The 70357-nt window shown below is 40.6% G+C and overlaps 8 protein-coding genes across 13 annotated transcripts; all 8 read right to left on the bottom strand.

Moving 5' to 3' along the window:
• Positions 1–153: 153 nt before the first annotated feature.
• Positions 154–2979, bottom strand: LOC113013764 (uncharacterized). The gene is made up of 2 exons (XM_026154909.2): positions 2573–2979; positions 154–1314 (listed from the first exon to the last, which is right to left on the bottom strand). Exons 1-2 carry the CDS (start codon positions 2907–2909, stop codon positions 791–793), a joined length of 861 nt encoding a protein of 286 aa, XP_026010694.1. The 5' UTR covers positions 2910–2979; the 3' UTR covers positions 154–790.
• An 8045-nt stretch (positions 2980–11024) lies between these two features.
• On the bottom strand, positions 11025–54137 carry hoxc4a (homeobox C4a). 5 transcript variants are annotated; one of them, XM_080295522.1, is made up of 5 exons: positions 53709–54137; positions 33829–34115; positions 18567–18608; positions 13223–15499; positions 11025–12715 (listed from the first exon to the last, which is right to left on the bottom strand). In XM_080295522.1, exons 4-5 carry the CDS (start codon positions 13656–13658, stop codon positions 12354–12356), a joined length of 798 nt encoding a protein of 265 aa, XP_080151648.1. In that variant the 5' UTR covers positions 13659–15499; positions 18567–18608; positions 33829–34115; positions 53709–54137; the 3' UTR covers positions 11025–12353. The 5 variants fall into 5 exon arrangements, with proteins under 5 accessions (XP_080151648.1, XP_080151649.1, XP_080151652.1 ...); XM_080295523.1 differs by lacking the exon at positions 53709–54137 and adding an exon at positions 35285–35415; XM_080295526.1 differs by lacking the exons at positions 33829–34115; positions 53709–54137 and adding an exon at positions 21671–21798 and having other exon boundaries at positions 13223–14369; positions 15432–15499.
• hoxc5a (homeobox C5a) lies at positions 22694–25654 on the bottom strand. The gene is made up of 2 exons (XM_026154919.2): positions 24904–25654; positions 22694–23659 (listed from the first exon to the last, which is right to left on the bottom strand). The coding sequence occupies exons 1-2, from the start codon at positions 25376–25378 to the stop codon at positions 23451–23453; spliced, it is 684 nt and encodes a 227-aa protein (XP_026010704.1). The 5' UTR covers positions 25379–25654; the 3' UTR covers positions 22694–23450.
• Positions 26352–33785, bottom strand: hoxc6a (homeobox C6a). Of its 2 annotated transcripts, none has more exons than XM_026154917.2 (2): positions 28007–33785; positions 26352–27536 (listed from the first exon to the last, which is right to left on the bottom strand). In XM_026154917.2, exons 1-2 carry the CDS (start codon positions 28401–28403, stop codon positions 27226–27228), a joined length of 708 nt encoding a protein of 235 aa, XP_026010702.1. In that variant the 5' UTR covers positions 28404–33785; the 3' UTR covers positions 26352–27225. The 2 variants fall into 2 exon arrangements, with proteins under 2 accessions (XP_026010702.1, XP_026010703.1); XM_026154918.2 differs by having other exon boundaries at positions 26352–27533; positions 28007–31364.
• Positions 37481–41227, bottom strand: hoxc8a (homeobox C8a). Its single transcript, XM_026154915.2, has 2 exons — positions 40404–41227; positions 37481–39059 (listed from the first exon to the last, which is right to left on the bottom strand). The coding sequence occupies exons 1-2, from the start codon at positions 40837–40839 to the stop codon at positions 38743–38745; spliced, it is 753 nt and encodes a 250-aa protein (XP_026010700.1). The 5' UTR covers positions 40840–41227; the 3' UTR covers positions 37481–38742.
• Positions 44556–48015, bottom strand: hoxc9a (homeobox C9a). Its single transcript, XM_026154914.2, has 2 exons — positions 46436–48015; positions 44556–45400 (listed from the first exon to the last, which is right to left on the bottom strand). Exons 1-2 carry the CDS (start codon positions 46977–46979, stop codon positions 45156–45158), a joined length of 789 nt encoding a protein of 262 aa, XP_026010699.1. The 5' UTR covers positions 46980–48015; the 3' UTR covers positions 44556–45155.
• Positions 54138–54216: 79 nt separating the features above from the next.
• hoxc10a (homeobox C10a) lies at positions 54217–57739 on the bottom strand. Its single transcript, XM_026154907.2, has 2 exons — positions 56899–57739; positions 54217–55082 (listed from the first exon to the last, which is right to left on the bottom strand). The coding sequence occupies exons 1-2, from the start codon at positions 57611–57613 to the stop codon at positions 54805–54807; spliced, it is 993 nt and encodes a 330-aa protein (XP_026010692.2). The 5' UTR covers positions 57614–57739; the 3' UTR covers positions 54217–54804.
• A 6269-nt stretch (positions 57740–64008) lies between these two features.
• Positions 64009–68876, bottom strand: hoxc11a (homeobox C11a). Its single transcript, XM_026154908.2, has 2 exons — positions 66485–68876; positions 64009–65028 (listed from the first exon to the last, which is right to left on the bottom strand). The coding sequence occupies exons 1-2, from the start codon at positions 67347–67349 to the stop codon at positions 64796–64798; spliced, it is 1098 nt and encodes a 365-aa protein (XP_026010693.1). The 5' UTR covers positions 67350–68876; the 3' UTR covers positions 64009–64795.
• Positions 68877–70357: the final 1481 nt, after the last annotated feature.

Here is a 70357-nt window from a genome sequence, read left to right as displayed (position 1 = left end):
ACAATACTACGGAGTTTTCAGTGAATCTAAAGCACGCCTTAATTTGATTACATTTGGGATCTAATCCAGGAATCTTTAATCATAAAAATACTGCTGGAGAAAAAAAAATGTAAGTCTAATCAGCGATGAATAGGGTAAACATTGCACAAGAGCTACAGTTTTCCCACATTCATTTATTAAGCCTGTACAGTAGGTGACATCTCAATTAATCAATAGAAGTATCAAAGACTTGCCGTATCATTTAATAGTTTTAACAAAAATATAACATCATTCAAAACGAACATTAATTTGCCCATTTAACACTTACTAATATTTCACACAACCTGCTATTTAGATGAAAACAAAAATCCTAATGTAACACTTAGAAAATGACAACCACTTAGCAATTGTCTGACAACAGGAAGGCAATGGAAAACTCACTCAAAAGTCTACATCATGCATGCATTAACCATGCGCAATACACGCGTAAGATTACAGAACAAAAACATGTAATTATTACTTCATGTCTTGTGCATGCTGTGTGTATGTACAAAAAGCACAGCAAGTTTGAGGCCCTGCAGTCTTCAGTCACTGTGTTTGAGAAACACAAAAGATATCGCTGTAGGTTTCCTTTAATTAAGATGTGTTCATATGGTTTAATTAAAATGTTCCATGAATGCTGAAAGGGTGTGTTGAGGGAACTTCAACCCTGCTGATCAGACTCATCCTCCAGTCTTTCATAAGTAAGTGAAAGTAGATGTATCATATTGAGATTTTGATGAGCACAGGAGGAGTTGGCCATTATGGGGCCCTAGGGCCACTTTGAAATGCCAGCATGGTGATGACTATCTATGCCCGTAAAGGAGGCCGATGGACCATTTGCAACAGATGGAAGTATGCAGTTCAAATGGGCCAGGTCTGATGGCTGAATATACTGACCGCTATTGCTGTTGCTGAAAGAGCCAAATAGAGAGGCGTGCAAGTCTGAGGAGGAGGAAGTTCTAACAATGTTTGCATCTGGAAAATTCAGGTGGTCTGCAAAGGAGGTTGAGCTGGGGGACAGGTTGCAGGTGGCCAACTGAGATAAACTTGTCATCTTTCCATACTTCTGCTCCTTCTTGTACCTCATCCTGCGGTTTTGAAACCAGATCTTAACCTGACGATCAGTGAGCTGGAGCCCAGCAGCCATCTCCAGCCTCCTAGGACGACACAGGTAAGGGCTGAAGTGGAACTCCTTCTCCAGCTCCAGCAGCTGGTTGTTGGTAAAGGCTGTCCTCTCCCTCTTCACACTTTGCCTTCCTCTACCTGATAGACCAGCTGCCATGCCACTGCTGACTGATGATGGAGGAAGCACATAAAGAAGAGAGGGTGTTAAAAGGAAAACATCTAACAGTTCTATCCTGAAATGTATAACCTGCACATGGAAGACTTCAAGTGCCAGGGAGGCCTGTGTTAATCCTCAGACAATCAACCTGTGACCAAGTAAGAGCCCTCAGCTCTTCCTGCACATTCAGTCACGGTTGAGACGCTATACAAGACTGGCTGTCTACTGTGTCATGTGTTCAGGGAAAGTTACCTCCCGAAGAAGCAGTCTGGGGGAAACATCTGACGCCACTACGGCTGCCTGACAGAACACATTAATCAGAGCTACACACGGAAGCAGACCTGTCAAATCCTCATCTCAGTCACTTAAAAGGTACCTTGGGACCACCACTGAAAATAACCACCATTAGGGATTCAATTTGACATGTATATGAGCAGCACCAGGCTCTGTTGATAATAATGTAACAAAGCCAGGGTTAATGGATACTTAATAAGACCTATAGTGAAAACTATATAACAATAATCTGCCGCACTGGAGGACTGCTTCCTTGTTATATGTCAGCATGTCGACACAGCAAAGTTTAACTATTTCAAAGATTTAAAAAGAAAGAAAAAAACCCAGCATGATTACAACATTAAATTAAAAAAAATCAAAAAGTTTTTCTCTCTCTCTTTTTTTTTTTAAATATATGGAGATTTTGCTCTCAAAATAAACACACTCGCCTCTATAGTCGTGATGTGATAGAATTAATGAACTGATACAATCCATTTTGAGACCGTGTCAAGAGATGACAGATCGCAGAGTGCTGATTTTTTCTTTTTTTTTTTTTGTGGATTAAAAGAAGTGTTTGTGCAGCATTTGTGCTGCAGCTTGTCTGTTTGGAACATCACTTTGCCTGCAGGACTGGAAAAACAGCCCCGTATGCTGTGAGCATGACAGTGGCATTTGGTTAACTGTTCAGTAACACCAGCACTCATTCATTGACAAAGCAGAAAGAGCGCTCACATTAGAACAAAGTTCTCTTAAGTGTGATCAAGCAGATGACTTTGACCACTCTTGAAAAGTTACTTTGCTGTAGCTGTTCTGCTTCCAAAGAAAGGTAACAAAGACAGTGAGTGTTTGAGTTACATATCAGTCGAAAAAAAGAAACATTTAAAAAGAGGGAAAAACGTGTTTGTAAAGAGCCTAATGAAGCTTCTTGTGTCACAAATATTTTGAACACTCAGTGTCAGCTTTAAAAAGGCACAGATAATGAACAAAACCAGTTACCAGACTGTTCAGAGCCAGTGGTCCGTGGATTCATCCAGGGAAAAATTACTTCTGAGCGGCAGATGGTGAGTAGACTGCAGCTCCTGCTCTTGATGTCCAGCTTGCCCTTGCCATGGCAGTGAACCACGGGCTCCAGTGGGCACTCAGATTGTTCATCTGGGTTCAACCTGGAACTGACACGAGAAGAGGAGGTCATGTTTTGCTGATTAAGTTCTGCTTCTTGGCCTCCTCCTCCTCCTTCATTGTATCCCGCGCTTAATTTTGGCACCTGTCCAGAGCTCATAGCAAAACTGTTGCCATGCAGCTGCAGTGGGAGGGCAAACTGTTGGGGGTCCATGGACCCAGCTCATCAAACTGTTTCAAATAAAACCAGGAGTCCCTCAACAGCAGTAAAAGGCGAGGACGTGTGTCTATCTAATATTCGATCACAATTAACCTGAATGTAAAAAGGCACGCGGGAAAGTGCACTTTGAGTAACCATTTGGAACAATTGAATAATATTTACCAGAAGGGCGCCGTGGTCACGTGTGGCAGTCCTCCAATGACGGAGCTTTGGAGTTGGAAAGTAATCCGCCGGCAACTTGGAACCCAGAGGAAGCTTCTGCCATATTTCTTCAGACATTTCTATGAGCAGCCTGCATTTCTTTACCTAGGATATTAAAAATATATATAATGGAATATGAAAAGACGCCAAACGACTGTGTAATCAGTGTAAGAGAAAGAGGGAGATGTGTTTAAACGGAGAAACAAACATTAGGAGAAAGGGGGGGAGACAGACAAAGCTTACACGCGCGGTGAGGAGCATTTCATTAGAAACTGGGCGCAGATTTCTTGTAATATTGTTACTCTTTTGACAGGACTCATTTTCTCGTTTTATTTTTGAAGGAACCGCCGCTCGCAGCCACACATCCTGAACTTTTTGGTGGTAGGTTTGAACAAATACGATGCGAGGATTTTTTTCCTCTGCGCTACAATACGCGTCTGTGAGGTGGAATAAGAGATGGTTAATAACTGGTTATAGATCACAGCTCATTATTCTGCTGAAGCTTTTCTAGGTGTAAAATTATTAAAAAAGAAATTGCGCTCCTTGTTTGCTTGTTTGTTTGTTTGTTTTTTCCCCAGTCAAACGCTATTATAAATAATGGTGCTTATTCGCGTATTTTCATTCTACTAGGGGCACTAACTGGAGTAAATCTGTTTCAAGTCTGTAAAACGAAATCATTACGCTTATTTTGGATAACTTAGTCTGAAACGCATTTAAATACCTATTATAAATCGGCGGGTTTTATAAACACACAGAGCGTGTGTTTATAACAGTGTAGCTTTGGCTTAATGGGATTCACTGGGAGTGGTCAAACAAAGACATGACAGTCATTGCCACACAAAGACAAAGGAGGCAATCGTCAAAGATGTTTTTTTTTCCTACAGGACAATTCAACGCATTTGCATTAATCAGGCATCACTGTACAGCACCGAGTCCACTGACGGTGGCTCCAGGAGGCAACACTCAAACACTATGGACATCTTTTGGAGGAATTAAATTCCTCCTTCTGCACGAAGGCGTGAACCCAAACATGAGATGCTCAGTTAAAGGCTCTTGCGCGCCTATTTGCAGCCACAGTGTCAAACATCCAAGACAACTGGGACTTAGCTATGAAGGCGTAAAACACCTAAATAAAATATGAATTTTTCAACTTCATTTTAAAACCCATAATAAATATTTTTTTCTAGGAGAAGTTATTTGGTATAAAAGCTACATCAATTGTGGCCTAACTGAGTTATACTGTAGGGAAAAAGAACTCATAAAACGTGTTTGTTTAATTCCAGCAATGCGCAATTTTATGCAAAACGGCCACATAACGAGAATAATGAATCTATCACAAAATTATAAATAGTGCTCCCTAAAACATGTTCTAAATGAGAAGGTTTGGGAGACTATACTGAATATTCCAAGCCAGTATTAATCTTAGCTGAACCATGTTTTGGATGTAAGCTCCTTCTGGTGTTTCAGTACAAAGCTGCAAAGCTGTCGAGAAAACCCTCTTTAGATGTCTCAGAGGTGATGGATTATGCACTCAGGGTTTGCGTGGAAAGAGAGGAGCCTTCCTCCTTCTCCGTTTCACCCCTGCTGCCACTATCACCGATGTTTTACCTGAACCTTTAGAGTGGTGTCACATCCTGAGATTTTTTATTTTTATTTTATTTTATTAGTTGAATTTATTTTTACGTAATGAAATATTTTATATGAAATCAAGGACACGAAACAACTGCTGCCATAGCACAATGCTTACAACATTAATATAATTTCAATTTGACTGCTGAGGCATTAAAAATGTTTGTTGACACTAAAAACTACAGTGTTGATATTTCTTTTCCGCCCTTTTGAATTGTAGCCAGTTAAATAAAGTCTGTGGAAAGGTTTAGTACTTAAATTTAAATTGGCTAAAGGTTAAATTTGTCATTTCCACTGTGAGGTAAATGTGGGCCAGCAAAACTAAATAAACTGATAAAACCCTGACATATGTTTGTGTTTTCGTCTCACGCATAAATAAATCTATTATTAGTAGTAAAAGCAGCATTAGTGTTATTATCAGCTGAATAAGGCAGTGTACATCAGGACTGACTGAAAGTGGGGAAAGTAATTAAATTCGTTTTGTTTTCCTTACCTCACACCCTTGAACATACTCTCTGAATTGGAGATAGAATCTATGATATACTAGCTCAGCAAGACCATAATTTAGCTCCTCCGCGCCTCCACCACAATTCTCCGTGAACTCTGTTTGAACCGCCTCAGTGGCAATAAATCATTTTTCTCTCTCACACAAAAGCGCGCCGGTCGCTCTGGGTGTCAACCCTTTTACAATTCCTCCTTACCTTCTCCGCTCTCTCGCCTGCTGACACAAACAACCAAGGAAATTGTCTATAAACTTTTATTTTTCACAACAATAACGCAGACAGAAAATGGTACTGCAGAATATCCGCAGCTGCGCACAAACGGTGAAATCCGGCAGATGCAACACAATTACGTTTTTCTTTTCTGTCTTTCCCCATATATATGGGCACGCGGGAAAGTGCACACACACACACACACACACACACACACACACACACACACACACACACACACACACACACACACACACACACACACACACACACACACATATATATATATCTTCCATATAAGAAAAAAAATCTATAAATAGCTCACAAAGCACAAAGGAAGCACGGATCAGTTAATGTATTTCCAGGGGACAGAGCTCCGCAGATAAAGGGAGACTGAGAGAGAGCTGGGGAGAAGACGTTAATGGGCAGAGGATGCTGTCGGTTAAAACGGTGCATACAAATGGCGCTGTCTTGGCAGAGCAAGGAGAAGATTTATGGGCCCGGTGCCCTATATTGCTGTAAACAATGCAGAGTGAAATGAAAAGACTAGAGTTTGCAGACTGCACTTCATAAGTGAGTAAAAGACAGACAATGACAATTTCCCAAACTAGTCCCGACTTTCCTATAAGCATGTGCATTAACATGAAGTATTAATTTGGGCCTAACTCTGATGTAAATCGTGGCCAGTCTGGAGAATAGAGACAAACCTCAGTACCGTACTGAAAAGGTGCAATTTAAAAGTGCAATAATTAAAATAACACTCAAAATATTTTTGCTTGTTTTTGAGTGTTTAGGCCTATCATCTATCTATCTATCTATCTATCTATCTATCTATCTATCTATCTATCTATCTATCTATCTATCTATCTATCTATCTATCTATCTATCTATCTATCTATCTATCTATCTATCTATCTATCTATCTATCTATCTATCTATCTATCTATCTATCTATCTATCTAAACCTATATACAGAACAACCTAAAGGGAAAACCTGAACGTTAACCCCTCCAGTAAGAAGATCAGGTGGCTTCAAGCTGTGGGGTAAATTTTACTGACATTGTTTGGATCCAGTTGTTAGCTTAGAAGGAAGTGTGCAAAAGTTGTCCTAAGTAATCATCTTTATCCTTTGATTAACAATTTCTACCCAAATGGGGTCTCTTCCAACAAGATCACTCACCCATCCACTGGGCACAAGGTCACTGAATGGTTTAGTGGGTATGAGAATGGTCTGACTCAAACTTTATCATATCAGAGCTCAAATCATCTGAAGACCTATGGGAGATTTTAGTGACCTCCACCGCACCATCATCCTCAAATCAAAAACTGGGCTTATCTTTCCAGCAGAGTTCAGGAGAATTGAAGGATCGATGCCAAGTTGCATAGAATCTGTTCCGGCGACTAGTACCTCACTAAGACATTTTATGTTGTTTTTTCCTTTAATTGATAAATATACATGCTTTACGCGGTATTTATTTGTTTACTTATTGTATAGTTTATTTTAAAGTCCTGCATCTTAGATAACAGAGGTCATTTGACCCTTCGCGTTAACATCCAATCAAATACAGTACACACAAAGTTAAACTGCAGCAGCAGCAGCAGCTGTCAAAGTGCTCAAAGTTCTGCATGATATGCAACTGGTGGTCACGCAAATACACCGGATAATCGTTTTCAGAGAACAAATCAAATAAAAACCGCATTTCGCTAAACTTCTGCATAATCATGGATCTATAGTCTCAGGATCGCATATTCAGAACACTTTTGCTAATGAAAAGCGAATAACATAATCATAACTCAATCTAGTGACTGTCTGGGCCCCTTGTGACACCTCTAACGGAAGAAAATGACTGTAATTTCGAAGGTCCTCAACGATGCAGCAAATGGGCTAATTAAATATTTCTCAGCGAGGCGTTATGATGACAGAAAGTATACTCGTAAGTTTATCCAGGCCATCATTTCCTGTGCGATGTCAACTCTACAGTGGGACACCAGTCCAAGCTGCTTCGTCGTCTCCTGCTTGAAATGTTTTCCAGCGCCGACACTAAATCATTTTTAACATTTCTGATGGCTTTTTAAAATCTAGTTTTATGTAAATTAATCAAACTCTACCTCCACCACGCATGCGCGCACACACCAGGCCGACGCATTTGCTCCCTTGAGTGAACGGATAGGAGAGAGATTTACGGATTTATGACACACCCACTGCTGGTCAATGTGAGACAGCCGCTCTATCCCTGGAAAATAGCAGCATGACCCCTGTTTCAACTCTCAGCCTTTATGCAGCTGCCATGGCTGCCGTTTAAACACACTACAGGATAACAATGCACCGGCCCGGACCTTTTATGACAAACCAAAGTGACTGAAGAAGACACTCACCTGGGACGAGTTTGAAACAGTTTGCACTTAACCCGGCGCAGACAACAAAAGCAGGCAATCAAGCGCGCAAGCGTCACAACACAGGCGCTTCCGTGTTTCATATTTGGGTTTGTTCAAACATTTCGATTGGTGTTTGTGTGCAAAGTTCTTCTTTTTTCATACATATATCTTCACAGAGAAAGTCCTCGCCTGAGGTGCTCGTAAAGCACATGCAGCCTGCAGCAGTGCAATGTGAGCTGAAATTCATGTGTGATTCAACAGTCTCAAGTCAGAGACGAAACCAGTTAGCTGAGTAGAGACTGAGGAATTTATACACTCAACTTCAAACACACAAAATGCACCAGATCCCTGAAAGGCGGTGAGTTTAACAATAACTCATATCAAATGAATTCTTCAGATTCAGCCCGGGGGGCGGGGGCAAAATAATAAAGGCAAAAAAGACCATGACCTAAAAAGCTGAATGGAGTGAAACCAAAAATACTTCATTCTAAACTTAAAGAATTAAACTGCTATCCATTCGTGTAGATCTTGTCACAGGTAAGGCCGTATTACTTTGAAGTTTACGCTCTTTCTTGGATCACGTGAGAAGAGAAAACGAAAATATTTGTGTACGCGATGATTCATTTTCTATCGTTAAATTTAATGCAGTTAAACATTTGTGTTGCTATGAGGAAAAGTTTCCATTGTGTATAAGAACAAAGTTAAAAAAACAAAAAACAAAAAGCAGCAGAGTGACACTGATTTATGACTGACTGGCCTTTTGTTTGAATAGCAATAATATTAAACCGCACGTTTTGTTTATTCCCATAATAAATCAGACAACGCCTAATACAGGTGTATTAGTTAAATCCCTGGCAACGCTAAGTCAAATTGTGCCTCATACACTCTCATTCCATTTAACGCAAATCTTCAGTTACAAGAGCTCAAACAAAGAGGGACATGTCGTCATTGTTCGAAGTGTAATTCGAGCTGCACCTGTACAGACACGATGAGGAGGATGAATTATCACATAAACAACTGACAGACGGTGAGATTAGTTTGGCTTTCAGTGTCAACTGTTTATCCTGGAAGACGGGCTGTTGAATATTTTTCCATCAACGTTGAATATTTGGTTCACACCAGAAAGATCAAAGCGCTCTAACACGCTGAAATCTGCCTGCAAAACCGGATAAGAGTTTTCGAATATCATTTTTAAAAAAGCGGGTAGTGATTTGCCCCATCAATAATATCTCAAGCGTTGACATCATCGCTTATATTTTCGAGCATCTTCTACTTCTAACAAAACTTAATTAGTAATCTGTTCTGAAGTTCGCTCTCCTCTGTGTCAGGGAAAAAAATGCATGTGGCTAAAAATACAAGTTTGGGGAAGTGCCGAGCCTCCATGGGAAGTTTGAAGGTTTTTGAAGGTCTTTGTCCATAAACTAATCAAAATGACCAACTGTCCCAGTACTGTCAGAAACATCTATAATTGGCAGCTCACGTCTGAATGTAAGCGCTGACCGGAGACCAGCTATTCTCTTAAGCCACACAGGAGTCATGTGACTGCATCAAGAGACACTCTTTTTAAATGCTCCTGTTTGGGTATGGGGTCTTCAGGGAACTAAAAGGGTAGTTTTGTTTACATCTTATTTATAATTTCAATTTAAAAAATAACTTTTTAAATACGTATACAAAACAATATTTCTTCCTTTCCTTCTTTTCTCAGACAGACTTAAAAAAATATTTATATATGTATGTTGCCACTCCATTAACTGCAGTAAAGGTTACCACAAAACTTTGCCACTTTGATTTGGAAACGACTTCACGGGAGATCGAAAGATTGTTAAATTAAAGAAGAAGGTGTCTGTGTGGAAATCCTGCAATTCTGCTGGATGCAAGGAAGAGAACCGTCCGAGAGTTCAGCCCTGTCCAGTGTCGTCGCCCCCACCCCGCCAAATTAACAAAAGAAGAAACACATTGAGTGATCCCCCGCAGCAGGCCTCTCTATCGGCACAACGCAGAAAAGAAAGCCGAGGCCGAAGGGGACCAGCGAGGGCGCACACAGAAGGTACACGTATAGAGAGTGAGTTGGGTCACAGGGTTGGAGAGGTCGGCCATCCAGACTGAAATGAGCCTAATGGGACAGAAAATGTGTCCCCGAGGTGAACTCGGCCTTCTACCATTTCGCCCCCAAACTTCAATAAAGTACCTTTTCAGCTTCGCGACATGGAGGCGACAGGGCCTAGAAAGAGGCTGGAGGGATGCTGGGACTGTGGCGAGCACATTAATTTCTCTAATCTGTCCAGCAACATAAAGGCTTCTGGATTCATTTTTCAGCGCCGTCTCACCACTATTCTACTGCCTATCCAAAGCCCTGTCCAAAAAGTAGGTTTGAACCTCTTTGGTCCAGCTTAAAGTCCAACTTAACTTTCACATTTGTGGGAAAAGCAGTCAAATAAAAAGAAAAGTGGCATAGGATGCGACCCCGTCTACATAATATTTGATAAGATCAAAACTGGTTGTTGTCAGAGCTGTTTTCCAGAACAGAGCACAAAGCTCTATGGGGAAAGATTGATGATGGAAAATACCTCATCCTTTTGTGCTCTTTTGCCTCCCACTACGCGAGGCATTTTATAAGGCCTATTCATGTCACAATTTCAATAATCTATCAAATTCTTGCGCGTCTTTGGACTCAAGCCATTTTAAAACCGAAATCCTTCTTCCCAAAAAAAAAAAAAAAAAAGAAAAAGAAAAAGGGGGGGAAATGGGAGACAAAATGAAAGCACTTCAGGCACTTCAGTTGATGATTCAGTTAAAAAGACTTTCTTCAAATTATTGCATCAGTCCAGCAGGTTTTCAGCAGCAAAGAGTCCTGCAGTGAGTTGGTCCCCCTGCCAGATGAAAGTCGCACGATGACGTTGCACAGAGACGCCTTAGCGCCGTTTTTGAAGTTTCTACAGTCTCGCGAGCTGCAGCATACTACGGAGGCAAACTGCCCACTGGGGAGTCAGCAGACAAATGAGCCAAAGTGTTTATACAAGCAAGAGTCAAAGAGTGAGCAGACAAGAAAACAACAGCATTCCTTTTTGTGGAGAGGGCACTGCTTTAGATCAATTTAAAAAAAATGTTTAAAAAACAAAACCAAAGGTAAACTAGTGTACTTCATCAGCATCTTCACTCAGATATTTAACGAAGACCACACGACGCATTATACTGAATCTATCGGCAGATCACGACTTTATTTTTTTTATTCATTTCACATTTGAAAACCCAGTCGCATGGCGCAGAGGACTATAGAAAAGCAGGGCAACCACTATTGTTACAAAATGAATAATTTCACAACAATCTAAAATCTCTAACACATTGCAAATGTACTCTAAATTAAACGCATGCATCTTTGTGTTCAAGTCAGGACGAAGGAAGCGAGTAGCTTCTTTTGTAGCACTGGCAGAGGCAGTGCAGTGTGGACTGGAGGGCCTCAGTGGCTTGTCTAATTGAATGCCCTTCAGACTGATGAGGTTGCACGTATACTGCACAGCGCAAACTATTTCATTTTCATATTTCAGAAATAACTTCAATCCATTATGAGTGAAGCTTTAACACGCACACACACACTCACACACACACACACACACACACACACACACACACACACACACACACACACACACACACACACACACACACACACACACACACACACACAGTGTCTGTACACATTGCAAATATAAACACGCAAAAAAGGGAGCTGCAGGATTGACAAACACAGTTTAAAAACACAGTGATTTTTGTTTCCCTCGTGAAATGTCCAGTATTCACACATCTGTACACTTTTAAGGATCTCCTCCAATTTGCAACAGTAGACCTCACCTTACCTAAAATGAACTTGGAACAAACGTATTTAAAACTAGTAGACACTCACTGTTTTATTGACCAATATGATTAGCACAAGTACACTAAACTCCGTTTATTGCATTTCACAATAATCTGCTTTGAACGGTCTAAAACACAACATCAACACTACAAAACTAAATTGCAAAAAATTGAAAAAGAAAAAGAAAAATCCTGTTTCTGAAATACACGAGGTAATTCACACATTGTTATTCTCCTAAACATACAAGTTCAAGATCAATGGTGTGTTCCAGCTTTCTTTTTTATATACCAAAAATAACTATTATTATAGTGATTTCCTTCCAGTGTTGTTTGAAATAAATAGATTGTGCATTTCACCTTGGGCAGCAGGGCAAAAGAATGGCCCACAATAACATTTTGATAAAATGTATATTTTTTTCTACTTTTTCATCCTTCATTCAAAACATTTTTTAATAAAAAACATCATTTTAATTGAACTTCAAATAAATTAAACCCTGTGTCACGTAAAAATAATTCATCGGTATTCGCAGTAATCCATGCTATATAACATGCATTTTATATAACTTTGGACTTAAAGGAAACCGCACAAGATAGCTACGAAAACAAAATATATAAGTGTTCTATAAATAACCAGTTCTTATTCTACCCCCAGTAATGGTTCGTGGTTTTATAACCTGGTAATATCCTCGCCATGCTGAGCTCCGGTAAGTTCGTCGGGGGCCCCGGTGTTAGTGGCCGAGGCAGCGGCAACAGCGCCGGCTGCTGAGCTTGTGTTGGACCCGGAGGAAGAGGAGGAGGATCTCACTTTGGTGTTCGGGAGCCTGTGATCCTTTTTCCATTTCATCCTGCGGTTTTGAAACCAGATTTTAATCTGCCGCTCGGAGAGAACCAGGGTGTGTGCGATCTCGATGCGCCTCCGCCGAGTTAAATATCGGTTATAGTGGAATTCCTTCTCCAATTCTAAGACTTGCTGCCGGGTGTATGCTGTCCTAGACCGCTTGGGCTCCGTCCCATTGTAACCAGAGTTCACTGGAAGAAGGAGAAGAGGAGAGAAAGGGAGACAGAGAACGGAGGAAAGGAGGGGTAAACAAGAATGGCCTCAACTGAGATATGGCTGGAAAGATTTATTGGTTATGAATGTTTAGCTGTTTGAGAAATTTAAATGGGAAGTTAAGAACTTCTCAGCGTAATGAGAGGACACTCACATCCAACTATGAGCTAAATTATTAATGCAAGATTACAAAGCTCAGATTTTTTTCTTATTCATTTCTCCCCCTCTCTCCATCGCGCAATACATAACAGCAGAAGCCACATGGTGATACGGCTGCCCTGAGTATACCTCGGCTATAAAATTTATGGTGGGTGTAATTACCAATGCCGAGTCGTAAATCCGCCTCAATTGTGCCATTTCAAAGGCTTCCCTGCTATCGGAGCAGGGGCTGGCAACGAGATGGGAGTCAGAGGGACTGATAAAGGGAGGGAAGGGGAGAGAGGAGCATGAGGAGTGCAGGGAACATAAACACACAAGTTGCCTACCAGTGCTGACGTGAATTTTCTTCATCCATGGGTACACCACAGGCTGTTTGGAGGAGGCTGTGCTGTTTGGATGCTCCGGGGTAGCTTGGTTGCAGGCGGAGGTTGCGGCCGGTGGGGTGGCGGGGGACATGGACAACTGTGGGGTTTCACATGAAGCAGGTTGCCCTTTCCCTGTCAGTAGATGCGCAGAATGGGGTATTCCATGTCCCCTTGGCGTGTCAGGTTCAGGGATGCTTGCACAGTTAAACTGGCGCTCTTGGTAGCTCGCCCGCGGAGGATATAACTCCTGATGGTGATGCTGGTAGCCAGTGTCCCTTGCGCGGCTGTAATATTCTGGACTATGCTCGGGGATGTAGTTATTTTGCGAATATTCCTCGCATGGAGGAAATTTCGGATCAATGTAGTTAGACTCCATCAAATACGAGCTCATGATCATTAATTTCTGGAGTGGAAAATAATTTTTCTAGCTTTGTCGTTTTTCTGCTCCATAAAGCCCTCCTACTTGCGAGCAGCCCTGTAAAGTTACTTTTACCACGTGACCCAATGGCCCAATAGCAGGGTAAGAGGTAGTTCCCGGATAAGGAACCAGAGGTATTTAGCATACCTACAGTCGCCATTGTGGGCACAAATCTTTCTCTCTCGCTCTCTCTCTCTCTCTTTCTCTCTCTCTCTCTCTCTCTCTGGCTGCGTTACCAAGGCAATTGATCTTGGGGACAAAACTAGTAGCTAGTTGCTGACCAAGGAAAAAATATAACAGGCAAATACAGTGGTCTCAATTATTCAAAGGGACAAGGATGAGGTGCAACAACAAACCAGTCATTGTGTTAGTTATAACACCTGATTAACAAAGACTGTCTCTGACAACAAAGCTTCAGCTGTGACACAGCCCAGGGTTGTGTCACATAAATTTCTTTCTTTCTTTCTTTCTTTCTTTCTTTCTTTCTTTCTTTCTTTCTTTCTTTCTTTCTTTCTTTCTTTCTTTCTTTCTTTCTTTCTTTCTTTCTTTCTTTCTTTCTTTCTTTCTTTCTTTCTTTCTTTCTTTCTCTCCTATAAAACATTTCAGCAGTAACATAGGTAGGTCAGTGGAGAGGTGGAGAGGTGAATGGTCTCCAGCTTTTGAGGAGATGAAGACTGATCATTTGTGGTGCTGGACAGAAGTGGACAGAGAGAAACAATCTGCCTCAGTGGCAGGTTCTTCAACAATGAGAAATTTTGGTCTATCTATTTCGAATCCATATTAATTTCTTTAAAACTACACACTTGTATGGATTTTTTCAGCTTTTAAATGAAAATTGGTAAGAATAATCAGAATCAGAATGCTTTATTAATCCCTGCGGAAATTATGTGGCCACAGTAGCTCCAAGACAGTAAGAACAGTAACTAACTAAACTAAATTAAATAATACAGTATATTACAAAATTACAAAATATAACAAAAAAGATTTAAAAGATACAAATGGCTCAGTTATGAATATCCCAGTATATAGCATTAAGACTGGGACTGAATTACAGAAGGATTCTGTATCTGAGGTTGCTGCTTTAAAGTCACAGTAGCCAAAATCTGTTGGAACAAAAGCTGCAAAATGCTTTACAACATAAAAGATTTTAAGAGTGCATCCATGGTGCTTCTATTCTATCCTACAGAAAGACAAAGCTAAACTCTTTTAATCTCTAACCTTTGCTTCCATAAGGCACAACACAACAAAGCAACCATAGAAAACAAAACATTGCATAAATCCAAATTTGAATATAAACCCTGACATGCCACAGACGAAAATGTCATAGACACAACAAAACTGCAACACAAATGTGGGCTAAGCAGGCGTCAAACATCCAACTGATCAAACTTACATAATATCACTAATATGATGTCACAGATCAGGGGCACACAACCCTGCAGAGAAGCATTCACCAGGAGCTCACAAACCAGCCAGCAGTGAAACTACATCACTATTATGTCACAGAGCAGAGGGTGTAATGAGCTGCTGATTTAACTGCAGGACCAGTATTGTGTCACTGTGAAGTTGCTGCAGACAAGAGAGTCTGCTGTACACACTCTTGACTAAGTGAACATCTGTCCTAAATGCAGGATAGCAATTCATGACACGTGTAAATAGAAATCAGCCACCAGTCCTTGTGATCTTGAGTGGTGCTAATTCCCTCTTCTTCTGACTGCAGTTTTACAGCTTGAAAAAGCCCTTATCTGTTACCTGGTGCACATGTTTCTGAGCTTTGTAATGGCCCAAATAAAAGCGCAGGAACAATCAATGAACAGCATCTATGTGAGGAAAAACAACACTGTTAGGCAGATGAGACAGGCCATTGAAACTACAAGAAGTGCTGAAGAAGAACTGCAGAATGCAACATCCCGATGATTAGTAAACAAACATGGTTACGCAATGCTTCAAACTAGAATTTAAACAGTAAAATACAAACACTGAAAGTATTACAACATTTTCTTTTGTTCAGCAGCCTTTAGGCAAATCCACCCTGAAAATGTTGCATGCTAACCCTGGCTGAAGCATGACCATGAGCCAAGGCATACAGCACTGGTGGTCTGTTGTTTTATTGTAAACTGATACTGCCTGGGTGTATAAACTTGTCATGTGCTGGAAGCTTCCCATTGTTTTCTCAGAGTCAGCTGTAGGCAGACAGAGTGAAGTTAACCTCCCTATCACCTCAACACCCCCATGTTTCACATATATGTCTTCAGGTGGAGAGTAATAATAATAATAATAATAATAATAATAATAATAATAATAATAATAATAATAATAATAATAATAATAATAATAATAATAATAATACAATGATATATTTCCATTCAAACCATCACATTACAAGTTAAGCATCTATTTTCACAGCAGCAGTTAAATAATACGGTTAAAAACGACGTGAAATTGCTTATCATAATTCCGGCTGTACTGTTTGTAAAGAATGCGCACGACATTTCTATTACCCCTAGTGAGGATGTTAGAGGCGTTTTATAGAGCAATAAAAGCCGTAAATCAGTCACTTTTAAACGACCCCTGGTTCCTAACGTGTTTTACAGGGTCTGACACAGTAGTAGCCGCACACTGCACGTTCTCTGTGGCCTACCTACACAATCTGTGGCTGTCTGAGCTATGAATACACTTTGTGACAGCGTTATTGCACTGCCAGAGCCCGTGGATGGGGTGGATGCAGGCTGTATGTATCATCGTTGATGCTTGTATATGCAAAAGCAGGAAGAAAAAAATGCCAGAGAGACGTGAAGGGAAGCAGATGCAGAACAATTCATCGACTGGCGTGGTATTTCAGTTGCCCATGTATTCCTGTAGAGACGTATTTGCGACTGCTTGTACTTCACACAAATTCGGTTCTACAGGGTATACATATAGACAACTAATGTGTTTTAGGTTAGACACTGTAAAAGGTCATCTGCCGGGCAAATATCTGTGGCAAGCAGGTTATCGTGCATTTCACAGTCGTGTCACAAGAAGCATCAGAGTGGAAATACCACAGAAAGCGTGCGTCAAAGCGGATTCTGTTTATCAGGATTCAAGAAGCAAAGCCACAAACAACCCCACTCCTGCTATGGATACATCTACAAGCAAGGGAAAACACACATTTTAGGTCCTTTCTCTAAAAATAAAATATCCGTGAGTGCACACGTATGCCTACACACACACACACACACACACACACACACACACACACACACACACACACACACACACACACACACACACACACACACACACACACACAAAGCATAAAGACGCCGTACGCAGAGAACAGAAAGGGTCTCTTTTCTCAACATTCAGCCTCTGCCTTTGAGGTGCCTCCTATATGAATATTCAGCTACAAACACGAAGGATACAAAGGGACGGCGTGACAGCACACATGAAAAATAAGTTTCTATTGTTCCCAACCATTTCTTCTGCTTGCTATTACCATACTGACCGCTCGGTAACCTTTCTTGCTGCCACTCTGGAAGCTAATGAGAAAAGCCTCGGATGAAAAATGCAATATCAGACATGTGACCTGTTTCGGGGTTATTAAAAACAGCAAACATGCTCAGATTGTGAATCAATGGAATTGATTAGAGCGGTGATGCACAGGGTGCTTCAAACACTGTCAAAAAACATCTCAATCTACATATTTCTCCGCCAGCATCCCGCGCATCAATTTGATTTTTTAAAATTGATTAACAAAGCCTCCCGCCCCAACACACACAGTGAACTCCCGAGAAGTGGTAACAAAAAAATCTAACTCATATTCATTTGGATTTTTTTCATATTCTCATCAAAAGACATGCTGTTTGTCGTGCACACAACCAGTGTGAAAGGAGCTACATACACACCACCTACTCCCTCTCGCCCCATGCGCTCTGGCGGACGCATTTTAATATTAGTTAGACAGCCTGACCCGCGTTTCACCCCTCGCGTTTGACTGGTTCCAATAGTTCACTGCCAAGGATTATTGATGGAGAGACAGCAATGAATTCTTTCTCCCCACAAATGGCTTTCAGATCGTGCACCTAGTTCAATAACTAGTTATAATGTAGAAGTACAAAAAATGAGGCCCTCAGGCAGACTAATTTGATGTTTCATTTGTTCATTTGAGAAATTAAGCTTTCCCTTTTCCTCCCCTGCAAAATAACAGCCTTACAAGCGTGTTCACACATGTACATATGTAAACAAAATAAATCTGTGCAAAACTATGTGGAGGTCGTTCTGTCCACGCAGTGCTGCTCTTTTTCTTTTTTCTTTTTTTTAATTTGGTGGCCGAGTACCTGACCTGGATGCAGACAGTGCAGCAATATTGTGCTCCCTGATGAAAACGGTTACGATGCGCTTTTAATCAAACTCTTAACCTAATAGCCTTTCCACGTTTACTCTCCCCAGGTGTAATAACGTTAAGCTGTATCGTCCAGTTAAAATAAAAAGTTTTAATGAAGTGCAGACAGACTGGAGACTAGTTGGATATGAATACTCTTTAAAAAGCAGCAGCCAAGGGAGCAGAGGCGGTTTCAGAAACCAGATTCCTCCTATAAACAGTTGGTTGGTTTCGAAGCAATGATGTGGTTCATAAGACTCACTGCGCAGTTAAATCCGGCTAACTGGCACTGCAAGAAGTTGAGAGGATAGGATGGTAATTCCATCTTAAGTTTTTGTTTAGGCGTCCAATGTTGGAAATCGTAAGAAACGAGACACAGAACATAACGCCAGAGTGTCTGGATAAATTAAGTGGAAGTGCAGATATTAAGGTGGTTGCTGTCATTGAAAAAGCAACTCCGCCAGACAAGCTTTACTCTCAAATAAAGGTAGGCAGATAAGCGTGGGGCAATGCGTAACACTTACTATTAAATCCGCAGTCTCACTCACGTTGGCTCGTTGAAATGCCTGAAAAATAGAGAGAAAGAACGAAAAGAATTAAAAGGGTAATCATGACAAAATGGTTTATAAAGGTCCATAAAAAATTTCCTCATTAAGTGACAAAATGAATTTTTGCACCCAAACTGCAAAAATAAAATTCTCGAGGAAGAAATTAGCTTTATAATTTGTTCAATTAATATTTTATTTTTAAAACATGTATTAGACACCCCCCCCCCCTCAAAAAAAAAAAAAAAAAAGAATAGAAAGAAAATGTTACTCAGTGTTCTCTAAATTAACGAAGCAACCTATTTGTCACGCATTTGAAGATGGCATAAACATATGCGGTGTCCGTACCATATTTCCGGTTTTTTGCTCCAATTTTAAAAAGCCACAGTATAATCTAAAAATAAATCTAAATATATAAATTGGCCACATACAAATATGAAAAGGAGATTATATAATACAATCGAAAGCCACAAATGTATTTCATTATAATGATTCCCTTCGTGTTTCCTACAGTAAATCACTCAAAGTTCAAATACAGAAAGAAACTGTTTGCATGTGTTTCCTTTTTTCCTAATGACCCGTCAGTCCGTCCCTTTGCCTCTCATATCCTCTGCTATCTACTTAAGCGAGGCTGTCCTAGAAAAGCTCTGACATGTGTAGGGCTGCTGCAGAACTGGGACCGAGGGCGAAAATTTAGGACGGGTCATTTTCAGACAGTAAAAGTAAATTTACAACCATTTTGGTATTTCCTTGGGCAAATTTTCTAAGAATAGAAATCCCAGGACTTCCAGAGCGCTGTGGAATTATGGCGGAGAGTCAATGATAATTCAAAAAAAACAAAACAACTAGTTTGTCTTCACATTGTAAATCAATTCTTGCTGAGTTAAACAAAACAACCGATGTAATAGGACTTTATGGTTTTTATTTGGGCTCAGACAAAAGGATGTTTGTGTTCACCCGGAAATGACCTCCGAGGTTTGAATGATGACAATGTCAGCTCCACAGGTCAAAGAAAGGAATACGACAGCTCAGAACATGGCAGTGAAAACGGATGTTTGTGCCATTTCACTTTTATTGCGATGCTATAAGAGTGTTTTTGGAAAGGTCTGTCCTAGTTTTTGTGAGGTTAAACCAGGTCTTTAATTCAAAGTGACTAAAAAGTACTGAGAGTAAAATTAGTTCGATTGTAATAAGCGCCCTGTAGCCCCATGAATGTGGCAAAACACACGTTAATATTTGTTTCTAATTTATTGTAAAAGAAAAAATATATTTACTAGTCATTTCTGCAGGAAAACAAATATTTTCCTTTTGTTTTGTTTCATTTTAGTGCGAGAGTTATGGGAGTTAATGGGATATGACAAATGTCTGTATTACGTAAAAGAGCAACGAAATTGCTTTTGAAAAAAGGAGGAAATAAAAAATAATAATGAGAAGAAAGAGGAACTAACAATGCCCTGACTTGGACATGTTGCCCCCGCAGTGTATCACCCACACAGCAGCGTGTTATACAGTGCCCCCTATTGAAAGTGTATAATTTTTCCCTTGCACACCTGAAAGCAAACCAGGACAGACTTTACGTATTCCACATAAAGAAAATATTAAAAATAGGTTTGTAAAGCCAGGACTGGAGAGATGCGGTAAGTGGTCAGCCTTCAGTGCATTTGTGCACAACCTAAAGCCTCGAAACTCCTCATTTGGAAGAAAGCTGACTCAAATACTTTGTTTTGTGATTTTTAATTCTCACATTATGCAGCATTTACAGCCTGTAAATTCCTGATTCACCTTGTGCCTAACAGCATAGCTGAACACACCCAAAAAGTCTTACTGTTAGATTCATCCATTCGCAGTTTCACACATTGAGCAGCTTTTCTAAGCTGAACTACTTTCTAGGACGTTTTTAAAATAATGTAGCCTAAAGAAAAGCAGAAACTCGTTTAGGTTATAAGATCACATAGTTTTAAGACTGATAACACATTTCTGCAAAACATGCACATGCACGCCTCGAGCTAACACTAGTGCTGCCTTTCGTAATATTTCAGTTTGGATAATGGCATATTTGAACTGCAAAAATGCCTTTGACTCAAGCCTGTTCCTTTGGCCCAGACATGACCCTAAAACAATATGATGATGAGTGCAAACAGTAACTTCGAGTCATGGTAGTCAGGTGGTTTTGCACTAATAAGCCTCTTTTTGTGGACTAATGCATTCTTTTAACCATCAGAGCCACCTTTTAGCACAACACAGAACAGCACAGAACAAATGTCACAAAATATGCTTCGAAACGTTGTGTATATTTTCAAAAAAGCGCATTTTCTTCCATCCAAGCGTCTGAAACCACGGCGCTTTTATTTAGAATTTCCGTATGTCACATGGAGGTAAGAGTACGAGGGGGATATTGGAAATGAGAGGGAGAGAGAGGGTGTAGTGGTTAGTGAGACGGGACGCCAGATTATTTTTGATAGTTCTGCCTGAACTTTGCATTTTCCTCACAGTCACCTTTCTCTCTCTCCCTCTCTCTCTCTCTCTCTCTCTCTCTCTCTCTCTCTCTCACACACACACACACACACACACACACACACACACACACACACACACACACACACACACACACACACATATATATATATATATATTATTTTCTCACTCTGACATTAAGAAGAAAACTGTTGAATCAAATCACATCCACCGCATGAAAATGTGCGTAGGCCTATATTCTGTTATTTGCCAAGAATAAAATGCAACAGCCTTCAAATAAAAGGCTAATAATGGTTTAAAACGTGGCTCCTTAACACAAAATATCAGTGATCGATATATCCGTACGAGACACTTTTTGAATATTAAAAAAGAGCAAAGATACAATAAAACGTGTGAAAACAATAATTTTTCCGGGTGCTTAAAAATATGGCACAGTTTCATAAATACTAAATACTAAATACTGCGAATTAGTACATAGCGTCAATTTAGGCTCTAATCTGTTTAACAGTCACACATTCAGTTACAATATATATACAACAAAAACTACGCAGTTCAGTGAGCTAACGGCACAGCGCGCAGGCCTGTAGGCAAAGTAAAAACCAACTTACTGCAACAGCTCTCAGTCCTCCGCACCACTCGACTACACAGTCCAAAGAAAGGTACTGCATCCTCACTGCCACAAAGCCCTTTCTTCCTCCGATAAGGGGAAGCAGGCAGCTGCGATTCCGGACAGTTAAGATTATATATGATGTGTATATATCGAAGGTTTGTCAGCTCTTCCAGGCCATAAAACCCACTTAAATGACACCACGTGCTTCCTATGCACCATTCACAGGCCCTGCTTGAGGCAATTGGCATATGTAACCTTGTAAACTTTAAAATACCCTAAAAGAAAGACATACAAAAAGGGATTGAATGCGTTGTCCATGTATAGGTTAGGCCCAACACAGCGCAGAGAAAGTGGACGCTGCGCTGACCGGTTCTCATAACCGTCAAGGAAGTCAATAGGAAGCTATTAGTTTAAGAGGTGAGTTGATTTTTATTTTCTTTAAGTAGTGCTAGACAGAATTACCTCATAACCTTGGGCTATTCTGCGTCACGCCACTTCTTCTACTAAAACTGCCGCTACATTCAACAATGGCGTGATTTTATGTCCGCTATGCTACAGCGCTACCACATAGCGATGTTTTAACAGCAGTGTAATGATAGCAGGATTAAAGAGCAAGGCGACATGACAAAAGTAGCCATATGGCCTCAGCGGTGATGACGCGCCAGTGTGCGGTCACAGGAAACCAAAGTTTTGCATCCACGTTGTGTCGTGGGTGAGTGTTATCACAGGCAAGTGCGTCCCTTCCTTCCCTGACAAAACAGGAAACGGAGTGTGCGTGTGGTGGAGTGCTGGAGAAGGGGGCAATAAAGTTTTATGGGGGCCTTAGACTTCCGAGCGCGTTTGTGAGTCAATGAAAATCTGTTGATTTCGTGGCTCAAATGGGACAACGCATTTATAAATGGCTTTGATAGTGAACTGAATTCCGCCAGCCAACCCTCGAAATGTGTTTTAAATAATAATAATAATAATAATAATAATAATAAATAATAATAAACGTGCATGCTGACAGCAGGGAATTCCCTTACTTTTAATGAGTCTTTATTGGTTACAATCAACGAACAGGCCATCTATCAGTTATTGTAGGCCCAGTGTTAATCAGGCACCTTAAGTTTACAAAGGAGGGAAGAGAAATTGTTCCATTGCACATTACAACATTATCACAAACAGCCACTGAATTGTACATAATGATTCAAGAGTCACAAGAATATGACAGACAACAGGGATGGTGTCTTCACACGAAATCCACTCACGAGGACATTGCTTATTGAACACACATTCAACAGCATCCTAAATGCAACATGTCACAGAGTAAATTTCAAAGAAAAAGAAAAAAATGGAGAGAAGTAGTATTTGTAAGACAACTTAACTGTTGCTAAGAATTTTCAGATAAGTCAGAATTAGTATTTATTTTGACTTTATTTTTTTTCTTCTTTTAGTGTTTGTGTGCACCTTTTCAGTGTACTGCAGACCAAAGCTTTGCAGCGGGACGGTTCCAGCTAACCCTCGACCCCCTGTTCCTCTCGTGCAGTAAAGTGAGGCTATCATCGCATGGGCAGCAAATTAATTTAGAAATGTAAACCGATTGATCAAAGTGAGCGATATTCAATACATTAGGTCCCAAACTGCAGCAAGTGACACATAATTGGTGATGAAGCACACAGAGCGGTGTCGTGATGTCATTGCTCCTAGCAGTTCATCCGAAGGTCAGGCGGCACTCCAGCATTGTGCAGTGAGGGGCTGAAAACGTGCTGCATGCACCGCGTTCGCTGATGCCATTTTTACTCCTTCACTTTGATTTTTGAGTCCTTCTTCCACTTCATTCGTCTGTTCTGGAACCAGATTTTGATCTGCCTCTCGTTTAGACACAGAGTGTGGGCGATCTCTATGCGCCTGCGGCGGCTCAGGTACCGGTTGAAGTGAAACTCTTTCTCCAGCTCCAGAGTCTGATAGCGGGTGTAACTGGTCCTGGACCGCTTACCCTCCGATTCTGAAGTGGTATTAAAATAAGTTAGCTTTCAGCAGCATTAGAGTGGAAAAAAATAAGTGGAATATAAATAATAGGCTAATAATATCATTACATTCATTACTATTACATGTTATTACAAAGCCTGGATACCCATAAGCACTACAAGCAAGGATCCATTAATTTAAATCCCCTTCAACCCCCATTTAAAAGATCAAAAATCTTTATATAACCTAATTTTAACCTGATATTACTTACTGTGGACTTGTGCAATAAAAATTTATGTTCATGCAGATAAGGATGGTTAACTAGACCCTTAATATAAATATGCTCAGTGCAGGGGAAGAGGGCCCACTTAATCCTTTCACAGCAAAACATAAAAAATACAAAATATTACTTAATGCATCTTATCATGATTTAATGCTTAGAAGTTGATAACTAAAAATATGTGGGCCTCTCGATAAAACCCTGGCCTCGGTTTAATAACGATGCACTGGAGTAGGATGTTGTGGGGGAGAAGCAGATATGTAAACTATAAAAAAAAAGAGGGGGGCGGGGGGGGGGGAGAAAAAGTGGGTTGAAGAAAGTGATGTTTTCCAGATACTTTTTTCAGCAGTGGGTACATGCGTGCAAAGCAACAGAGCTGTGCTTTTGGAAAAAATTAAATAATTTCAACAACCCTGCAGTGTGTTTCTAGATATTTGCATATGGAGGCTCATAATAAAAACAGCATCTTTTGCAGCAAATGTGCTCCCTGTACGTCTCGCTGCCTCAACAGTACGCCAGTGGTTTGAAGGCATAGAGAAGAAGCATGCCTATTCAGATCTTTTAGAGGTGAAAAGTTCATGATTGGGTCAGGGCATTGGTGTTTGACAGAGTTCAATTTAAGGCTAAAGCTCCTCTCTCACAGTGTGTGTGCTGATGCAAAACACATAGCTAGACCAAGTCTATAAACGAAGCATGGCAAAAACTAATACTTAATGCTGCATTTGTAATATTATTCCATAGTTTTATCGCATTTTTGTTCTCTTATCCAATTATGCCACCATAAATCACAGCGCAGATCACATCTTCACCGTAACAGAGCAGGTTTACGAGCAATGGATGCCTTTGTCATAAAATTTATGACCGCGAGTTTTTATTATTTCCTGCGTTTGGCCTATAAAACTCAAGAGGGACACTGGAACGGGCAAAAAGAAGTGTTGTAGCGTTAAGGGTGAATAAGGGAAAGCATCTTAGCTGCACTTTAGAAAATATGCAAACTTTACCGTGGCTCATGTGCAGTTTTGTCATCCATGGATAAATCTGTGGTCGCTGCTCACTATCCTCAGGCTGGTTCACGTTTGTGTTTCGTTTCACGGACTGCGTGTTATCCGCGTTTCTGTCGCTCTCCTGGCTCATGTTGCCGCCGGATTTTGCGCTTCTCTCCGGGTCTCTGCCAGCCCCACGTCCGAGCAGCTTACTGCTGCCGTAGCTGAGCCCGCTGGCGTCCACAGACGAGCTACTGGAGACCATGGTTATTTGTGGTCCTGACGGGAGTGGAATATCCGTATTGCCACGCAGGCTAGTTTTCATCTCCTCCCGTTGAACAGAGGTCGTGGGGACGGGACAAGAGAATATCCCGTTCACATTAACACCCTCATAATGGCTGGACACGCGCCCAGATAGATCGAAACTAAACATAGTGTTAGGAGAACTTGTCTCGCTTGTTTGCCTGAGACTGGAGCTGTCAACAGAGCTCATTTCAAACTACCACCGACACTTTCTTTTTAAACTAGACAGGGCTGCGGGCTACACGTTGCGGGTATTTCCTTGTTTTTGTTGATCATTGCTTTTCTTTGTTGCCGCTTTTGGAAAATTCACAGCTGTCTGCCCTAAAAAATAATCCAGGATTTATAGGTGGAGTAGGCTTTGGTATCTTTTTTTAATTCTTGATCCGACGTGGGCTGCCCAAATATGGGGTATTTGTACGGGATCACGTGCGCATGTTGGCCAGTCATAAATTGGCTTTGATACTCAATGGGGATATTGATGAATAGGAGAAACGTGTCCGGTAAACTTTGAGCTGTTGGTTGTTGAGGACCAGGCAGGGATCTTTAGCGCAAAAAGGGCAGGACAGTAAGACAAGAGCGTCATCTGGTGTCTGGTATGGGGCAAGACGGTCAAGACCGGTCAGCTCTGTGCCCTGGACCGGCTGCCAGTCCACCATCACCAATAATAATAATAATAATAATAATAATAATAATAATAATAATAATAATAATAATAATAATAATAATAATAATAATAATAATAATAATAATAATAATAATAAAGCTAGGTTAAAATATATCTACGCGGATGGACTTGAAACGTGAACGTTGTTGGGAGTTTATATTACTACAGCTACGGGGATGTTATCGTGTTTAACAGTAGCTTAACAGTAGCTAATTCCTGTGCCATACCAATATCGGCGTCGAACAAACAGGTCTCATGTTTTGGAGAAACAAAAATTGCTTAAAAATATATGTTTAACGTCAAATCCTCCCTTTCTTGCCTACACAGCCTCCGGACCAAACAGGCCAAGACAAAAAAATCTTTAAAATTTAAAGAAAAGCATAAGAAGAAAGAAATAGCAAACTTTCACAGTCCACGTTTAGGAAATCTCTTCGTATTTTTATTACGTATTTAAGGGATCTGTTTTCATCTGACTCATGAAACAGACAAGACAAAGGTGAAAGTTTTACAAACATTTTATTCCGTGATACACAGTTATGACAAAACATTAATGTTTGACTCTCAAACAAAGGTGAAGAATTACTAGTGTACAAATCTATCTCACGAGGAAGCATGTTGTGTCAAATGGTCAATGATCTTATGTTATGCAGCGTCTACCAAAGCGGCTAAATGCACATTACGTTTCCACGGGATTTACGTTATATACCGTTACTTTTATCATGTACAGACATTATGGTTTTTGTTTGTTTGTGTGTGTTTGCGCGCGCGTGTGTGTGCGTGTGTCTGTGCGTGTCTGTGTGTGCATGTGTGTGTTCGGACTGGAGACTACTACTTTTAGTTTGATGCAGGGCCCATTTTCCTGCGGACGATTCAAGTAATAGATTACATTGTGATCAAGTGTCCGCCCGCTCTTTTGCCTCCATGGAATGTGCATGTACAGTAATGAGTTTAGTCAGATCAACACTGTATTATAGTGAGGTGATCAAAGAGTTTCACAGTGATGGATGGGGTGTGTGAGAGGGGGGTAGGTAAATATACAGATTTCCTGGCATAGGAAGATAGGTAGAAATTAATACTTCTTTTTATTTCCACAATACAAGTGTGATATTTGCAATAAAAAACAAAACAAAAACAAAAAACCCTCAGTTCTCCACACAACACAGCGGCCAAACTGTGGCTGAAATAATTTTGGATTTCTAAGGATCAACACTCCTGTGGTCCAACACGAAATAAAATTGGTGAGAGCTGCGTGGTAGCAATCATGCGGTGAAGTCGCTCTCGAGTCCATGTAGATTTTTAGGTAGTTATGTTGGTTTGTAATGGTCATCGTGTGGTTTTTTATAATTTTTTATTATTATTATTATTATTTTGAGCTATTCTTTCTTCTTGTCTTCATCCTTCCCTTCTTCCATTGCGCCATTGCGTTCCTGCTCTTGAGACGCTCCTGTCTGTTCAGTTCCTGTCACCGTGGAGGTCAGGTTGCTCTCTTTCTTCCATTTCATGCGTCGGTTCTGAAACCAGATTTTGATCTGCCGCTCTGTTAAACAAAGCGCATTCGCGATCTCGATGCGTCTGCGCCTGGTCAGGTAGCGATTGAAATGAAATTCCTTCTCCAGCTCAAGCGTTTGGTAACGAGAGTATATTTGTCGTCCTCTGCGTCTGTCTGTCCCGTAGCCGACTCCTGCTGGGAGACAAAGTAAAGTCACTCATTTAAGCTTTAACAGCGCGAAGTCACGTTTGGATTTCAAATAAAACGTGCCTCTGCCTGGAGTCTGTTCATACTTGGAGGCAACTGAGCATAAGTTGGTTATTTTTTTTTGCCTCGTTGTTAGATTCATAATTGCAATCTAAATCCACAGAGAAAAATAAACGCATTTTAACTGGAAGGGGAAAATATATCTCAAAGGATATCTTTGCTGTATTATCTAAAATTATTAAAGCTTCTTAAGTAGTCTCTCTATCTCACTCTACTGATTATGGCTACTATATCATTCTTAAAATGAAAGCTGTTTGTTTGCACATGTTAAGGCCCATCTACAAGTCGAGGGGATACAGTAATGTTTTATGGGGCCATAAAAAGTAACTTGCTCTCTTGGTAAGACATATCGTAAAACTGGCCCATTTCCTTAATTTATTTGTCGTAGTAAAACTCACCGCCGTGTGAGTTCATTCGCTGCATCCACGGGTAGATCGGGATGTTACTTTTCTGCTCCTGAGCTGCTGCTCTTCCTTGATCCAGACTGTACTCTTGAGCAATGTGGCTTTGTGTATTGAGTCCCATATTTGTTTGTCTGCAGCTGGGAAGCACGTCCTTGTCTTGAAGAAACACGTTTGATCCATACTCATACTGTGCCCTGCCAGACCCAAACACCACATTATCTTGAGGAGAGTAGAAAGGTGCATATATCCGATTCTGGGTCACAGCGGCACCGTACGACGAAAAATGTCTAACTGTGTCATAGGTGGTGGAGTTTAGGGGTACGTTAGGCAAAACATCTTGACCACCGGATAAATGGCAGGAGAGCGACGGGTTCGCGAAATAAGAATTCATACCTTGCTTGTAACCCTCTCTCCAACTCTCCCCACTTCTTTATCGGTCTCTTTTCAATCTCCTTCTCAGTAAATCTCTGTGTCAACCAACCACACCTTTCTCCAAGGTCTTCTTTTTTTCCTCGACTTTCTGCCTCTGTAACTGGACGTGAGCTACTTTGAGGATTCAATATTATTAATTTCCAATCTCCGGTTAAGACGCACAAACCCGAGTGTTATAGCCGAGGCTTGGCTCGGTGAGAGACAATATGACAATGTCAGCTGACCATTCTCAACCAATTGAGAGGCAGGAGTTGAGGAGAAACTGTAGCTTTTAGCTCAGAGCTTGAACATTACGGCTAAATGTCGATAAACACAACGTAGACTTGGAGTGGCACACTATACAGCTTGGCTGAGTGAGAAGTTTTTGGCTTGAAGTTTATGAGCATGTGTCGTTTAAGCAGAAAGCAAGATGGAAAGCGTGGCCAATGTCATTCAGGACAGAGACCACATTCAGAGGAAGGAAGGAGATGGAGAATTCTAATGAAAAACACGTGAAATATTATACAAAATGCCTATTAAATAGTGACCAATAGAAAAAATAACACGGATATTAAAGCTGTTTACTAATGCAAAGCCATGAACTGTCATACTAAGTTTTCGTGTGAGTGATCTTGTGTGCGCATGTGTGTGTCCTATACCCAGTTTTAATCCATAATACAACATACACTGCTGTTTATCTCAGCCATATCAACAACTTTCCAATTTCCATGCTTTTGCAGTGACCTGGGGGAGGGTGTCGGCGGTAAGAATGCGTTTATGGTCTCTCTTCTGTGAGGGCAATAAAACAAGTGACGTTCCCCAGCTCACCAACAACTATCTCTGCAGCAAAGCCTTGAAACACAGGCAGCAATCTCTCCCGCTAAGAATCAAAAAAGCACTGCACAGCGTGTGGAGGCAAAGCAAAGACAAAATCGCGTGCAGGACAGGTATGGCACAGAAAGGGGAAAAAAGAATGAAAAAAATGCTCCTGTGAAGATGACTTCTGCCACCATCTTGAAAAAAGAATCCAATCAGTTGTGCGATCGTGCAAACCTGCTCATCAATGCTCACTGCTATTTCTCAGGTATAGTCTGTTCAAACTCACAACAAAGAACACTTTACTTCAAATTAATTAAGCAAAAAAATGTAATAGGCAACATGTTAAAATGCTTATGCAGATGTTCCAGTCTCTTTTTTCTCTCTCTCCTTGTGATCGTGCTTTGACATTCCTGTGACACACACAGAGGAAACGGGAACCGATTATTATCTCAGCACCAAATGATGGGTTTGGAAATTACTTTAGAGGCGTTTTGCAGAATTCTAGAAAAACTTGATCACGTGTTTTGACCTAAACGAGCTGCCTCCAAAATCTGCATTAGACGAGATCGCAGTGTGCTAATTTTCATTTTCATTTTAGAAAAACTTTTCAGATGAATTAAAACTAAAACGCCACACGTGCTTTCGAAGTAGTTTTCCAAATTAATGTGGCCGGTTTTTGTTTTGTTTTTTAATTTACTTTAATTAAAAAAATTTTTTAAACAAGCCGCATCAGATAGCAATATAATAATAATAACAACAACAATCAATAACGCTATTGAAAAAGTCTGTTAAACGCAGCCCCACTGGCTGCAACAGCCTATTGGTTCACCTCATTGATTTCTTCAATGGAGTGAATTCGTGCAGCCTAAACGTGCAACAGTGTTTGGTCTGTTGTTTGGGATCCTGAATAGCCCATAAAAGAGACAAGAACAAAGAGAAGGAAGTAGCTGGTGCAGTAAAAGTTTCCCTTCAACTATTTGTGACCATATGTGACATCCGCGTCGCACAGATTTGAGGCAAATAAAGCGCAAAAGTTGGAGCCTGCAGTTTTCCTAAATTTCCGTCCTGGGACTGTTCTTTTTCCCCTCTTCTTTTTGATATCCAGAAACGAAATCACTTGATGACGGAGGTTAAACCAACACTTATAGCAGGAGTAAACTACTCGGGGTCCCAGTTTGTTTAGTGAACTTCTACCCTTCAGTGTGGTGTAATTTCAAAGGAGACCAAATTGTTGCAAACATTAAAAAAGTCAGTTCCCCCACTTTGACTGGAACTTGAATCCCACCAAAGTAAATATGAACAAAACGCAAATAAAATTGAAGTTTGTGATATTATATTTTTAGTCAATCCGCCCTCATGGTGGCAGAAACGGAATGTGCAATAGATTTGTGAAAGCTTTCCTTTGTTTAACCATTTCTGCTGTCGTCACCAAGTAGTCGGCATAATTTATTCCACACTGCAAAGTGTTTCAGATTAACACAATTTTCAGCAATCTCTATTCCATCAAAATCCACTCGAATTATTTGAGTTCTCAACCACAGATTTTCCTTATTGTTATTTACAGACACACACACACACACACACACACACACACACACACACACACACACACACACACACACACACACACACACACACACACACACACGAAGAACAGAGCGGTCTGTAAACTTTGGGTTGTAAATAAAAGCTGAACAGTAAAGCCAATGTGTGGACTGGAGAGACTGGAATGCAGGAGAGCTTGTGTCAGTGTGCAGAATTAGAAAGGTCATTCTTTCCCTTGTGTTTTAGTGTTTTATTGCGGCCCGTGAGGCAAATTACACGCACGGCATTTGATGCAGGGAGGAGAGGAACCGTTTGGTGCGCGTTTCCACAATTTTTAAAAGAACATTATGTCCAGCGACGAATGCGTGAACCAGGAAAAGTAAAAATATAAAATACTATCAATACCCTAACATCCTGTTTCTAACCATGGGAATTAATAAAGATCATTCATAATTAATTCCTCAGTGTTATATGCCCTGAATTTGTAGTTTTATATGGTGATGCGCAACCAAGGCATAAACTAAGCTATTATTATTATTATTATTATTATTATTATTATTATTATTATTATTATTATTATTATTATTATTATTATTATTATTATTATTATTATTATTACTGGTTGAATTCTTACGCTTTGATGTGTTCTTGTGCTGAAGGCCTAACTTTGATAGCCCGCGCTCTGCAGCACAACATGGCCCATCAACATCTACGGTTGCTTCTATTTTTTTCTTAAACACAGCTTTCAATATCCAACATCACAACATCACTCAGCATTAGTTATACGGGACCCTTAAAATTTCTACATTATCGGCCATGATTAAAAACGCAGCAAGAGGGGCAAAGTCTGGTCATCCTCTGATGCTTTTTCCTCTCCCCCGCTTCTAACCTTACTAATAAGGAGTAATTCACATACTAACAATGTAAAGCCCTCTATAAGCACTTTACCATCGCTGGCTAGCCCAATTAATGTCCGGAAGTGTTCGACTTTATGCTCGTTAAGCACTCAGGAAGCTGTTGCCCAATGAGCGCATGTTGATCCACACATCATAAATTATGGCCATTAGTAGGCAAAATTTTGGTCCTGTCGGGATTTGTAAGTGAGGTTTTAAATGTGGTGATGCGGACAGATTCATGACTTCATGGAGTTTAATGCGAGCCTATCTCTGGGTTTAAAAAACACTGCAGGGCAAAACAATGGGCTGTGGTTTTCCCTTATTATTTCAACCAAGATTTACCTAACAACTCAAATGGCATCTATTAAATGGGCCCTCTTTCGCTCTCTCCCTCTGTCTTTCTCTCTCTCTTCTGCAGGCATAGTGCTGGGCAGCAGCGGACACGATCCATTGCAACAGCAATGTTTCATAAGGGAAAAACAAACAACGTGTTTAACAGTAGGTTATAAGAATTTAAAGGCTTTCACAACGACGCTTTGCCAATAATTGTATTTTACAAGATTGAAACGCTGGACTGCTGAGACAGAAACAGATCACGTCGCTTTATTACATAAAAAATATTTAGTCTCTACACAGAGAAGAGAGGACAATTCCTCAAGCTAAGCTTTGATGAAACAACATCGCCAAACTTCAAATGCACAGCCTGCACACACACACACACACACACACACACACACACACACACACACACACACACACACACACACACACACCGTGTTATTTAAGATGTCTTTGGATACTTGTGCAATGGATACACTTCGTATATATTTTGTCTTACACTGATACTCCAATTCATTATCCTTCTGTTTTTTACTGAGGCTTTCGTGGTTTCTGTCTCTCCCACACAAACACACACACGCACACACTTGACGAGTTTAAACCTCATTCTGTGCTTTTTTTCATATGAAGTCCAGAATAACGTAAAATAATTGATCTGGATTTATTTTAATCAATACATTTATTTAATTGTTTTAGTATTTTTAGACGTGTTTGAAAGAAATTTGGGGAAGTGAAATGTATATGATGCAATGTCCCACCATTCATGCACAATATGCTATAAACAATGCACTGTATACACTCATTCTGTCTCACTTATGACGACACATTTGCTACTGTTAAATGTCCACTGCTGTTGCTCTTGGTGTTGTTGATATTGTGCATATTTGATACAATTTTGAACTTATTACTTACTCGTCCTATTTTATTTTTTTTTCCCGGTGGTGTAAATAAAATGAAATGTTAACTCTCACGAATGTCGTGGCGTGCTTATGTGACAAAGCAATATCTTCTACAAATCACTTCATCTCATCATGCTAAAACGAAAACAATAAAACAGACGAATCTCATTCTCCAAAGTGACAACAACAAATCAGAAACACTCCTCGGTGTCAGGTCGAGCAGTTACTCGCTGGCAGCAGTGTATCAGCTGACATCCGCAGTGAACCGCCGCCGAAAACCAGCAGCCATAAACATCAAGCCTCAACACCCGCCCACCTCCACATATAACGCCTCTTGTCGCTAGGGGGCACTGCCGGGAGACACCAGTGTGTCACTGTGTACATACTGTGAGCCTATGTGTTTCTCGTGTGTGCGTGTGACATAGGGATGTGTGAAATTGCTTATAGATGTTATGCAGGCTTCTGGCAGAAACTGGGTTAAACGTGTGGCAGCAGATGTGAAAACAAACCATAATTAGAGAACATCAGCCAGAAATTAATATCATTCGTCACTGCCTGGTGAGAAGGGCCTATGTGAGTGATGAGAAAGTTTACTATCACAAGGCAATCAATTACATCGGGTTGGCACAGCGCCTTTAAAAATACACACTGGATGTAGGCTGAAGCAGCCACTACCCACACAGGTGCTGCCACATCAGCCAGAAAGAAATAATGACAACCGCCCCGGGCTTCAGCACCCTCCCAGGCTACAGGTCAGGTCACAACTACACTGAATAGACACCTTCAGTTCTCATGATCTCACACGTTCATAATTTTCACAATCATCTCAACGCCACAAGGACCAGCCGATTGAGAAACAGATCATTAAACAGTTAAGAAAAGCAGCTAGTAAAGTGTATAATCTTACCCCCAGCAGGCTCTCCACAATTTCGAGCGTCACTGTGGTCCAACAAAGCAGCTGAAGGGTCACGATGGCGAGTGGGATATATCAACACAACGCACATCTCCTCTGTGCTGCTGGCTGTGTTCACATTCCGGCGATAAGCAGCTTATGGAGACAGGGTGTCTGCCGGGAAAAGTCTTTTCTAGCAGGCTTTCTTCTTCCATTTGCTGTCCCAGTGGTTTTATTGCCTCCGGTGGGGGAATAAACGCAGGCAGCGGCTGGTAGAGGCGGTGACTGTCCCGAAGATCTCACTGTCAGGAAGTCGGGGATCGGGTGAATAACACGCGCGGCAGTGCCAAGATGACTGTGCAGCATTTTTTTTTCTTTAAATATTACAATAAAGGGAAATAATATGTTTCTACGCCCCAGCTTAGTCTGCTGCTGATACAGGGGAAGGACCAGAGAATAGACAACAGCATAAAGTTCATGTTCATAGCGCCTGTGCCACGTGGCTCGCTTCAGCCAATGGCAGAAAGGATTCAGTCGTAAACTTTTATTACTCAGCTGTAAATTTCTCCTTTTAACAACCAGGAATGTTTGCACCCATCTTGTCTTTCCTCTCTTTTTTCTTCTTCTTTTTTTCGATTGAACAAAACTAAACCACCAATAATATAATACATGACAGCGAAATTCCCCATATGTCACATATCAGACATGTGTCAAAATATGACAGTTCCCCTGGTGGATGAGCTCTATGCCAAGATGTCCCCCAGACAAGTTGGGAACGTGGAAATAAAAGTGTGTGAGTGCGAAGGCGAGGTAGGGGAGTAAGAAAAGGACAGAAAGCGACGGAGACGCAACTAATTAAACTTCAATTAGGCTAAACTCTACTTCCATATAAGGGCCTGTGCTTCTCATACGGAAGCAAACAGATGTCAGGATAGTCTGCACCTCACATCCAATATCAAATACGCAGACACACCAGGTGCAAGCATAATATCAAAAATTATGCCTGCTGCAAGTCATTTGTAACAAAATATACATTTTAAAAAGCAGTTGAGATTTGAGCTGGAAAAGAGAACACTCTGTTATGAAAAGAAATATACATACACTGCAAATGTTGTGCAAACCTTTAACGAAAGCTAACATCAGCACACGCAGAAAGAAAACAAAATATCTAATCGCTGCGCGTAAAATTCCTCACGCATAAAAAGTTAGGAGGTTAGGTGTTTTTTTCTTGACCTTCAGCAAATATACTGTATCCTAATACTTGCGTAATAACAGAGAGACACGGATCAAGATGAGAACAACAGCAGACGTATTATTTAATTTAACACTAACACGCAGCTTTGTATCTCGTAAATCCTTTTACAGGAAGTCCTCTGGCTTCGCCTTGAAATAATCACCTGATGTGTCGTTTGATGGCGAGTAAAGCGCATTCTCTACAAGCTAAATAACTAACAAAATTTCCCTCACTTACTAGTTTGAGTGGTGCATCTTGTCCTTGCAGGCCGTCATCGCCACACGGAGCTGAGGCACACAAAAGATGCAGGCCGAGCCGCGTCTTTACCACCGCCAATAAAGTTTACAGCAGGTACACTTAACTTTATTGGTAATGTCAACCCTCTGTTAAAACTACACACACACACACACACACACACACACACACACACACACACAGAGAGAGAGAGAGAGAGAGAGAGAGAGAGAGAGAGAGAAACACACACACACACATTCACACAAAGGGGTAATACGGGATGCTGGATAGCTGTGACTAAGGGACACTTCCGGAAATTTTCTAGAGACAAAGCGCACGTAAACAGAGAAATAAACACCCTGAATTAAAAGGTTGCGCTTTGGCACAACACTGTTTGATCCGAGAGAGAGAGAAAAAGTCACTGTTAGGGGGAAAGCCATAAAAAGAGGAGACGTGAAAGACTCCGACATCTTTTGGTCTCAGTCTGGATTGAGATGAAATGGGAATGTTTGATTGAAAAATAAGTTTCCAGTTAATGTGGATAAGTTTGCGTTTTTGCGAATAATGTTCACATAAAAAGCCTTGAACACTGCTTTCGTTCTGTCTTCCTTCGTTAGGCTGTGTTATGTTGTTACCCTTCAACACTATTTATTTATATTTATTAATTCATTTTGTTCAAATAAAAGAGGTCTGAAGCACAACAAGAAGTTAGTTCGTTTTTTGTTTTTTCCTTTTCTTTACAAAAGAATTCTTAGATGAGGATAATTTTCCAATTACGAGTGTGGGCTTAAATATAAATAGTTTCAATCGCACATTTCAATATGGACACTTTTTAACTACACATTATAAAATCCCCTAACACTTACTCCTTGGCATTGCATTTGTGTCCACAATGTTCCATATATGCACTGAAGCTTATTTGAACCGTTTATAAGTGAACAAATAAAAAGCAACAGACTTTGAATAATTTAGCTGCCTAACGCTGAAATTCGGCAGCTAAATTATTCAAGTCCCGGGTCATGTTATGGTGTATTTACTACTATTATTTACTTTGAAATTACGTCTAATATTGCATTAAACTTGCAATAAATGCATTTTTTAAAGAAACAATATGTTGAAAATCATTCTGTTCTCAATTTGAAAAATTCAGATCCGGTTAAAAAAAGGGGGGTGAGGGGGGAATCAAACCGAGAGAAGGGTGAGGTCGAATTTCATGTTTTGAAAAAGAGGGTTCAAATTTCTGTTGAGGGCTAATATGATAGAGCAAGTACTGGTATTTTACCCCGTTAACAGCACGTTCAGAGACCCACATTGGTGTACCGTTTGATATTTATCGCAGTTTAGTCCTATTTGAGTGTGTTACTCAGATTTCACGTTGTCTGTTCACGTCCTCTGTCTATTACAACCCGTCATCATGAAAACCAGCTGGACTGCCGAAGAGAGATGTTACCTGTTACCTGCACTTGGCCTCCCCCGTTCGCTTTGATTTCAGCGCTCTGGTGCTTTTCCGGCGGATTGTCTGGACACAAGATTCACGCAACACCTTGCAAATGTATGGCCTCTGACAGATAAAGCCTCCCTCAAGCTCTGCCATTACTTTGTTTGATTATTAACATAGCACGTCAAATGTTTGCTCATCTCATCTCTCAAACAGCAATCAGTCATCCCGAGATTCATTAAGGAAAGCTTCGTGTCCTCCCCGAAGAGAGGAAGTTTCTTATTAAGAGGATGAATCAAATACGACTCAGGCTTTGGAGAGTAGGCCTGCTGTGAATGGGATTCGCTGTCTTTCCTTAAAAGGTAAAGGGATACATCCGCAAACGCGTGTCTGGCGCTTTTTTAATCGAACTGTTCTGAAAGTTTAAATTGGGAAAACTTTATTTAGGAGGCTTCTGCACTATCTTCCCTCCTGCCGAAGCACTTTTTGGATGCACAGGCTGAAAATCGAGGCATCATCAAATCATCAGTTTTGAATTATTCAGGGGGCTTTTCTGTTGCACGTTATCTACTTACTGTTGTCCGTGCATGAAAACAGGGGTTCATATTGAACTCTTTACAGTGTGTAAAAAAGAAATTACTACCCTGCATATTTTCACTTCACCTATGTCTGCATGCATTTGTTTTGTGTACACGGAGAAAGGGTGGTGATGATGTTTGTTCTAACAACAGAGTGCACAGTCTTAATAAAACCAGAAATGATAGTGAGCCATCTTGTTTATTCGTGATTTTACATCAACAATGGCGGGGACACACAATTCCGTCTTTCACAGGAGAAACACCAGAAAACGAGCATATTGTTAACATCAATATATAACAAGACGTACATAAAGATTATATTCAGTGCAAAACAACTACGCTATGTCACCAGCACATTAAAATAAAAATTCCCTTACTTTAAAATCGTTGTAATTGTAGCTGTTGTTATCATACACAGTACATGTGCGTTATAGGCAGTTTTAGTTGTTGGGGAAATAGCTTGCGATCAAATCAGAGCGATGCCATAAATGTGGAACTGTAAATTCTGCAAAGGCAAAGCTCTGAGTTTTTAGGTAGTGCTGTGGTACAATCTCAAAAGTGTTTACTTGGCTTTGAGCTAAGTGTCTTCCCAAGACTCGCAAATTGTCTTCAACAAGTGTATACTGTTTGTTGGGTAAATGCTACATACATAACTTAATAATATAAGGTCGATATAGAACACTTTAAAATTAAAACCATATGAAATCTCTATATTCAGAAATCTCTATTGCAATTTCCCCAGGTTTAGGTAGCATCAAAGGATTCCAAACGATTGCATTTCCCTGGTAATCCTAGAGAAAGATGTCTGAGGAGCTAATGGCTGTCACATGAAAACGAGTAAAACAGTAACAGTAACAATTATAATAATAAAACTTGTGGTTTATACAGAGGCTGCTAGCCAATGCAACTGTTGCGATGATGTTTTAACACTTACTACTAAGTTATAGGCCTACATTTTTTTTACAATTTCAGAAAGGCTACTTTGAAGTGGTCTTTTTTTATGTAGGCTATAATCTATTTACAACACAGGTCGGCGTTGGTCATGTTTTGATCTTATTTGGCTACGTTTTTGATACAATTATTATTAAAAGCAAATTGTAAAAAATAGCTAAGCCATTTTCCATCCAACATGCGTTTTAATTTACCCTCCCTTATTTTTTTAAAACAATGGCCAGAGTTCTATGGAGAAAAAAAACGCTACAAGCGTTTGTAGCTTCTACAGAAAAATCCAAATGGTAATGCGCATCATGTTAGGATAAACGAAAGAATGGAGAATTTTGTCTATTTATGACAGCAATATTGGTGGGATTCCTGATCCCTCTTGACAAAATAGAAGGGTGGTCATAAAGTTGACGCTCTCTGCCTCCTTGTGACTCTTCGTCTGTTTATGGGACCTCTCCTTTTTTCCTCTTTTTCACCCATATAACCATAAAAGGACCATAAAATCACTCCTTGGTCTCTTCTTTCTCTTCCGCTTCTTTCTCTTCTGCCTCTTCCCCTTCACCGTCCTCGTTCCCCTCTTCTTCGGCCTCGGCTTCGGCCTCTCCTCTTTGACCCGGAAACTTGTCTTTGTTGTTCTCTTTTTTCCACTTCATCCTTCTGTTCTGAAACCAAATTTTCACCTGTCGCTCGGTGAGGCTCAGGGCGTGAGACACCTCGATCCTTCTCTTACGGGTCAGGTAAGGGTTGAACAGAAACTCCTTCTCCAGTTCAAGAGTTTGGTAGCGACTGTAGGTTTGCCTCCCATTCCGTCTTCCTGGGGCTTGAAATATGAAATAAAGCCAGAGGTTAACAGGGCTCACCACGATCTCCCCATAAAGACATTCAGATGGCTGATAATTCTTTCTGAATTTACTCATTTCCTCTGCACAATCACTAACCCATTTCAGCTCTCACACATGCCAGATCACACTCAATGAAAAGAAAGAGCGAGTAGATGTCTTCTTGCAGTGTTAAGCTGGGTAAGTTAGATTTTCCATTAGCAGGAACATATATCAGTGTACACACAGACCACCCACAATAGAGTCCGTAGTTTGCTTGGGATCTGCAAATAAATGTCTTCAAAGTAATAATAATTTACACACATGTCTGCTTCATTTACAGTTCATTCTGCAGGTCTGATGCAACTTTACAACCACATCCCCCAAGAGTTAGTGGAGTAGGATATAGTATTATTACTTTGAAGTTCAATTTTTAATCTGTACACGAAGGTAAAATTGCTCTACATCCCCCATCAATTTAATGATGTTAAAACTCTACGAACAAAATCTATATACTCCTCCATGTCAGATTGGGAGGGGTGTTTACAGAAACTACACTGTTTCCTCTTGCAGCAGAGCCCATATAAACTTGACTGACATTTTCATTCATACTCATACAGGAGGACAATAACTAGGTAGGTAAAAGTATGAGAAGACAGAGATAAAGTTGGGGACGATATTGGGATGCATGTCTCTGAGCAGAAATGAAAAATGAAGCGCACACCTGTGTGGAGCTAAAGTAGCCTTATAGCCTGGACAGAGAGATCCATGAATGGAAGGGGTAATATCTACAAAGCCCTTATGATTATGGCTGTATGTGTCTGAGCCTACAGTGGGCCTGTGGGTCAAATTACCCCCAAAACTCAAAATTCGGGATAATCGTGGTATGTTGTGTTTTAGCTAACCCCCCTGTCACTCTGCATGCTGCTAGTGTGCATGGTATTATCGTATTTTAGACTACGACTTATCCATCCATTCTCATAGCTCTATTAGAGTTTGTGAAATATCTTATGTGAACGATAATTGACTTCAAAGAGCGTGTCATGTGGCTGTAATCAGCAATTCAGCGTTTAAAGGCACTTTGGAAAGCAACCATTCAGCCCTGTATGGGCATGTGCTGCAGAGTAACAGCAGCCTGCACTTCAGGTTCTATGTGCCCCATCATGTTCTCTGACTTATTTCGTTTTATAGTTTAGAGACATACTCTTGTACACCCTATGTATTTAGCACACATGCACAATCACACACACATACACACACACACGCACAGACAGGCGGATACACAGTGACACGCGCGCACTACACGGCAACACTGAAAGAATAGGAAAAATTTGTATGATTCTGACCGTGGGGTCTCATCCAAGGAAACATAAGACTGGGAGAGGAGTTTTGATTTAAGTGGCCTTGTCCTTCTCCGGGGTTAGAGCTGCTCGACGATTTACAGTCTGGGTATTGCGCTAGGCTTGCGTCTTGTTGGGTACCATAAAGCGTTTGCCTTGGAAGGGCTTCATATCCATAAAATTTCGTTGCGTCTCCGTGGCAAGCCAAAGCGCAGGGGTTTTGCTGGTATCCGGGGTTGGAGATCCCCGTGGTCCCGTGGTGAAAAAAGTCCTGCACATGATGGGATGGGTGCTGAAAGCCCGGTGCGGCTGCTCCGGGTCCGTAAACTAGCGTGTGGCTGCGGGCAACGCTTTGTGGAAACCTGCAGTCGTAGTAAGTTGGCTCCAGTGACTCGCTGCCTTTGTATTTAGAAAAAAGAGGGTTAACAAAATAGGAGCTCATGTTTAGTTAGCATCAAGCAGACGGGCTCTCTCGCAGCAGAATATCTCCTTTAGGATGATGGCAGCCTTTTGTTTAGGGTCCCAACTCGCACAGCGCACACAAGCAGACAAACCGGAACTAGGAGAAACGCTGCCCCTTTGGACAATCTACGGCAGCTCACTCTCTCTGAGCCGTTCCTCTCATCGGATTTCTCCTCGCAGTCGTGAGTGGGTTTTTTTCCAGGTTATGCAGTCTCAAACCCGGCTCATGGCATGTGCTTTGGATGTGTGTTAGCTAAGGTTACAGCTGGCTCGCTCGACCGGCACAGTCACAGGCGCTGCTCTTTTCTTTCTTTTTCCTTTTTTTAGATTCCCACCCAACCACCCCCACCACAGGCTCCCTCACCCTCCTCCAACCTCACCCCCCACCCCCCCCCACCCCCCACCCCTTCATCTTTCCATGACCGGTCAGACGTGGGCCCTACGTATATCCACCTTGAGAAAGGCTTCACTAATCATAACCAACAATCTAAGAGGCTGTAAATATGATCAATGTTAAGTTTATCACACAAAAAAACCTTTCTAACAAGCTGAACAATTCAGTTGTGAAATGGTTACGATATAAAGACGATGAAGCATGATACATTTCCTGTGTAGTCTGAATTTATAGTTTTGCTTCTTTGTATGGGGGTTATGAGGTGTTTAAAGCAGGGAGGATTTCCCCTCTTTCTAAGCGGATTAAGCTGCTGTGATGAGGTATTTTTTATTTTTTATTTTTTTTCTATCTAGCCCTGAAGGTTATATACAAGTTCCCAGAAAACAGTTGGCCTTTCTTGGGCTCCATTGGGTCGGGATGATATTTGGGAGTTTATCAACAGCATTAAAACGGTATTAAAAATAAAAACAACACAGATTCGGAGCTATTCAGTCCCCCGAGCAAAACACCGAATTGAAGACAAAACATTCCTCGATGCAAAACCGTGTAGAGGCCAAGGCGACAGATTTCCGCCAGGCGCTCCAAAGCACCGATGCACGCAAATATAAACACGACCTATGAATGCTATAGGTGCCATTTACTGACCCCGTAAAACCGACGAGGATGGGCAGTAAATCTCACACGGGGGAGTTCATAAAATTTAACATTGAATGTTTAGGTGCAATCAACTCGCACGATTCCCAGCTCAGTACTCGCGTGGTCTCTATGCCTGTGTGGGTTTTTGTGGGGTTACTGACGGTTTCTACACATCATCGTAAAATATGAAAGGCGCACTGGACGAATTTATAGACCTTTCACACTCTATAAATATGCAGATTGCTAATCACTTGTTGGAGAATTTGAATTGTTGGTACAGACGTTACAACCGACACGGACTGAGGACTAAAATGGTACAGGTAGCCCTTTCTTTACTGGACATATTATTATTATCATTATTATTATTATCATTATTATTGTTATTATTATTGTTATTATTATTATTGATGCAGCGGTTTATGCTTTTGCTGCTTTTGTTATCGATGTGTTGCTTTGTTGCCATTTATTTATTGCACTGATTTTATGTTACAGATGCAACTGTTTAAAAACTGCTAATAAAGGAGTCTCTGGCTGAATGTGATTTTCGGCTCTTTATTAATTGTGGATTTTTTAAATACTTTTTTAAATAAAGTGTCTCAGTCTGGTTTGAATTTACAGCTTGGAAAGCAGAGGCAGCAAATATAAAAAACACACAGATTATGCATTATTATGTATTATGCTTAATTAAGTTTTTGTAAAAGGCTATGAACATGTACTGCATGTATATTGCAGATATGATTTTGCGTTTTTAGAATTGAGCACACAACTACCACCCACAAAACAGCCGTATTAACTCATGAATCCACAGACAATGAAAGAAGCTACAAAAAAAACGAGTGAATAACAAAAGCATAATCTTTTTTTCTGAAGTGAAAAAAAGATTACTATATTTGCACAGATTGTTTGGCCAGCACAACAACCAGCTGGCTGCATTCCGGATTGCTGTTCTGTGGCCTATTACACAAAATGTGGTTGGTGGCCATATCTGTCATTTTGTCATCGATAGGTTACTCTTCACTCTTCAGCCAAGCCACAGAGCTGTAAAAAAGCTCTTCAACGCAGACACACTCCTCAAAACGTGGACATACAGCGTCATCTAGTGTCGAAATGTGTCATTAAACCTGAATAACTCCACCAATCAGCGACAACTGCTATGTGGCCAGAAAGGGTTGAATGTATAGAGGATGTGTGCACCCTGTATTTTTCTTTAAATAAAGTTAAAGCAGTTAATTACCGTGGAATCTATAAAACACGCGCCTTCTGTCTTCGTCTTGCTTGTCTGTAGACTTGAAATAGTTGCTGTGCTGTCGTTTCCTGTCGTGGCAGCTGATCACTTTTATACAAGAGATAATAGCGCTCTGCAGCACTCACATTTATGCACAATGGTTATTGACTTTTCCCATCTAATTGTAGACTAATAGACGACTCATATGATGAAGTGCAGGGGGTTTTGCGGCTGGCCCAGTCAGGCAAAAGTCCCCAGAACAGTGCGCATGCTTCTCCTTTGAACGAGTCCACCACCAGCGTCCATTAAAACCATAAAGTAATTTAGCCCAGACGTCTAGCCAGTTAGTCGAGTTTGCTTTGTTGGTCTGCATTTGAGACAAACAGCCGAGCTCCAACAGGGGCTGTAAAACTGGCATTTTTGTCCAAGCAGAGCGGAAATGCACTGGATTGGGCTTTGAAATTACAGCATCCTGCCCGTATTGTTTGCCACCACAAAAAGGCAATTTAGGTCTATCCCAGGAAACAAATGCGAGACATGGGAAACTGTCTCTCGCTTAAAACGAAACTTTTCAAATCTGGTCTCAGATTTTCTGATCGCCAATGAGCCTGGCAATGCAATTAACATTTAGTTAGAAATTGTGTTTAATTGGTGGTTAATGGGTTTTTTAGTACTCTTTCGGAAACTGCACAAATGTGGTTGATGGGCTACTTTCAACTCATATAGGGCATTGACCTAATAAAGAAATAAATATGGTAAAAACCTCGTGCATTCATCTCTGTCCCTATAAGAATATTATATGAACAATTTAAAAAGGATCGCCTATTTTAAGCCAGCATTTAAAATGTTTTGGTACATTTTAAAACCTTAAAGAGACGTGCTTTTGGGAGAAATTTATATAAAAAAATTACTATGTATTTTGTTATTGATATAAAACATAATCAATTCTGCGTTGAGAGTTTTTTTCAGGTCTACTTACTCTCCTAAAATGGATAACGTATAAAACGGTATGAATGTGAATGTTTGCGACTAAGAAGCTGTAATTAAGACACAAGTGCAAAGCGATGCCAAGCAAAATTAAAACAATGCTGTCCCAGTAAAGCTTTAAATAGGCTACGCCAAACTTTCTATTTCGCCATTATTTGTAATAGCAGAGCTCATTTAGGCCTTTAATGTAATGGGGGCACACTCAGCGGCCAAAACAGTGCGTACTAAAAAAATGTGAAGGAACTTTTATTAATAAATCAACCGTCTTTTGCGTTTGTAGTTTTGGTTGGGTCCGTTTTCCTGTTGTTTTGAATTTCAGAAATTTTTGTATCCATTTACTTATTTTCTAGTACGGGGTAATACTGCTTTGGATTCAACTGTACAGCCGTGTAGTCTGCTAAATCCGATCGCAAATACAGTCTGCAAAGCCACAATAAACACAGAAAACAAGAGCTTGGGATTATGGTTATATTTGCAGAGGTCTATATCTACACTCTATAATTAAACTCGTAGGCTACAGTCAAAAAAAGGAGAAAGAAAATGTGCACAAATACAGCTACAACTATCACAAAAATACAAGACAGACATGTCGACCGCAGATGTTGCTGTACAAAATACTACACCTGCACAACAGCGTACAAAGAAAATAAACATGAAAGAAAACATTCACAGCATAAATTATGGTTTTTGTGAAATTCAAAGGAATTCAAGTATTCTCTTTCTCCGGACAGTTTAAGCGTATCCAAACTGCGCTTCTTTAATTTCTTTTACAAAACCACATATCTCGAAGTGAAAGCAAAGTGTAATTCTCTCCTTAGAAGTTTTCCGTTTTCTTTTTTCTTTCTTTTTTTCCTACTTAAACGCTCGACACATAAATGTACACTAAAAAATAATATTCGGCATCAAACAGTCTGGAAGTTAAGGTTAATACAAAAAAATCCAACAAAAGTGATAAATATAAGGAGGAGAGGGGCGCTTGTCGTGTGTTTTGGTACATCTGTGCTGTCCATTAGACTAGTGGTTATTGTTGGTTGTTGTGTCACTGTAGTCCACATTATTGGTCTTTGCTGTCGGTCTTTTCTTTGTTCATCTTCTTCATCTTCATTCTCCGGTTCTGAAACCAGATTTTGACCTGCCTCTCAGTCAGATTCAGCACTCTGGCGACCTCGTATCGGCGGTCTCTTGTAAGGTACATATTGAACAGAAACTCCTTTTCCAGTTCGAGAGTCTGGTACTTTGTGTAAGGACATCGCTTCTTCCTTGTGGAGCGGGCGTGTATCCAATTTGCCACAGGGTTATCTGCAAATACAAACAACAGCAATGATAAAGACAGAATAACAATATAAAGCTAAATTGTGAAACAGATGACATCAGCATTAACTGTTCGGCCTTTAAAAAAATAAATTGAATGAGCCCCTGGATTTATAGGAAATCTGTGGACTCATCAGAAAGTGCAACAAACTGAAAACAGTGCCAAGGCACACACAAGTTTGGGTGTACGTCGTTAAAGCTAAACTGCCAGTTAACATTTTAAGGAAAGATTCTCAGTCTTACACTTTCCAAGCCTCCACTGATTTGCTTCCTTGTCCCCTTAACTTGTGAGTAACACCGTCGTAAAATACTCAATGCGCTTATTCACTTTATTGGCCCATAAAATGGCCCGTGGTTCAAGCCTTTACAGGTCCGTGGTGAAAGTCCTCGAGTATGTCCCTACATTCCTCAAGTTGTCTGAAAAAAAGAGTCATGTGAATTTGTTTTGGACCCAGAGAAGAGAGCAGATAGTCATATGCATGCATCTCTTCACTATGTGAGAACCGTTTTTATTTCCTTTTATTCCATCTGGGGGTCAAACAGAGCCAGAATGTGGCTTTTCCACACGGAAAGGGCCCATCTAACAATACAGGACTTAAATTCGGCTTACAAGGTTTGCTGTGCCATCTTTAATAGCACGGGGTCAACATAAAGTCGTAACAATGCACCATATGACGAATATGGATTCTTAAGTGAGTTTAGGCCACCTTTAGAACACCTTGCATGTGTTTTAAGCTTATGCAACATCCTCCCAAATTCAACGTCTTCCTGTAGGTTTGAGTCCCCGTCTGGTTTTATTGCCCCAATATTAGCCCAGAAGCATTTGTCTTTTATAGTTCCTAAAGCTTGCTCCCTATAGCAAGGAGCGATTCAGAGCTGAGCTGAAAGGAAGAATGCAGCAGTTTATAATTTTACTTTTAAGCAGGACGTTCAAACGGCTCTGAGCAAAAGCATATTTAAAGCTATCCCAAAAAAAAAACACCCACCGGGTTGTAAAAAGATCGTATAGGCGCATGAACTTACTCGGATCTAGCTCCGGTTTCTCATCTTTATGTTTTCCTGAAGCCATGAGCTCCGACTCAGGAGAGGGGAGATTCTGCTGCGTCTTGTCTCGCGTGTCAGTGGATGAGCAGTACAGATAATCCGTGTAGGTCCGTCCGCTGGAGCCGAGACACTCGCCGGCTCTGTGTTCTTGAAATGCATCGGGCTTCAACCCGTAGTGCCTGTTGTTCCCCGGATAGCCATGGAAAGGCACGGCGCCTGATATCGGCTCCAGCCATGACCGCACATATCTCGAGTCTGTGCCTAAGTGAGGTTGGTGACTGTATGGATGGTAAACCACTGATGACTGGGAGTGTACAGGGGCCCAGGAGGTGGAGAAGACGGGTGGCTTGGGTGCGAAGCTGCAGGAAGGATAGTCAGCACACTCCGGTACTAGCGACGTCGGACGAGGACCGGCTGGGTGCGAACCGGGCGCCGAAAAACGAGTTGCAGTAAGGACATCGTCGTTTTCATGGTTGATCAAGGAGTCCACATAATAATTACTTATGGGACCCGTGGTCGACATGTCGAAGCTTCACCGACTCTTTTACATGCATCCGATTATTATATGGAGTGTATGTGTACTTTTTTTTATCTAGCCATAGAACAATCAAGGCAGGTAATTATTTCTCAACGCTTCCCGGGCTGCTATTGGCTGCCTCACCAACACGTGATTATATTTACCCCCACAAAAATTGTACAGTGGATCAATGCGCCACTTATCTTGGGATACCAGTACACATAAATCGGATTAAAGAATATAATCTTTTACTATTTTTTCTCGGAGGCACAGAGGCAATTCCAAAAACTATGTTCTTTCATGAAGAAAATACGCATTTGTAGTTCTAGTAGTGGATCTACCTCTAGTCGCACAACAGACCTGCGCACATTACGTCTAAGAGCAAGGCACTATTTGATGGTGTAATCAATCTTTGTCTGGCAAAATCTACCGTAGCGCCATGCTGTTGCAAGGGATAGTATTACAGCAAAGTGTTTACCGAATCGTTTACTCTTATATCTTTATCAAACCACGCTTTAAAGCACGTTTGATAAAGCGGAGGTGTTAGAGTTTCCTGCGGCATGAGGTTTATTTCTTAGGAGAAAAGCCTCCACGGTGGCTAGATATAGCTGGATTGGATACTGGAGAGACTGAATCAAAAATACGAGGATGTAGCATACGCCACTAATAAAGTTTGCACTGTTTTAACGAGGATACAGCAAACATTTCCTAAATGGGATCTGCAGAGATAGCAGAGGTGGGGATTCAGATTCTTGACAAGCAGCCCACTACGGCGCGCTATATTCGGCTAGTGACCGTTCATGTTTTTATGCCCATCAATAAATTTTAACGAGGACCATTTGATTGTTCATAAACGTGTCGTTAATAAGACTGCATCCGAGTTCCTCGCTCAACATTAAACCGGCACCACCACCACCACTATGAGTATCTGAAACAATTCATATGAAACAAGAAGGGCCGAAGACAGCAGAGCGGACTTTGGAAGCAGAAGAGGTAAAATGGTTCATTAAAAGGCTAACTGTGAAAGCTTTAATGACAGGGGTAATGTTACTGTTGTATCCAGTGGCATGAGTCTGCTGTTTTTGCCCTGCAATGCACATGGGTAGCTTGTCAGTTAGCAGGCAGTGAAACAAGAATTGATTCTTAAATAGAGATGCAGAGACATAGCAAATAGAAGAGGATCAACTATACGGTGATACAGGAGCAACTAAAGTAGCCACCGGCGTCATACAGAAGAAAATATAATGCATTTGCGGAGGGTGGATGAGGTAGATAGTATAGATGTTGAATTATTAATTCCTAAAAGCTGCACACGTTCCAATGTGTGTGTGTGTGTGTGTGTGTGTGTGTGTGTGTGTGTGTGTGTGTGTGTGTGTGTGTGTGTGTGTGTGTGTGTGTGTGTGCGCGCGCGCTTTTACCCACACTGTTATATTTTGCCCATATGTTGTATTTGGACTATTTAATCTGTTTTATGCAGTATTTATTCTTTTATGTGCAACTGCAGGTTTAATGTTTCAGATAATATCGTCTCTGCTGTGGACTAGTTGTTTATAAAAGGAATTGAACTGGCAAAAAAAAGGTTAACTGATTGCAACCTTTAAGACAAGAAATCCATTTTGGGACGTGCAAAGCTGACAGTTATGTGCAAACGAGAAAATATGTGGTGTGGAAGAACAAGTCACACTTCACTGTGGCAAACATTATCTCAAACTGGGCTAAAATACAGTTTCATGCACTGAAATATACGAAACAAGAGTTTAACAACAAAGAAAGAAAGAAAAAAGAGCGAAAAGAATGATTGTAATAAAATGATAATTATCCCAATTTGCAACATCTGTAGCGTTGGCGTTTAAAAACGAGCCTTTGTCAGCGCCAGGCTAAGGAATAAACGATGTCGGTAATTATCCTAGATCAGCTAGAGTCAAAATACAGTTTTACATTTGTTGATTAACCGACATGATATTCAACATTTTGGCTTCGTGGTGTAAAACAACGTGCATCAAATCATATACGCAGTAGGAAGTCCTACGTTTGTGCTCGCTGCTGAGTTCAGATTCAACCATGAAATTTAAAAGACCAGACGGCGGACCTTAACCCGGATAACTCCAAACGGTGTCCTGGTGTGTGCTGATGAATGCGCAGCTCTGAGCCTAGTTATTGTTCACCTGCAGGTTAATCGAGACAAAGAAATTTACCAAATGTGCTAATCAGTTCTTTTATTCATTTGTTTTTCTGGAGGTTTAACATTTGCAGTCTGCTGATTTCAGATATTCCCAGTATAATGAAATAGTACTCAATGAGCAATTATTACAATCCGATCGTAAAGACGAATTCGAATATATCCTGTATCGATGTCTGCAACAATGCACTAATATCATTTTTATTGTTTTGAAGTGTGCTTTTGTTTCTGTGTGTGCGTATGTATGTGTCATTAATGAGAAGTAACTTCTGTTCAATTATCTTCCATCATCCATTTCACTCTTGTATCCGTCTTATTTTGCAATAAATAAAAAAGTATTTTTTATATAAACCATTTGTTGTTCGTCGTTTCTTTTTTCTTTTGATGAATGTCTGTCCTTAATCTCTATTCTTCCAGGGCACAACTACACTTGCAGCTGAACCAGCTGATAATATACTGTCGCAGAAAATCCCCTTTTGTTGCATGACCAAACACTGTCCTACTTTAGTTCCATAACATTTTATAGAGAAACACAACCTCGTGTAGCAGAAATGACTGTTTTTGTTAAACACGTGCACTCTAAAATCAACAAATCAAGAGTGAAACTTGACAAATCAAAAGTATACGGCTAAAAGTTTAACTGGAGAAAAATACAGAACCGTCTGTTTGGCTTGTTTATGGGATTTGTAGTCGTCTGTGGCACAGTTGGTTTTATATCTGAGGTTTCAAAAAATCTCATATTGGTCTAATAACGATTTGTAATCTATGCAATATATGACACTGTCTATTACAGCGAGTCTACGTTTTCATTTTACTACAGTCGTTTGTCCTTCTGACATGCAAAATAATTTATCCAAAAAACGGCTTCTTGAATCAATGATGACAATAGACTAACTATAACTCCGCCAACATATGTACGTCAGATTCTGACATGTATCACTTACACACATTTCCCATGGACAAAAATACACACAAATACAGGTGTTGTAGCAATTTTCAAAAAGCCTATTTGTGCCGCATGAACCAAAGCGTGTGTTTGCAGTGCACTGATGCTTCTTATTAATACGGACTCACATGCATGTAATCAGTGTTTGCTCCGTCAAAATAATCTTCGCGCCCGCGTTTTTAATTCAGCAGCCACCTTTCACCGTAAAAAATGATTGTAGATGAATACAGCAACATGCTTCTCGTGATAATATTAGAAGGGGAACTTCAGCTAAGATCATTAGTACACTTGCATGAAAATCGCCGTGTGTGCGGATTGCGAATTTCTCTGTAAGTGTATCTTTATAAACCCGCAAGGCTACTCAAGCTGATATTACACCCAATGCTTATTCAGATAAACTGACTCATCTTGATTGTCAAGTGAGTCAGAACTCTGTATCTGAGTCTGCTTTTATCAGCAAAACCGGTCCGGGGAAGATAATAAACATGGATACGAGGTGTGCGTTGGAACATGACTTTCTTTTATTAGACATGCCAGTGCCAGAATGGAAGCGCATTATTTTTCCTGTTTAGAGCAGAGATACTGAAAGTAATTATTCTGTCAAATGAATGGTAAGAGCAAGATAACTACTGCAAAATTGACAACACATCACAAGTTCTAACTCACACGCGCGCGCGCGCACACACACACACACAAATACGAAATAAACGCGTCTCATTTCTCTTTTCCAAAATTAGTTAGTCACGTTCAAATACGACATCTAGGCTATGTTATCTGTTTAAACTACACATAAAGATAATTCAAAGAAACGTTAACACAATGTGTTCATAACGCCCCAAACGCTGAATATTAAGGACCACAGAGTTGTACTATGATCTACTGAAAGGCCAAAAACTACAATAATAATTTCTCCTCCTGTATTGGATGGAAATCCCAAGATAACCGCTGCACGCCAGTGTTTCAGAGAATCAATAAATGACATTCTTATTCTAATAAATTAGCTTTAAAAATGTCTTTCAAACGCATTTTGTGTCAAAACAGCCCGTAAAGTGATCAGTTCTGAAGCTGATCAATTACAGTGCTGGTGAGCAGGCCTGTGACAGTTTGAATTTTTCGGCTTTCCTTTATAATCCATCCTGAGGCTGGAAAGCGTTCTCAGTTATTAAATGTCATTCAACAAATCCAAAAAAGGCGCATTTTAAGAGTCATTCCTGCACCGCACAAATTGGCAATAGAGCAGTCTTCACATTTTCCATTCCAAAGAAAGAAGGATAACACCCCTTCTGAATTCAAACCCTAATCAATCTTCTTGGTAAAATGGTAAAAATAAAATAAATTTCGAAGTGCTACTTTTTCCTCTCTATCATAAAATAAACATAATGAATGTGGAAAATGACAGTAGAAAAAAGGTAAAGGGGGAAACAAAGAAAGAAAGAAAAGCTGTTAGCATATTTGGTTCATGTCTGATCATGCCAGCAGCAGTGAGACATCTTGAGCTGTCCCAAAGGAAGCGGCTGTGTAAAGGCTTCAGTTCCTGTGCGCAACTACAAAGTGGAATAAATTACTTTATGTGTATATGGTTTTAGGGTGAATCTGTGCAGCTCTCGGGGCTGTTTTCGGCGCTGTAAAGTCTTTGTCAGTGGTGCATTCCAAGAGAGACACTCATTCACTGAGCTGAATGAAAGTGACTTTGGATTCCAGACTGTCTCTTCCACTGGTGCTACCGCTACAAGGAGGGGGCTGAGAAAACAAGGGGAGATAGTGACTAGCATAAACACTGGACTGCCTTTCCAAAAAAAAAAAGTGCTTGCAGAATAAGCAGCTCTTTCATCAATAAGTTATTGTGTTTCATTGACCGCTGACGTAAGCTAAAACCCCTTTCCTGACAGATATCTAGTCATTTTTGAGAGTTTCTTTTCTATTGTCCTTCTCCCCTTTTCATTAATTTTAACTATGATAAAACAATGTTTATTACAAGACATAAAGTTTTGCCAACTATCGGTGACCGTCAGTGAGTTTAGATTCAAACATAAATATCATTCATTTCTAAATTCACGCTAGATATGAATGGTTACTCTGATAATTTAATTAATTTAAGTGCCATTAGTCCAAAAATGTACACTGAAAGTGTTGCGGGTCGACTCCAATAAAGATATAATGTGTGCCCATTATGTTTTGGAAACTTAGCCACAACACATAACAGATGAAACCGTGTAAAACCCAGGATATTCTTCCGCATAGTGGTCCGTGGAAAGACAAAATAAAGTTTCAAACATTTAAGTAGAACCAGAGGAAACACAACTGAAAGACATAAAAGACCCAAACACACAAAGATTTTGTAGGAATTTGTACTAAAAATGTAACATTTTGAAACTTCAATGCAAAATGTGGCTAACGGAGCGATTGTTGTTTGTGTGTATTCTAATGTTTTCTAGTAAACAGTCATCAGTAGCTATTGCTGGAAATGACAAAGTAGCTTTTTGTGTTGACGTTAGGGAACCTATCGCTGCAAAACCTCCCAGCAAATTGGAAGTTGGAACTGAACGGCCTTTTGGTTTTAAACACTTAAAAGAAGTTGTGCATTAGCAGAAGAGAGAGCTCAGATGAAGTCATAGAAGTGTCATTAGCATAAATGTCCTGTTACACATTTAATTAGTTAAGTCCGCGACATATCCAGCCACCTATGTATCCATGTCTCTTTCTATCTCATCATAAAACAGCTGAAACAACGAAACCTAAACGGACAGCCAGTGATGACAGATGCACCACTACGCAGTCTAAAACTTTACCCCATGTTGTTTACAACCTATTCTCCTTCTGAGAGCCTCTGGGAGGTTTTACAGCCCACCACAAAAATAACAGCAAAGAAAGAAAACGTCTCTGTCCAAGGTATTGCAACTCAGTTCATTTACAATGCCATTTGCGGGGACCTGTGTGACTATAGGGGGTAATTCGGCGGAAATTGTGCCCTTGATGAAGACGAACTGACGTAATCAAGGCAGTTTCTTGTTGCCGAGCCAGGAAGCCAACCCCAACAACATGAAACTACCTAAACCACGCTTCAGCTTCGCGCAAAGGGGTTTACAAAAAATATCCATGGAAAGGACAATGCATGAAAAGCCAAGTGGGGATTAACACTATCCAGCACTAAGGGAAAAGGCGAGTATGATACACACTGTGGTCTGCAATCATGCTGCTTTTTACGCTGCCTGTAGACACATTAGATGTGCCATGACTTTTAATTGTATCGTCTCAAAAACCGCATCCATCTAATTTTGCTACTCTTCTAAATTCATAAATATTATTGTGTCAGCGCAGCGTAAATTTAGTCCATTCGTTAAGTAAACATAGCCTAAAAATCCAGTCCAGCAAATCTCCAGAGCTAATCCAAAAAACAAACAAACAAAGAAAACAATCAGCAACCAGCATCGTGATTCGAGAAAGAAACTGAGTAGCAATCAGCAGCACGCTGAAACAACTTCATTCAAACTACGGACGCGAGCAGGCGTGCACCGTGCGTGCCAAATGAGCTGTCAGGCAAAGTTCTCTGACAGATGCGCCACACTTCCCGAAACAGGAAATAAAAATATTACGTAAAACCGGGTCCTACCTTCACTTGCCTTCGGTAGACGCCTTCCAGATGCGCTTTGTTATCCACGTGTTTGCCGTGACGCTTGTTATTATTGTCACTGGAGCCGTCGCGGTCGCTGTCCTTTTATCCACCATCCTCCTTATCTCCTGCGCCCATGAAGCTCCACTATCCCCGGGGTGGAGGCGCCTGCTCCTGCCAGCCCAGCGCCTCTCGGCTGGGTCCTGCACACTGCAGTCTCTGCTGTGTGGATTAGCCCTCCTCCACACACACCTTTAAACGCATCTTTACTGCTGCAGCACATTATATTTGCAGATCATAAAATCCACCCCCAACGCTTTCCAGGGCGAACCTGACATTAGAATTTTATGACCTTGACTTACTGTGGTCACCTGGATAATATTTAAATCAACGTTATGGTCTCTCACTTCTATTAAAACTGCCATGATCTCCTTCTCTCATCCGCAGTGTCTCTCCCTCCCTCTCATTTTCATTGCTATGCTAGGGGAAGGACAAAGTTGGAAATAGCTTTTTATCTAATTCGCCCTCCTTTCTTTCTTTTTTATTGTTTTGGAATCGTTCGCCATGACATAGTTTAATATCATCGCGTGCATGCACATTACACACCAAGGAAGAAGCAGCAGCACAAGTGGCATTTCATTCATTGAAGCTCAGCAAAATGAAACCGCTTACATGCCACTAGTTATTTATAGACTGCGTGAATGTCGCCTCCTCTTTTCCTTTGGTTCATGTTATATTACAATTAAAATGACAAGCTAATAGCACCTTACTGTCCCAGTGTCGCTACAACTGTTTACCTGGAAAGCTCAGGTCTGGTCTGCAAGTTGCAGCGTTTAGATCGTTCATATAGGAAGGCACGATGTGTGCACGTGTGCTTAGTGTGCACATAAGGAGAAAGATCACTAAATAATTGCTGGGTGTATCATTTATAGACACATGCATATCTGTTGATATCTTTGCCTGGGCTGTCTGTGTGCGTGATTTGGATGTAATGGATGTGATGTATGATGTGTGTGTGTGTGTGTGTGTGTGTGTGTGTGTGTGTGTGTGTGTGTGTGTGTGTGTGTGTGTGTGTGTGTGTGTGTTAAATATCTGCTCAGGAGTAGTTGTAGACTGCGCTCTGTTCCCTTTCTCGGCTCTCCCTGTTTAGCTTCTTGAGCTTCATGCGTCTGTTTTGGAACCAGATCTTGACCTGTCTGTCGGTCAGGTTGATACTCCGGCTGATCTCCAGGCGGCGCTCCCGAGACAGATACATGTTGAACAAGAACTCCTTTTCCAGCTCCAGCGTCTGATGCTTTGTGTAGGGACAGCGCTTCTTCCTTCCACTTTTGGCTTTTAACCAGCTTCCCGTTGTCTTTTCCGCGGACAAATCATCTAGCGGAGCGAGAGAAATAAGACAGTGAGAAAACAGGCGGCCAAATCCCGACATTTTGCGCGGAGATCTTCAAGGCGTTGATCAGTACAGTAGATGCTAGGTACACGCCCACATCTTCTAAATGCACATTCAATACCGTTCAAAGAAATCCAAATTAGTAGTTTAAGAGAACAGCTTCACCTGGGTGCTTCACCTCCGCTCTTACTCGAACAAATGAACTACATCGAGCATCGCACCTTTTCTAACAACTCCTACTGCTTGCAAATTGCTTCTGTAAGATGTACAACTATAATTAGATGGAATCAAACGAGGGTGTGCAGACACTTCCTTTGTCTATGTTGGACCTCAGACTCCCATAAAACTTTATTACCTTTGCACACCGGAGCCAGATATATTTTTTATTTTTTTTTTTAGCTTCATCTTAAAACAAGAGGCGGTCTCTGCAGCATGATACCAGATTTAGGGGGGGGGGGGGGGGGTAAGGACAAAGAAACAACGCATCGAAGTACCAGCAGCGGAAAAAATCACACTGCTGCGCTGCACACTCACTTAATTTCTTGATTAGCTCGCAGACTCTAGGGAATAACCCCCCCCCCCCCCCTCCCCCAACGCCACACACGTATAAACACAGGCAGATTATTTTAATAATTACCCTAATGTGAACAGTCTCTGTGTGCCCAACATTTAATCATTACCAAAACATTTAATTCCGTAATTTAATTCTCACGAACACGCGCAAACACACAGACAAACACACCCACCCACACACACACACACACACACACACACACACACACACACACACACACACACACTCTCCCCCTCCCAAATCCAAATATACACAAACACAGACCCTACAGCATTGTCCAATTAAATTAAAAATAAAAGCATAGTGTTGATCTTCATCTATAAATAACAAGGTGAAATTCACTTTAAATAAGCTAATGAAAAATATGTAATAACTTTAAGATTCATTACGGGTGTTATACCAGTGCCATTACGACTACTAATACTAATGCTGCTGCTATTACTATAACTACTAATATTACTACTAATAATAAGGATAATAATAATAACTAGAAATACAAAAAAACGATCAACAGATTGTGTTCTTACAGAATTAATTTACCTCTGCATATTTTGTCAAATATAACGTGTTAGCTTTCTTTCCTGAAAAAGCAAAAGTATTGTCCAACGTGTTCTTTTAATTGTTTTACGTACACCGTACAATTAGTGGCCTTTCATGAGCTTACATCCTGTCTATTATTATTATTATTATTATTATTATTATTATTATTATTATTATTATTATTATTATTATTATTATTATTATTATTATTATTATTATTATAACCTCAATAATTTGGGTCGAAAAGTTTAAAATTTTGGAGACAACCCGTACAATTTAATACTGCCTCAATGCCGGAATTTTGAGGTATGAAATAGTGCTGTTACTTCTGTCAATAAATAACCAGAGCTTGTATGAAAGAGAGAGCGGCGGCGGAGGGGGGGCTGTTTATTCTAATGATAACTGCCCATCTCACGTTGTCACATTAATGGAACTGTGTTAAATGCCACGAGCACCGTACCCCCTCCTAGGCCAGGCTATCAAATCCCCATGCAGACCATATGACTGATATTAAACACAAAGCTACATTAAAGTTATTAATTATTGCATCTGTGCGATCCTTTTAGTAACACCGTCAACAACCCGCCTGCGTGTGCGCGTGAGCATTGTACTGACACATATGCACGTGTCTGAGTTAAAGTTGGGGGTGGGGGGTGAGGTGGGGTGGGCGTAAATTAGCCTTCTACCTTTTAATTCCCCGTCCGAGATATCTGTGCAGCTGTCACTCTTGGCCTTCTCTTCCTTCCTGCTCTGACTCTCCTCTGTTTTGGAAAGCTCTCTCGCTGTCTCCTTCGCTTTGCTGCGACTTATTGTCGATTCTGCTGATGGTTCAACAGATGTCGCCAAGTGGGTCAGAGAGAAACTGGAGGGGAACTGCCGACCATCCTGTGGCGGCCTCTCTCCGCTGTACACCTTGAAACATCCGCTGGAAGAGGAGGCAGTTTGCTGAGGCCGGCAGCTATTGTCCCCAAGCCGGATGTAAGTGGCTGACTCTGTTGTCTGTTTCCCCTCATTGCTGTCATCCTGGTAGAGGCAACAAAACGCCTCCTCTTTGACGCTACCCATTGGAAACGAGCAGGGTTGTAAACACTGGGCAACAGGTTGCTCGTCCCTGGAGGTTTTGGAGCCTGGGGTCCATGTGGCCAGTTGTGTTGACAGGTAGGCCTCATCCTGGAAGCCGCTGAGCGACACACCGCCCGGAGTAAGAATCTCGTCTCCTTTCGAGAGTGAAGACAGTCCAACCTTCCCACTGTTTCTCATCACTGAATATCCGTACTCTGCAGCTGAGTGGATGTACATTCCGGGGTTGCTGGAATAACTGTCACCCCTGAAGGAAGATGATCCTCCCATTAAGGAATCCATGAGGAAGTTACCGGGAGCTATGTTATTCGGACATGACATTTTTGCATTTGGTAACACAGTAATCGTTTGGTGTGTTCCACTGGTCTAAACTACGGGATTCTCCGGGAGAAAAATGACAGTAGGATGCTGACATCTTTTGGAGGGGGGTGCAAAAATATCAGTAACATAATTATGGATGCTCGGAGACATGTCATGTGAGTTTCAGACCAATGGCTGCGTGGAAGTGGCCTTGATGCTCCAGACTGATGTGACGTCAGCGCGGTCAAGTTGGGAAGAGTAAGGGTTTTTTGGTAGAGCAAGAGCGCCACCTAGTGACCATCTGGGGGTCAGACCAGCAGGCCCATACCAGGAAGAACAAAGGACGGCAGCTCTTGCTGCAGTGATTTTAAAGGCTCTTACTACGTGGCTTTTGGATGTTTTATTTCTAGTTCAGCACAAACTTTTAGATGCTTCAAAGCAAATTAACTCAGCCATGCCTCGAGTTTCTGTTCGCCTCGGAGCTTATGCTGTGGAGACGAAGCCGCCTGGATTTGATCCAAATGGTACAATTTGTGTATTTTCTTTTTGTTTTCTTCTTTTTAAAACTCCAACCGCTTTGTTGTTGTCACAGGTTTAGCGAGAAAAGCTGTAAGCGGGAAAGAAGATGTGTTATTTTCTTAAACAAAGCCTCAGCAGGAATGAGGACATTTTTTTACGGTGGGAAATTTAAAGAAATAGTACAGATGAATGTGTGGAGCAGCCCAAAAAGTAATTGGCCAGTAATCTTTTTCTTTTTGCTTTTTTTCCTTTTGATCTGCTTAATATAAAACTGTCATCTTTTGGGAAAAGGCTTTTTGACTGATTGTGAAGCATTACCACCATAATTTGTATTCTCTGATTATTAATTTGGATTTGTTTTGTATTACCATTGTGCTCCAGCTGAAATGCACCAGAATTCATTAGACTAATCATAATAATAGTGCCACATCTTTTTAAAGCAATTGGTCAACTTCAAGTAGACTGAAATAACCAACGAAGCAGCACTTGGTTGTTTAACGGGGTGTCGCCTTATAATGTGTTCAACTGTACGGGGAAATTGCAAATGGATGGCCTACAAGGATATTTATGTTGTGGTGTACAGAATTATATTAAGTGTCTTTTACGTATATATAGCCTAATAAATAGGTATTTGCTTACTTGAGCACATATAGTGTTTCTATAAATGTTTCAATTCCTTTGCACATGTTTGGTTGTGTTATTATTAGTACTTTAACTGTTTTTTTTAATAGTTTGTTGTTTTGCTTTGTTTTTATTACCATTATTATTGTCATCATTATTTCACACGCGGAGTAGCAGTGGAAACAAGGATTTGAAAATAATTTCCTCTATTCAATATGAGCTTTGAAAGTGTTTACGCACAGAAAGTTTTTTTAATGTGATTTTGTTTCTTCTGTCCTCAACGCTAATTAGATCATGTCTAAATTATAATAACAGTTATCATGTAAAAAGCATAAAAACATGGGGAAAAAACATGCCGTTTTATTCAACAAAGTAGAATAAAACGGATATAAAACAAATATAAATGTAGGCTGTTGTCCAACTTTCATATCACGTAATTTAAAGCCTACATTAAAAGTCAGAAGAACAACAGCGTTATATTTTATACCCACTGGATTGAAACTGAACCGTAGTTTAGCTAATTGTTGACTTTTCCTCGTTAACATAGAAAAGCTGGCTAGAACGAGTTAGACCTCAGCATATTTTGTATTTCAGCAACTGTAAAACTTGGCTGCTAAAGCAGGCTATGTTTAAACGCTTTAAAATGTTTCTTAAAATGCTTTAACCACGGAGACGGTTAGCCTGCTTGTTTACTCTGTGAAAGAAAATGCACGCGAGGCTGTTTCCAGTTCAGAATCATTTCCAAAGGCAAGGGCAACATATTTTGTATCACTTTGCGCTTTTGGTTATGTGTCGGTGTGTAATGTGTATAAAATGAATACACACACACACACACACACACACACACACACACACACACACACACACACACACACACACACACACACACACACACACACACATACATAGTCAATGTAGGTGAAATAAATACTCAGAGTAAATGATGGTTGTTTTGTGTGTTTTTTTTTCCAAACACGCGCCGAACACAATCTTGGCCGTGTGGATACATTACTGTAGTGAACGTGTTCATCAAACACCACAGCATAAACAATACCCTGGTGTTTGGCAATGAGGAGACAATATAGACAACATAGAGAACAAATAGAAATGTAGCCAATTTTCACACCTAAAAATTGTGTAACAAAAGCAGGTTTTTGCTTCATAGAAGGACACAACACCCACACGTTATATTGTCAGCTCATTTCACAAAGTCACACCACTGACAAACACGCACAAAAATGCTTTATGACACATTCCCACCTAGCCCGCAGGGTAACAGCGACTCAGCACAAAGCCTGAAACAGTCACGAGTAAAAGCAAATTATATGCGCACTAGTTAGATTTAATAACAGACGCATTTCACAAAAGACGCAAAGAAACCTCACAAACCTGGCAAAAGTGCATACTGGAGTGATATATCTGAAATGATAAAGTAAAATGACACAACGCCTGTTGTTATGGTAGTACCCAAAATGTGTGCTGGGATGCCACAGATGGGACAGTAATGTGCTGTTGCAGAGCTGCCAGCAGCATGGAAAATGTGCAGTGATTTCACAAACCAGTCATTGAAATTGTGCTTGAGGCTATAATAACAGAAAAACACGAGCGTATGACTTGATTGTTTTTTTTGTTGTTTATTTTTTTCTTACAGCAGAATGCACATTCACCCTGCACATGATGGCAGAAGAGCTCCACTTGAAACAATCAGATTTGCGTGACTGTGATTATCATAAGCTAGAAGTGAGGGGAGCTAACTGTTGTACTTGCTGTAGAGCCCAAAGATTGCGGTAGTTAAAGCAAAGCTATGTAGCAGGGTTATTATCCCCACCTTTATGCTTTTCTTAAAAAGAAACTGAGGAAAACTTTCAATGGGCATTCATTCTTCTCTGCTTCCATAACAGAATGTTGTTTGTTTATACAGATCCATTTCTCCCATGGAAACGCGAGAACCACCTTATTTCCCAATAAGTGGTCCCTGAAAATTTCTGGATTTTTTCCTTTTTCCTTTTTTTCAATTTTTTTCTTTTTTGCAAGACGCCTAAAGCCGGTTTTGTTGTCTGGCTAAACATTTTGAAGAAAAAGCTGCCCCCCCCCCCCCCCCCCCCACACACACACACACACACACACGCACTTTACTGGCACTGTTTTTTGTTTTGTTTTTACCATGGTCTTTACACTTGTCTAAATTTCAGCCAGCAACCAACACTACTGCAATAATTTATCGTATAAATTATTGCAAACCTGGAGGTTGTTATGATAATGCCAGCAGGTATGGGTGGTGAATGCTGCGAGACAGCCTACATGGTAGTGGGTTTCCTGCACTAATCAGGAGCCACTGGGGCGACATAACTAATTTGCTCCTGGCGGCCACTTTAAAATATCTTTCCAGTTGCAAGTAGGCAGGCTGTGCTTTGTGAGCTCTTTCATGCTGTTGTCCACTCCGTGGCTAACTTCAAATTTATGGTGCCAGGATCACGCAAGCGCTTAATTAAATAGCAAAGCGATAACCACCATCAAAGTACAGCAGGATTACATTATTACCTTTTTACCGAATACCTTACACCAGATGCCATGTGCATGGGATTTAAACTTTCGATAAGTTTTACCAAAACTAATTTTGGTGACAACAATCCATAAATGGCAGCCTACAAAAGCGCTAATGTAAATGAAGGCGCTTTGCAAGCTAGTTGGTTGCAGCAATAGGTGCTCGTTTTACAGCGACGAACTGTTTTATGGCCCAATAGAACCGGTTAGGTGCTGAGATGTAAGTACAACATCGTAGTATAAAAGCATTCAATAGCCTATAATCACTTGATTAGAATTTGCAGGAGGCGGGTAACAAAATACCGCCAAGTATACTTACAAGAAAAATAAAGCAAATTTAAAGTCAGAACAGTTTAGAGATGAAAACAGCAACAACAAAAAAACAAATGTCTGCCTTAAATTTGTAACAAAATGGAAGAAAAAAATGAACCAGAAAGGAAAATGTAACCGTTTTTTCCCTGTATTTAACTTTTTTTTATTAACTTTTTAGTTTTTTACTGGTGTGAAATGTTTTCTTTTTTCTAAGTTTATGAGGGGAAAAGACACACAAACACGCACAAGACGAAGACACCCTCCGGTGTTATTTTATAATTTAGTTTTTGTGCATAATAAATAAAAACATGATCTTATTACCAGTTTTATGGCACAAAAATATTACTTATTATGTAGGCGAATTAAATAAATTTCCTCGTGCATAATAATGGACCCAGGCTACATCGTCTCCATTCTCTTTCCTCTGCTCTAAATGAAACAAACCGCCATGTTTTTCATCACCGCAACACCCAAGTGCACAAGCCAGACTGACGCATGGCGAGAGCCGCATTCCAGCACAGTGGACGGTCCTTTTGTCACACATCGCCAAAACTGATGTCTGCTACTACTACACCTAATAATACTACAGTGATGTCACCGAGGCATCTATATCAGGAAACGTTTTCAAGATCCCGTTGAGGAAACAAAGCAGTTCTCAGAGGCCGGGAGAGTCCTGGCCCCCGTGTGGCTGAGAGACAACATCTGCAGAAGACTCTGCAGCACTCTCTGTTAGTGACGTTGGGTGTTGGAGAAACCTACAAATTACCACGTCACTGTCCCAGGGCCAAGGTTGGTGGGTGTGGCGACGAGGGGCTGGTATAGCCTTGATCTGGTCGGCTAGCGTGCTTCGTCTTTCTTGAGTCAGAACAGCCCCCTGTCATCCCTGATGATATACTAAGACGGGCAGATTAAGTCTGATTTCACTTCATGCAGATAAAATACATGACCTTCTAAAGAGATGCACAAAAAAGCGCCGGTCATCCCTTTTACCCCCCCCCCCCCCTTTTCCCACTTTAAACCGTTTAACTTGAAGAAAAACCTTATTTCCGAAAATAACCAAATTCACACCAATGGGAGGAAACACAACAACGTGCAAACGGTGCGGTAATATTTCTGTTGATCAGAACAGCCCGTGCAGTCTTTTGTTAAGTCAAGAATCAAAGGGTAGACTGACTCACAAGGACCACACACCCACGCACTCACAAACCGTCATATTTGCACTTACAGAACCTCCCATTACGACAAATACACTGGGACAGCCACACACCAGCACGTTTTCTTTTCTTAGAGAATACAAATCCAGATCTACAGTTTACACCAAAATGTTTTAAAACGCCTCATGCGTGAAAACGTATACATTTTACAAGGACAATAAAGTGTATTTACTGGACGTGCTAAAGCTGGTAAAGTTACCTGCTGTAGTTTAATGCGAGGGGTCAAAGTTGTTCTCTGTACACATTCCATTTTCTGTTCCCACTCACTCTTATTGGCCCATTCCGCCGCTGCACACATTTCCGGGCTAAAGGGGCTCCTTGATTCCACTTTATTGCATCGGGTTAAAGGTGAAGGCCTTGACATTATGGAAGTTCAAAGACTACATTTAATTATAAATTGTACTTAATGCACACGTGCAATCATCATGCGCATATGTTTAGCGTACGCGCACACAAACTAAACACACATGCGCACACACAATCCACACACCCGCATATATATATATATATATATATATATATATATATATATATATATATATAAATATATATATATATATATATATATATATATATATAGACACAGTCGGTCTATGTCTATGTCTGTCTCATGTCGAAACCTCTTTGCAACGTTCCTCGGACATGTAGTCCTGCTTGTTTACTATTTACTGCGGAAGTGAACGCCATTTCCCCCGAACAGACGGTGCAATTAAGAGAAAAATAGGCATTTAGTGCCTGTGTCTTTATGGCAGTGTCTAGACTACAAGAGTGGCGATTCCATTTAGTGGGCACTAAAAGAGGTTATCATTGAACCCTTCTTCTCTACATTTCTAAGATCTGAGCTTCACCTCTCTTTTCTTTTCTTTTTTTTAACAGTTGTGCTAAAATTCAAACATAATCCTTTTTACACCGATGTAACCTTAAAATTGTCAAAAAGCCCTCAAGTGTAGCCACTATTCCTTATTTTCCCAATCGACACCAAATCCACCGCACCAAATGCGTGTAGACTCGTGAACTGGCATTTAACAGAGGTTTAAAGTGTGCACATGTTATGTGTGCAAGCCAGCAGCGTTAGGTTATACACGCATTTATGAGCAGTTGGTATTTCCAAAAGGTTTTGACTCACGACCAACACAAAGTAACAAATAAATGCACACAGAACCACTGGTAAGGGTAGTAATTAAAAAGACAAACAGCACAAAGTCATTGTGATTTGCCTATAGATTTTCTGTTTATTTCATAGGTATTATGTTAATGATACACAGGCCGACAATCTGCTCTCTGGAATCGAAAGCAGCAACGCTTTAAGCAAATAATTTAACAAGTGTTGGCGTTAAAGCTGTTAGAGTTGAATGGGCACTGTACTGAAAAATAGCAGCAGGGATAGCGGAAAGGAAATTCAACATACGGTTATTTACAGTCATGATAGCACATTGCATAGGCTACTCTGTACAGTTGGATATACTTTTTTTTCACAGATTGGACGTCACAGTTCTCAATGGCGAAATATGCAGCTTAATTAAAGATTTCCTATAATTTGCTCGTACTCCGGTAAAGAAATAATTAGATGGGAATAAGCTATATACAAAGACCAGAGCTGGGGATGAGAGCTAAAAGTTGTCTGCGCAATAAAGGATTCAAAATGCTTGTTATATTTCATATTGTTTTTAACAAATATGTGAACAATAGAATAAACACAATGAAGAATCATGATAAATAGAGGGACATATTCAAGAACAGCATATAAATGATTATTCTAATCGTGTAGGCCTTTTTCTGGGGACCAGCTAGAAATTCAACGCCGCCCGTAGGGCTATAAGAAAATGGCGATTTTTATCCCATGCAGGCCTATTTCTGCCACTGTCCACTTTAGCATTGCACTGTTGGTGATGTGGGCTGCCTTAGAAAATGGGTATGCCCACAGTGACAACTCAGTGAGATAAGAGGGGGTCTAAATGCCACCGTCCCACACTGTGACACTCTCTGCTCCTGCTCACAATAGGGGATTTCCAGAGAAGTACTGGAGGCGATCTCTGCTCAGCTTCTTCTCTTTCATTCTTCTATTCTGAAACCAAATTTTAACCTGGCGGTCGGTGAGGTTTAACATTCGGGAAAGTTGAAGCCTTTTCTCTTTGTTGATGTAAACGTTAAAGAAGAATTCCCGCTCCAGCTCTCGAATCTGAAACTTGGAATATGGACACCGCTTCTTCCTTGTTCGAGGAGCGCCTGGAGAAGAAATAAAAGTGAAAAATAAAATTCAAAATAAAGTCGAGCTGCCACGGAAAATGATCAGCGGCGTTACATTAATTAACAACAACAACAGCAATGCGTTTTTAAAGGGGGTCACAGCGAGCTTAAGTGCTGAAGAGGCGCCAGATGCTAAGAATTCAGTTTCAGTGGCATTAGTACTGATAACATTTCAGTCAGCATTCATCTAGTGAACTGGCTGAAGCTATCAGATAAACCAACCATAAAGAGTGTTAAATATCCGAATCGCTTGGAGTAAATAATATCAACTTACAGCCTTTAAGTACGTGTTTATCTGTTATAAATATACAACAACAAAAGTATTTCACCGCATTATGTGCGCCACATTCCCCTGGAGCTAAACTAACAATTTACACAATCTTTTGGCAGTGGGTTTAAATGCACTGCCCTTGCCTGCAATGCCATACCAAGACCTCTGTGGCCCTGTAAGGTCTTATCAAACAGGTGACCAGGGAAATGTGTGTGTTTTTTATTGTTTTTTATGTGTGTGTGAAAGAGGGCTAAACACCGGTCTCAGCTTGTGTCTGTTCCCTAGCTGAGCTAAAACAATGCACATGAGGCTAAATATGTTCTGAACACAAGCACCCAATCTCTAAAATTTCCTTTTAAAAATAAAATCCATTTTTAGATTTTTTTTATTTTATTTATTTCTTTAGATAAAGTTAGTCATTAATAGAAATGACAGGCGACCTCATACAAATCATAGGAGAAAAGAAGCCTAATGTGCGGAAGGAAACATGCACATTAATGAATTTAAGCTTTTTCAGCGGATTGTGGGGAAGTGGAATAATGTGCAGCCTATGCAATCTCCACATACAAGGGAAAACACGATTAAGTGTGCTCGTAAATGAAGGAAACGCTTCTAATCTATCATCAGATAGATAGATAGATAGATAGATAGATAGATAGATAGATAGATAGATAGATAGATAGATAGATAGATAGATAGATAGATAGATAGATAGATAGATAGATAGATAGATAGATAGATGCATTTAACCGTAAAGTGTGTAATACTCTTCGCAGCATGTGTTTTGCGAGCAAACCGTGTACTAAAAGAAAATTCACAAGACGCCAAAAGCAATGTTCTGCCCAATTGGTTTTTACTCTCGACAGCCCAACGAGAAAATCCCTTAAAATGCCCAACGCAAGTTCATGATCAAAGTTAACATTTGTCACAATAGCTCTCTCTTAAAAATTTCACAGACTCTCACCATAGAGGCGTCTGTGTATAACATCCCCTTTTTTTCAAAGCGCTTTCCCATCGTAAAAATTCTTCTCGTTGCAAGAAAGAGCGTTGTAGGGTTATAATAAAATCGTTTGAATGCTTATAAAACTCCACATAAAATCTGACCGACAAAACACCGGGTTAGTCCCCTTAACCTTCCCCCATTTTACAGCTCGGTATACCTACTCGAGTGGCTGCTCTTGCTGGCGTTGCCGTCCTTGGTTGTTGCAGAGGAAGACGTACATGAGCCTGAATTTGTGTGTTCCTCCTCATCTTCTGGGTCTTTTTCCTGCTCCGCGGCTCCGGGTACAGACGCCGTGGGCTGCTGTTGCTGTTGCTGTTGGGAGTCGCTTTCCAGCTTCTCCCCTTCGCCCTTTTGTAAACAATTGTCTGACTGATTGTCCGTGCTGCTGCAGTACGCCGTCTCAAAAAAGCGATCGAAACCTTGCGGGAGGACATTGTTTTTCCCCACGCCGGAATAAAAACCTGTGGAAGGGTGATTGGAGCCCGGGTGGGTGTGATGGTGATGGTGGTGGCTGTACACACTCTCGTTCTTCATAAGCATTTCTGTCATGGTGGATGGTGGAAGACAGTCTCTATGCACCAGATCCTCTCCCGAGTAGCACGACGCATAGTTGCTTCTGTGGTGCCATTTACTAGCAGGGTCCAAGCCGTAAGAAACTTCCCGTACCGGCTGCACTTGAGACAGATTTGTGGAATAGGGGTAGCTGATTTGTCTGGACGGGGCCTGTGGAAGAAACGAGGAGACGGCAGAAAACTCGGGGACGTAGTAGGTGCAGCTGGGGAGGTAGATATTGGACGCACAGCCCGTCCTGTCCCCAAACTCGGATGTCCGGTCTTTGCGCGTCTGGGAGCAGAAGTTGCCCAGATTCACCGAGTTAAACATCTTTCTCTCTCTCTCGTGCTCCGTACTATAGATAGATGTTTTGGATAGGAGCTGCAGCAGAAGGGGAAAATTTGGGAAGGCGAGATGACGTGCAATCCGTCTAAGTCGCCCCGCAGACACGTGATCGAAAGTAGATATTGTCATATATCAATTTGGAAGAGTTGGATGTGTAGGAGTGGTTGGCTTTAGGTAAGATCGAGGAGGTTCAAATGAATAATTTCCAAACACCACGGGACCACTAAGAAAACCAGTAACAGATTCCTGTTTGTTGGCTTATGACAATTAGAAAGATATGTGCTGTGCATGTTTATGTTTATGGGCTGCTGGTAGGCTAGCTAAACAGCTACAGCTCCTTAAAAAGGCATAGCACAAACTGCAGAGTCCACTCAATGGCATGATTTTCATAGTGTTATGGTTTTACAGGTAAGATTATTGCAATTAATATTACCATTGCAATAATTACGCTCACTCTTACGAGTGAGTACTACTGGATTACTAGCAATGTAAAAGTGTTGACCAATGAATTGCAAATTATGAATACTGATCTTGCACACAACACAAAAGAAAGGAGGATAGTGATTAGCAATCACAGAGAATATAGCCCATATAAAGCATAAGCCCGTTAAAAAGCAGCCCCATGAGCTCCGTCAGCGCTTCAGGATTTATAAAAAGTTGCACAAATCACAGCAAATGACTCGTCTTTTTACGCTTTTTAAGAAGATTATGAGCTATTATTTATTTTTGATGCATTTCCACTCGTAAGGGCTTATCCGAGTTCGCTGCACATAAAATCGTGATTAATAAACACATGTCTGAATCATTCATAGTTATGTTTTTAAAATTATGCAGCAGGCTATTGCATTACTTTGCCGTTACGTTATTTAGGGTTCATCAAATGAAAAACGGGGAAGGAAACCGTAATTACACTGCAAGGTGAAGCATGTTGGTTGAGCAAATTATTCGGTCCACACTAATTATTCCATTTGACTCTGGATATAACACACACACACACACACACACACACACACACACACACACACACACACACACACACACACACACACACACACACACACACACACACACACACACACAAATAATTAGTACCTCAAATGACTGGCTTTAGTATTATTCCAGTTTGGAGTGGTTATTGGCAACACTCCTCAGAATATTCAATGTGTTGAATAGCTTACACTTTCAAAATGTTCTGATTTATAAGTTTGGAAAAGGTGTGGTTGGACTTTATTGGCATGAAAATCCTTCTATAAGTATCTATAAGATGCAGAGCAGAGCAAGTATTAGTCCTTTCAGTAATGCGCTGCGCTACTTAAAGGCCTATCGACCGAGTAGTAGGAGTGCATCCGACGTTTCCTTCTAAAATTAAATAAGTCCCAGCTGATGGTCCAAGCTGCTCTGATTATTTTATTTTCACCAGGATGTCGACATTCATCCGTGCGTGACAGACAGGGACGTGTTCCTCGAACTTTAAAAAAAATTCCAATAAAATGAATTGTTTGGAGAAAAGATGCGCCTGCGTGTGATTTCCTGCGTCATTGTAAACTTTTAATTGTACTGTTGAGGGCCATCTCAGAATCTTTATAGACTAACTGATACTATCTCAAGGTGAAATTAATATGATGGCCCATTGTTTATGATTATAGGCTGCTTCCTAAACGCTGCAATATACTCTCAAATTATTACCCAATTTTCCAATAACACAATATCGTCCTGTTGCAGTATCTTCGGGGACACCTGTGTTGCTATACATATATAAATTCAAAGAAAGTTAGTGACTTCGGTGATTCCCGACAGCAATGGGAAGAAGAAGCAACATCATCCGACCTCAAGCATTGGAAGTGAGATTCCACTGCAGGCGAATTTGTGAAAACGTGGCAATGGCATTAGCTTGTTTACTACCCCTACAGACAAAAGGTTGCCTCACATGATGCATCCTGAATCCAAGTACAAAGAAAGCAGACAGCTGTCCAGACACAGCACTTGAATTTGACCACTAAAATCCTCTCTACGTCCACCATAAAACTGCGAATGGCTGTAGTAACGCTAAATCCCTTTGTTCCATAGAAAACCATAAACGCTGAGAATGAGAGGAATTTGGATTTCAGGAAGTGGATATTGTGCAACCTTTCTACAAAGAGGCAGCGAGATTAATTTCAGTTTGATTTTTTATTTATGTTTGGGTTTGTTTGTTTTTTTACTTCGAGCCGGCAAACGCACTTAAGAAATATTTAAGAAATCTGGTCTTTTGTTCCACGAATATCGGAATAAAAGTTTCAAATCTGGCGTTTGGGACGTTTGCGAGGCAAAATATCTACTCAAAGTTACTCGGAATAAAATATACTGAGATAAGCAAAAAGAAAAAGACAATAAGAATTTATTTGTGATGCGTGAAGCCCGGCTGCTGTATTTATTTATTTTGTTTTTCTCATTAACAATGACAGCTCTGGAAATATTTGTGTAAACACACTGGCCCTGTGGCCTATATGGACACATGTTTGACACATGCTGCTCCATTACTGTTGTGCTGCTGTGCAGCAACAATAATAATTCCCGCATCAAAATGTCATTGCCAATATTAACACTATGAAATACATAGTGCACTGTGTGATTAAAAATAATAATAAAAATAAACCCGAGACTTGCATTTGAAGTTGAATTTCTAAAACCCGAAAAACCGCCATACTAATTGGCCTTGGCTGTAATAAGGGTTCTGAATTATGACATTTAAAATGCATCCTTGTGTGAGCATCGCTCTGATCATAATATCATCCAAGAAATAAAGAATAAATAATAATTTAAAAAAAAAACAATAAATAAAAACTCCAAACTTTCCTTTCAGCGGGCAATAACAGAATCGAGGCAGACAGTCCAAAACAATACTGGCAATTCATTTCTTCATCATAATCATTTCAATGATGCGTAATAGCCCGGCATAAATAAGTAATGCGAGGGTATGAATAAGCGATGCACTAATAAAATTTAAAGGTTAAAGCTGCTGATCTCGACAACAGAAACACTGAAAGGCTTCTCTGGACTCTGAAGTATTTCTACATTTAAACAAATGGAAAATGGCACTCCTGGTTGCATTTAAGTTGCGGTAATTGTCATAATATGGAAAAATATGACCAGCCAGC

Source organism: Astatotilapia calliptera, chromosome 20 (assembly GCF_964374335.1).
Source record: "Astatotilapia calliptera chromosome 20, fAstCal68.1, whole genome shotgun sequence".
Classification (NCBI taxonomy): domain Eukaryota; kingdom Metazoa; phylum Chordata; class Actinopteri; order Cichliformes; family Cichlidae; genus Astatotilapia; species Astatotilapia calliptera.
The sequence above is the reverse complement of the archived record's forward strand: the minus strand, read 5'-3'. Positions and strand labels throughout refer to the sequence as shown.

Bases quoted from the DNA above. Each gene is read 5' to 3' on its own strand.
- LOC113013764 (XM_026154909.2), bottom strand. From the start codon at position 2,909: ATGGACCCCCAACAGTTTGCCCTCCCACTGCAGCTGCATGGCAACAGT. The intron at 1,315-2,572 runs GTAACTGGTTTT...CTCCATCATCAG, and splicing joins CACTGGCTCTGAACAGTCTG to TCAGCAGTGGCATGGCAGCT.
- hoxc4a (XM_080295522.1), bottom strand. From the start codon at position 13,658: ATGATCATGAGCTCGTATTTGATGGAGTCTAACTACATTGATCCGAAA. The intron at 12,716-13,222 runs GTAGGCAACTTG...TCCTTCTTCCAG, and splicing joins GAAAATTCACGTCAGCACTG to TGAACTCTGGTTACAATGGG.
- hoxc5a (XM_026154919.2), bottom strand. From the start codon at position 25,378: ATGAGCTCTGTTGACAGCTCCAGTCTCAGGCAAACAAGCGAGACAAGT. The intron at 23,660-24,903 runs GTAAAGTTTGCA...ATACCACTTCAG, and splicing joins AAAACTGCACATGAGCCACG to AATCGGAGGGTAAGCGGTCC.
- hoxc6a (XM_026154917.2), bottom strand. From the start codon at position 28,403: ATGAATTCTTATTTCGCGAACCCGTCGCTCTCCTGCCATTTATCCGGT. The intron at 27,537-28,006 runs GTGAGTTTTACT...TTTGTCTCCCAG, and splicing joins GCGAATGAACTCACACGGCG to CAGGAGTCGGCTACGGGACA.
- hoxc8a (XM_026154915.2), bottom strand. From the start codon at position 40,839: ATGAGCTCCTATTTTGTTAACCCTCTTTTTTCTAAATACAAAGGCAGC. The intron at 39,060-40,403 runs GTCAGAATCATA...TCATATTTCAAG, and splicing joins TCCTTGGATGAGACCCCACG to CCCCAGGAAGACGGAATGGG.
- hoxc9a (XM_026154914.2), bottom strand. From the start codon at position 46,979: ATGTCGACCACGGGTCCCATAAGTAATTATTATGTGGACTCCTTGATC. The intron at 45,401-46,435 runs GTAAGTTCATGC...TTGTATTTGCAG, and splicing joins GAAACCGGAGCTAGATCCGA to ATAACCCTGTGGCAAATTGG.
- hoxc10a (XM_026154907.2), bottom strand. From the start codon at position 57,613: ATGTCATGTCCGAATAACATAGCTCCCGGTAACTTCCTCATGGATTCC. The intron at 55,083-56,898 runs GTAGAAGGCTAA...TCGCTCCGCTAG, and splicing joins CTCGGACGGGGAATTAAAAG to ATGATTTGTCCGCGGAAAAG.
- hoxc11a (XM_026154908.2), bottom strand. From the start codon at position 67,349: ATGACAATATCTACTTTCGATCACGTGTCTGCGGGGCGACTTAGACGG. The intron at 65,029-66,484 runs GTAGGTATACCG...TTTCTTCTCCAG, and splicing joins CAGCAAGAGCAGCCACTCGA to GCGCTCCTCGAACAAGGAAG.